The sequence below is a fragment of the Sciurus carolinensis genome, chromosome 9, assembly GCF_902686445.1.
Source record: "Sciurus carolinensis chromosome 9, mSciCar1.2, whole genome shotgun sequence".
Classification (NCBI taxonomy): Eukaryota; Metazoa; Chordata; class Mammalia; order Rodentia; family Sciuridae; genus Sciurus; species Sciurus carolinensis.
In genome coordinates, this window is record NC_062221.1 from 61,028,018 (window position 1) to 61,093,294 (window position 65,277).

Consider the following 65,277-nt stretch of genomic DNA (forward strand, 5'->3'; position numbering starts at 1 on the left):
ACGTCATGAATATTGGCTATGGAAGCATTATGATGCGTCCTTTAAATCTATATTGAGAGTTTTCCATCATGTGGATTCAAGCAAACATAATTGTTTTATGGCAGTAATGTCTAAACAAGTGTCCACAATTAGGTCGTATTTTTATCTTGACTTGTGAACTATCACTGCCAACTACTCAAATTTCAAACTTGTTGAGACATATGTTATCCCTGGAAACCTTTCATAAAAATGAAGCATTTTACTGTCCCACCAATTCAGTGTGCTCTAGTCAGTTCCCCTATCTAGTTCCAAATTAACCATGTAATAGTTCCTATACTAGTGAGTAGTATTTTAAATGGCTTTTAAGCAAAACCAAAAAGAGCAAATTTATTTCTGTTTGTGCAAAAACATAATCTGGTTTGGATTCTCTTTTCTTGCCTTTAACCAGTGAGTCAGAAATGCAGCTATGGGCAAAGAACTGGATACGGAATTAGGAAATCTGTATTTGAAATCTGGCTCTGATAGTAACCCCTAGCTGTATGTTCTCATGAAGACACTTGATTTATCTGAGCCTCAGTCTCTGTATGTGTTAAATGGGGATCTGCTGGTGAAGCAAATAAGCCAATAATGATCTAATGTCATAATATATTACCTTTAAAACTTAAGCATTTATTTTTTACTAATTTGTGTATTTAAGGATATACATGTGAATAGTAGGAGATGAAAATGGAGAAAACTTTCAGACAGAGGCAGGAATATTTGGATTGAAAGAAAATTAAAGTACTGGAGAACAAGAGCAAGATAAGAATGATTACGATGTCTGCATTTTTAGCCCACATGTCACAGTTCGGTATTTATAGGTTTGCTAGTGACAGCCTTCCCAGTATAGCCTTGTTAATTATGAAGTAGCTGCTGGTTTCACTGACACAGCACTGTGCACCTGACTGAGGCTGGAACTATTTATCATTTCCATGGACAATCATTTAATTTAAAGGTCCAAAAAACACACCAATAAATCCGTTTGGTTTTCTGATTATAATCTCCCTAAATCTTACTTTGAAATGCCCTGGTGACTTTAACAAATCTTAGTGCATTTAATTTCCCAAATATGATTTGTAATATTCAGAGTTGGACTAAAACCTCAGGAAGAGGTGATGGGTCGGAAACGAAACACAATACTAAATGTAGACTTAAATTTTCCAGAGTTAAGCTCCCATTGCTACTTAAATGCCATAATCAAAGCAATAGATAGAATAAATAAAGGAAGAAAGGGGGAGAGGAAAGGAAGGAGGGAGGGAGGAAAGAGGAGGAAGGAGGGAGGGAGGGAAAAGAGAGAGAAGGGAGCTTGAAGAGAGGCTTGGGAACATGTTCAGTGGAAAATCTGTAGAAATGATGTAAGAGACAGCAAAGGCAGGGATTGGAGTAAGGGGTGTATAGCTGAGACTATAAAAACTCAGAGAAAACTCACCATCAGGGCTGAGTTTGGGAGAAACTGCACATACAGGACTCTAAGGTTAGGCTCCCCTGGTTTTTCACAAGGTAAGTTAAATGTAAAAATTTATAAAGATCTAGGGAATTATTTCTTCTTAACTAGTATATTTACTTACACATACTTGTGAAATATTTTATGTCTTGATTTTGTTAAAATAAGAAATGTTTTCAATAATTTTTCCCTCTTGAATAAGTAGAAAAGCTAGGATATTTTTATAGCACAAGCTTAAGGTGAAGCTTATAGTTTGCTCAGACACTATTTTTCTTAGATTGCTTTGTACTTCTTTTTCATTTCAAAAGAGAAAGAAAACTCAAGAGAATGATTCTGTCAGTAGAAGTATTTTGCTTTCATCACAGAAGCTAAATATCAGAAAAATTCTAATACATAAAAGTGACCTAAATAACCTGGATAGAAAAGAAAATTTTCTGTTAACCTTATTTCTACCAAAATTAGAATTTAAGAACATCCTAAATTAATCAAATTCTCTATTCTATATTCATGAATCCTAAAACACCCTGTTTTCTTATTATAAAAATAAAATATGGAAATATGGTTTTAATATAGTTGAAGTGATTTAAATCATGTGTATTATTTAGTATTTGAAGTATTATTGCTATTTGGTGATTGACTTAATAAAATAAAATAAACATTTGAGTTCTGTTTGAGGACAAATTTAAATTGTTGTTTCAGATTGGAAATAGAAGCATATGCTCAATACATTCAGCTCTAACAATGTAAAATAGCACTCCTTTGAATTACCATAATAGATGTTATAGAATTAGGAATGTGAGAATTATTTGTTTTTGAGTAATCCTTCGAGAAATGGATTATGGTGATTTTAATGTCCATATAAGTTATAGAAAAGACAGTGGCATAGATAATGGTCTACCCAAAATAATCAGGCACATTTTGTATGTCCTTTGCTCTTTGATGCTACTCAATAGTCTCATGGAGATTTCCTAAGAGCCTTTTATAGATAAAAGTTCAAGTACACCCTCTAATTGAGTTGCTCTGTGGCTTCATTCAAGAAGTCCATTCACTGAATCTCTGAGCTAATCTTTAGATATGACCTCATTAACTTCTTTGCCAATACTCATTTACTGTAATCCCTCCCCACCAGAAAGCTTTTGCTTAGATTCCATGGCACCAATTGGAGGAGAACAAGCTTTGTTAATCCTGATAGCAACAGCTTTGTGACCCTGGACAAGTGCTGCAATCTATGGGGTGTGAGATAGGTGAGATGCAAGTTCCTTTATAGCCCGGGACACCCTACTAAGCAGACCACACCACCTCAGTTGGATGATATCTCTGATTTAAGTCACTTTTTAGCTAAAGCTCTCCTCCTTTCTTCAAATAAGTGTTAGGACACCACTCTGGAGCAGAGATTAGTGTCACGTGTTGCCAGGTGCCTCAGTTGTTTGCACTGCTTGCTGGTCCTCTGCATTTTCCTTGCTCTGTTCTAGTCACCAGCATGGACTCAAGTCTCCTTACCAAGCACCTGCTCCTTCCTTAACCATGCCTTCGCCACCAACTTGCTCTGCCCCTTGCATATCTCCTCTCCCTTAAGCAAGTTCATTCTCCTTCTGTTTAGTGCTAAATTCAACAATGTGTAGTATCACCCTCTCCCTTCTAAAGTTCTGTATTCCTTTGATATGTGAGGTTCCAAACATGTGAAAACTGTGCTTTTTAAAATATCACATGAAATGATATTAAAAATTCATTTCAGTTAATAAATTAGAAGAATAATTATGCTTTGGATTGAACTGAGCTCTCTTCCCTTTGTTTTCTACCCTGGAAGATATTCTCTATTATTACATACTAATATTTTCATGGAAATATTATTACTGAAAACAATGACAATGCAGTAAATGCTACTTAGAACTCTCTTTAGTGAAATTCCTTACCCCAACTCAATATTATTTTCTTTATTATGCTTTATTTTCTATCACTGTGTTGTAATTCTAGATTCTAAGGACTAATTTTATTCCTTGAAATTAAGAATGCAAACTGATATTTTTTTCATAAAAATAAAAAAGGTTTTTAAGTCACTACATTTGGAAGGCAATGTTAGGATAATATTATTATTTATTAATTGATTTATGTCAATCTCTTTACCTGTATTATTTTTACTCCTCACAACAAACCTGAAAAGTATGTCTTTAACCCCATTTGCCTGATGAATATGTTAAAATACAGAGGCTAAGTAAAATGCTACATCAGGATACAAATCAAGTTCTATGAAACATAAGATTTGACACATTTCTACTACTGCACATTTTTGTAATGGAAAGTGTATATGTAATACCAGGAGTTAAGAGACCAGGGTTCTAAAGTAACTCAGCTTAACCTTAGTTCATTAGTTTTAGACAAAATAGAATTATAATGCTTTACATATTGATCTATCCTGACTTGTGAGTTCAAAGGGCATAAATTAATTTCCAAATAAACACTGCAAATTATTTAAAGGTTGTTTATAACAGTTATGGCTGAAGGAAATGAATGCATTCCAGAGTGTCTATTCTTGTGGGAAGAAATCTCTGCAAGAGAGCAACCTGAAGGACCAAGAGAATGACTTACTTTTGTTTATATCCCTGGTACCTGACATGCTGAGTATGCCTCATAAATGTATCCTGTGGTTGAGTATTATAAAATTTATTTTTTCCTTCTTTAGTTGTATTTTGAAAGGTACTGTTTCATTGATGATATTGGCTTGCTTATGCTATTTAAATGTAAGATTTTTATTAAATGTTATACATAGGGTACAAAGTGGGATGAAGAGCAAAGGGGGTGGTGTATCCCACATTATCCTAAGGCTTATTTATATGTTATATTTTACTTCCTTTATTCACCTTTACCCTCTGAAAGTCTTTTAATGCTCCATAAAATTTACCTCTGTACTGAATAGCCAACCAACTTGTTTATGAACAGCTTTACATCTTTTCCCTATCCATAGTTTTAAAGGTTCCCTCTTTTCCCATTTGTGAGCATAAGAATTAAAGAACAAATTTTCTTAGCAGAATTGTCTACAGTCATATGCAAAAGTTCTTTTCAACTTGTACATGTCATAGTTTTATATCAAGAAATGTTTAGTTATTCAGAGATCTAAGTACAGAGTAATGTCTAATAAGGAGAGCTTTTAAACTCTGGAGGAATGATCATTGGAGAATGGTGCAGCATGTTGCTTTCTTCAAGAATCTATGATGTGAAAAAGTAATGGCCATGTCAGGATTCTAGCAAGAACTTCATCACATTTTAACATAGATGTAAAGATTTGGATCAATCTTTTTTCTAAACCTAGATGACTATTGATATGCATTAACAGTATCCATATTGATAACACTGGGATATTAATATCTGCCCTGCATGTTTGTTTTACCACATGAGGCTTCTTCACTCATTCATTCAATAGGTGATGTTGAATCCATGCCAGGTATTCAACTAGGTGTTAAGATTGATTTGGGGAATATGGCATAATCTTTGCTCTAAGGAGTTTACAGCCACAAATAAACTTGGTAAACACACAGATCTGGGTTTGCTAATAAATAGGATCTTTCTTTAAAGTAGTATTGTGGGTGTCTGTCTCCTTTTTTTTTTTTTTTTTTCAAATAAGAGACTACTCATCTGAAAATTCCAACTAAACAAACAACCAAAAGAAAAAAGCAGAGGCACTTAAACACAAAATTTTTGAGATTTTTGGAAGGCAATAGCATCAGAAAAGAATGAAGATAGTGCCAAATAGAACGAAATCAGATATATTTGTGCACTAGAAAATTATCATTCTTCCTGATTTGTGTCACACAGGGAATGTCATTTTAAAAGACATATGTCCACCTCATTAACAATTCATCCATAAAAATCTTGCTTTATATGAAATTAGTTTTGGAGATGGAAAAATGTTTTATACTTCCACAAATAAGTTGTACTTGAAAGAGCATGTAACTGGGATTCTGAAAATGTAAGTTGTTGTTCTGGCTCTTCTAATTGGCTTTGTGACTTTGGAAATTTTACTACTGCCAATTGAAGAGCAATGAGAAATAGGGAAGAACCCATACCTAGTATTTTAATTCTTTAAATAATTGCAAAGTGTTAAATTTCTCACTTTCAGTTTGCACTTTCTTTTCAGAACCATATTCTCCATAAGGATGTCCATCACACAATTTGTTAAAATTAAATTTTATAAGAAGAATCTTAAATTAGTAATTCTCAGATGTATTTTATGAAAGTGATATAGATGAAATATGTGACAGAAGCTACAAGCTATAATTCTATTTCTCTTGATTCAATTGCTCCTCAGTGATTTAAAATCTCATATTTGAGTCTGTGAGGATTGTAAACAAGGTCCCCATGTGTAAAGGACTAAGTGGCACAACCATACTCAGTTGTGTTGTTTGTGGGCCCAACTTCACCAAAGGCTATGGAATCACACCTCCATTAAAGAAGAGTCCAACAGCATGAGGTTCAAGGAAGTGTGTCAACCAACTAATTGGCTTCATACTGAAATAGACTGCAAACAGCCTTCTTTTAAATTCTATTCAAACATTGTTACTCATTGAAATATCAGGATTGTCTACATAAGGAAAAACTGTAATTGTTTTTCTTGAATTTTTAATACAAATTTTGCAGATTCTCTCTTTATGAATGGCTCTAAATTGTGTAGGTGATTGTTCAGTGCATGTAACCTTTGTTTTCTAAAAGAGCTTGGCTTCAAAGATCTACCTTCAGCTTAATCATGAATTTTACAACATTTAATCAATTTTTTCATATCATCTTATGCTTTACAACTGTTTTCATGCACCTTTTTAAAGTTGCCAGTGCAAATATTTTATCTATGATAAAATAAGAAATATTATGAGAGTTTTTCATAGGTAAATTCACATCTTTATATGTTTTTAATAAATAACATTAAATAGACAAATATGCTTATTGCTCTTATTGGCAACTCTAAATATATTGCATAATTTTCACTACTTCTAAACCAATAAAATAATTAAATTTAACTAAAATTTATTAATTAAAATTTTGTGAATTAAAAAAGTGACTTTTATTTGACAATTTAAGAATCTTAGTCAAAGTCACCGGGTTGATAAGGAGCACAGCAAGGATATTTATCCCCATCTTTCAAATCTAATCTTGAGTTTTTCCTCACCATCCCAGAAATAATTTTTCTGATGTTATTGAATAGTTGTTCATTAACTGAAAGTTTTATTTTTAAAATATTCATTTACTCATAGCCAAGACTTTTGGAGTAACATTATATAGCAAATATATGCAGATATAATTAATTATGTGATATTGGTGGAAAATTCTTATTATCAAAATCTCCTGATTTATTTCTTTTGGATAAATTCCAAGGAGTGAGATAGGTGGGTCATATAGTGGTTCTATTTCCTAGTCTTTTGTGTAATCTCCATAGTGCTTTCCAGAGTGGTTATACTAATTTGCATTCCCACTAACAGTATGTGAGTGTACCTTTTCTCCCACATCCTCACCAGCATTTATTATTACTTGTATTCTTGATAATCACCATTCTGACTGGAGGGAGATGAAATCTCAGTGTAGTTTTGATTTGCATTTCCCTGATACCATAGTGATACAGGTACATCAATGTTTATAACAGCACAATTCACATATCCAAGCTTTGGAACCAGCACAGAGGCCTGTCAACAGATAAATGGATAAAGAAAATGTGATATCTATACACAATCGAATTTTACTCAGCCATAAAGTAGAATGAAATTGTGGCTTTTGCTGGTAAGTGGAAGGCACTAGAGAACATCATGCTAATTAAAATAAGCCAGACTTAGAAAGTCAAAGGTCCAATGTATTCTCTCAAGACCAAAATAGGGGAAAATGTGAAGGGCAGGGAATCCCATAAAAATAGAAGGAAGATCAATGGAGCAGAGAAAGGAGATGGAGGGGAAGGAAGGAGAGACAGGAAAAGGGAGGAACTGTGGAATAAAATGACTGAATTATGTTTTGTACATATATGAATATACCATAGTGGATTTCACCTGTATGTATAGCTATAAAACACTGATTTTTAAAAACTATGAATAAATATAAGAGCAGTAAAGTAGGGGAAGGCAAACAAAGGTAGGGAGAGGGGGAAAAAATGGGAAGTACTGGGACTAAATTGGAGCAAATTATATTTCATGCTTGTATAATTACTTCAGAATGAACCCCAGTATTATGTATAATGATAATGCACTAATAAAAACATAAAGAACTCTCCTGTTTTTGTATCCATCCTTCTGCATCCACTAAGATTTTTGATGTCTGAGAGCCTGTTCAAATAATCATTTTATCTTGATAGACTATTCCAAATGGTGAGGAGTAGGCCTCAGTCAACTCTTTAAAATTATTAATTTTAATTATGTGATTTTAAAATTATATCTGATAATTGAGTTGAGTATCATACTATCCTTCCCTTCTCTGAGCCCAAAAGAGGGGACATAACTGTACTTTATGGCATCTTGAATCTTAGTGCTAATAATTGTTTGTTTTGAAACTGTAGGGGAATGCATCTAGTGGCTTATCCATAATGAAAAAAAAGGAAAAGTTTTTTAAAAAATTCCATGTAAAGTTTTGAAAGTTTGTGTTTGTGTGTGTACCCCATATTTTATCAGTTCTTTCCTACATTTAACATCTCTGAATATGGAAGGAGTCTTATATTTGACAACATGTCACAATTTAATGAATAGCATTTTTCCTTTTTTAAAACACATTTTAAAAATAGAATATCTCACTATAAGTGACATCTTAAAAGCAAAAGTTTGGAAATTCTTTCACCTAGAAATACCTAAAATTATAGAGGAGAATATTTATGTCAAAACCAGGATGTGTCTTCTGCATAGCGTCTAGCTTGATGTGAGGAACAGCAGGAAGCTTCTCCTAGCTAAAGCTGTACCAACTACCATCATTTCCTTCAGCAACTAGCTTTACTGACTGACTTTAAAAGCCAAAGTAACATCAGCAGTCAGTTATGAACTCTGTTTTATTTTGTATAGAGAAGAAAGGGTTTGCAAACATCACATCATTAAATACCAGCAGAGGCAGTGAGGAACCTCAACCCCAGGACTCCTGCATCAGGTCTTTCTATCACAGAGAACTGCATGAACTTTGTGCTAAATATTGTTCTTTGTAGACCCTCTTTAAAATAAATATAGATTGACAGAGAAAGAGAGAGAGAGAGAGAGAGAGAGAGAGAGAGAGAGAGAGAGAAGACAGCAGAGTAACTGAAATTTATAGTTACTCTGCTGTCTACTATATCTCAAGCTTTTCTCTGTGTTCAAAAAGGTCTATGTGACTGTAACTTAATGAATTGGGTTAAGGGGTGAGTTGAAGAACTAACAGTTGTAGCGATTTAGTGGTCATGATGATTCAACTTGCCTTTTCAGAGAAAAAAGCCTGGATGCAGTGTTGTCAGCAGGCACACATGACCATTCCACGGTGTCAGAACTAGGCTCCCTTTGTAAAATGTCCTGTTATTTTTTTTTTCTTTAAATGGGAAAAGAAGGTAAATAAAAAGTGAAAGTTGAATTAATCCATAAATCTTTATCTTTAATTAAGTACTTAATTTTTAATTTTTGTTGAAAATGTGGCTGGAGTAGAGTCTGTTTTGAATATATTCAATCACGATATTGGGGAAAATAAAAAATTCCCAGTTGGTATCAAGATTCATCCCAAAACCCGGTAGATTTGAGTTTCTAACATTTGTATCAACTATCCATATGTCAAATGTTAATTGCAAAGTCTCAGATTGAAGAGAAATGTTTTTAATCACTTGAGTAGTTTTTCTTCAAATACAGATAATTTAAAAGTTTTATTAGTGTTAAGATGTATTAGGACTGATACTGGCTCACAATGCTTCTCTTTTTCACCTTTATCATCTTGAAATTTAGCACTTTGGTTCAGTTTGCTCTTTCTTATTTTCAAATAATGATTTTCAATCTATTTTTTTCATTTCCAACCACTTCAGAGATTTGTTGTTCACAATAACGATGAATAATGATGATGCACTGATTCTTAATAATGAAACATTTTTCTTCATTTTAATAATCTCACTGAACTCTGGTTTAAACATATTTAAGGCAGTTTCTGTGCCTGCACTTTCATAGCAGCATGTCAATATAAACTATCACTGCTCTAGAGGAATAAGCAATATATGTTGCTTCCCCAACTTAAAAGATAAAACTTCATGTCTTCCATTTTGATCTATCTACCACTGTTCCAACCTGAGTTTGGAGGAGTCTTTCAGGACGAAAATTCTTACATGTGGAAAAGCTATGAAACAGAGCTGAAGACATTAGACTATGTGAAATATTTCTCTTGGATCTTTTGGAATATTATATGTTTTTACTTTCTAAACAATATTCCAGTTGTCTAAGAATGAAAAACACACAAAATCTTATAAAGTAAATCCTACGTTCACTTGTCTCTTTTGAAATTCTTCAATACTCAGAGGAATACTACTAAATAAAAATGATCGATGTGCTGAAAAAGTACACATTCTTACCCTTTGGTGAATTTACATAGTCAATGAACATCCCTGAGGTTCTCTCTGTGAACCAGAGTGTACATGGGATTTAGGAGATTTTTAAGCCATGTGCTATATTTATGCACTATCAACAAAATAGGGAAATGGGCCTAAAGGTAGTCTTTTCCTTTCCTCCCTATAATTTCCTCTGTTTCTAATTTTGTAGAAATCAAGTTTCAACTGGTTAATCAAATGTCTTTTGTGTGGCAGGTGCCAGGGTGCTTGTTTTCATTAGTGTACCAAATGCCATATTTAGGAACTTGGCCTTTTGGTTAACTGGCTACAAGCTTGGCTTTAAACCATTAAATGCGTGTATTTAACTCGGCATTTATTTTTACATCTCCCTTTCCAAATAATCAGGATGTGGTTATCTGTTAGATGATATATTATGACTTTTTTCCTATACACACCCAAGCACAAAAATATATGCCTCAGACATAATCATCAATATTGTAAACACCCATCATCCTGTGCCATTTATAAGATTACAGAAATGGAGAGAAACCTTAGTAAGATGTGTATAAAAATAGTTAAAGGAAATCCACATGGAAAGACTTATAAAATTGAGCAATTTCACACTTTGTAACCTATTTTTAACATAATAAAAATGAGGAAGGAAAACATCACAATTGTAGTTTATCTTTGATTAAATGAGAGAACTCTATTTTAAAAGAATATATATAAGAAACATGAGATCAGTTTTAAAAATATAGCTATGTTTCTTAATATATTTTCCTTTATAGGAGGAAAGTCAAGGAAACATCAAAAAGATGAGCGCAAATTATGATTAAGTGGCTGATTTTCTAAAGGAATAACTAAGGCAGTGTTTGGTTGGTTGCATTATTTATCATCTATTTTCTCAATTTAGAGACATAGTCATGATTTATTGTTTTTTGATATTTAGCAAAAATACTCAAATCAAATATCAGTTTAGCAAAAAGAAAACAAAGAATTTACTGCTCCCTTCTAGGAAAAGATGGAAAAAAGAGACTAGATAGTGAATAGCAATAAGTGTGAGATTCCAAAATAAATTATTTGATGAAATAATGAGCAAGTAGTTTGGGCTAAACTATGTGAAAATTAAAATTATATTTAATAAAAATAATTTTTATAGGCAATACCAAAATATTTCTATCTTCATCGAATCACAATAAACATGCTTAATACCAATGCCATACTTTCTACATAAAACATTTATTTATTCATTCTAGCATATAACATATCACTAAGATTTGCACTGACGTTTTGAGACAACAATTTTTTAAGGAAATGTCATAAAGAAAATCTTCAGTCACACCAAAATGTATGCGGTGATTAAAGAAATATTTAGTAATGCTCATAAATATTCCTTCACTTACAAATTATAAATACCACATAAAGGGGCTATGCATAAATCAATTCAATCCTCTCAAAGCTCTTATGAGGTGAGAATTACTTCTCACTTCTTGTATAAGGTAAATGAAGCTCAAGTGAGTTATATGATATATATACAAAGTTACACTAATACTAAAACAAAAAATGAGACTCAAACCCAGAACTTCAGATTCCATGCTAGCATTCCTTTCTCTTTACCCCCAGTAGGATTTTCAAATGATTGTTCCTTAAGGAAACAGAAGTGTACTGAGACTTCTCATTCATTAAGGATGAACCTTGGGGATTTTCCCAATGCTGTGTATTAAAGGCAAAGACTCTATTCAAGCTGGCTCTTACCTGCCATCTTCCCTTAATAGGGCAATGTCTCCTCCTGTACTGTGCAATGTTCAGAGTCCAGTATTCAAGCTGACAACCAGCAAACTCAATATAAATCTTAGATGAGCTTTAATTGGCTATATAATATAAATCAGAAATGTATAAATGACACAAATTTGTGCCTACTACACAGAATTATAAAAAGCCATATTTTTACATATTTACTTTTTTTAAAGATTCTAGATTAAAAATTAAGTACTTTATCTTTCCTCCATAATCTTATTCACCTTCCTTCCTCTTCCAATGCACTTATATTCATGAATCATGTTCCATCCATTTACAGTTTAATTGTATGTATATATTAAAAAAAATATGGAATTGTTTTATGTATTTCCAATTCGGGTATATAGTTCTATGACATGTTGTTTTAGTCAGTTTTTTCACTGCTGTAACTAAAAGATGTGACCATATCAATTGTACAGTAGAAAAAGTTTATTTAAGGGCTCATAGTTTCAGACGCCTTAGTCCATAGAAGGCTGGCTCCATTCCTCCAGACTCCAGGTGAGACAGAACATCATGGCGGAAGAGTGTGGTGGAGGGAAGCAGCTCACATGATGATCAGACAGCAGAGATAGAGAATGCCACTTGCCAGATACAAATATATACCCCAAAGCCATGCCCCCGAAGCCCCATATCCTCCAGCCACACCCCACCTGCCTTCAACTATCACTCAGTTAAACCCATCAGGGGATTAATTCAGTGATCTGTTAAGACTCTCACAACACAATCACTTCTCCTCTGAACCTTCTTGCATTGTCTCACACATGAGATTTTGTGGGACACCTCACATCCAAATCATAACACATGTATTGTTCTATAATTCCCATTCCTCCTCCAAAACTGTTTTATTGAAATATACAAATACACTGAAATAATTAAATAGTAAATACAAGCATATCTAAGTCTCTTGCTTTAAGTCCATAGTTTGAATAAGTCTCAATTGACAAATCCTTATCTTTTGAATGGATGACTTGGGTTGATTCCAGCTTTTTACTACTATGAACAAGGAGGGTATGGACTTCAGACACCTGTCTCCTTATAAACATGTAAGTGTTTCTCAGAGATATATACCCAGAAGCAAAATAAAGGGTCATAGGTATCACATGACCTCTTTTAACCCTTTTGTTCATTGCCCAATTTTCTTCAAATATAAGGGTCCATTTCCAACACCTTTGGCATTTTTTATATTCTCTTTTCTCTAACATTATTCTAAACATCTGCAATGGTATCTTAAATTTTTTGCTCATCTGATTGTGTAAATGGTATATTATTTCTCTTCTTATTTACATTAAATAGGCTACATATATTGTGGGATGTTTATTTTCCATTAACTTCTCTCCTTTTCTATGAAATGTCCATACATAATTTTGGCCATTTGTATTTAATTGTCTATATTTTAAATTTTATTTATCAGACTTATTTACATGTTTCTATCATTAATTTTTATTTTAAATATTTATTAATATCTTTCATTTTGTAATTTGCCTTTTGATTTTGTTTATTAGATTGGATACAGAGTTTTAACTTTGATATATTTAAATTTCACTATTTTTCTATAAGAAAAAAACTTGCATAAAAATTCGAAACTTGCATAAAAATTCTGACATAACAAGAAAATAAATTTTTGAAATTTTTAATTTAAATGTTTTCAGATATACCACATTCTCTCTGGTTCAGAGACTAACGGGTCTTTTTCTCTTTAACCTTGCCAATTGCACATATTCCTCCTTAGGTGCATGAGGCTTCTATCTCTGTATTAGACAAAGAATACAGTTATATGACTTTCTTGGACCCCAAGTTATTTTGAATTTAATTATTACTATAGCTATATGAACCCAATCTAGGTTTCTGTGGAAATGAAGCCTTGATTGAATTCATTCTGGAAGATGGACAGCTTCTAATAAGTATTAAGTTTTGTAGAAATACACTTCAGTACACAGAAGTGAATAATTTGGCTTATCATGTGCATGCAACATGCTTCTTAGGAGATTTTGTTTTCTATATTTCTGTTCAAAATTAGTCAATGCTAACCCTGATCTATGTGACCCTTAGATGCTGGACTGGAGACTGGCAAGTGCACATTTCATCCTGGCTGTGTCTTTGATGTTGTGGAGCTCAGGAAAAGTGCTTTCAGTGAATACAGCCACAGAGGTAATACGAACTAGCTTAAAGGACTTTATCTATATTTTTATGAACACAAGCTATTTTTACCGTAGTCAGGAGGTACAACTAAGAAATAGGGACATATCTTGATAACACAAAATCGAGGAAATAGGTGTTTTTCTATTTTTTTTTTTTGTTTTCTCTGTACTTCTTAAATAACATAAAGTGAGAATTTGAAATGCATCTTACAAAAGGTTTAGTCTTACATGAATTCTATAGTTTCCACTCCACCCCTGAGAATCAAGGATATCTTAAAGAAACAAAACTCTATTTTGTATATATATTAGTTGGAAGAATATTTTGTGGAGGTTGCTTTGGGAGATCATGTAAGACCTTTGCCTTTGAAGGTCTGTCTCCTCCTCTTTTGGATTTCTTTCTGGCATTCCAGCCCTTCTTCAGTTTCTGTGTTATGACCAAGAGTGAGATAAATGGAAAAATGTGATGAAAGGGAGGGAGGAGGAAAAGAAATCCCTGGAGCTAGTTTCCTCCCTTGGAGAAATATTCTCAGGCTCTTAAAAAAGAAGTAGTGTTTCCTATGCTGCAGAAAGACAGGGATCCTTAATAGAAGCAGAGGATTTGTTTTGTTTTGTTTTGTTTTGTTTTGGTGGGTCTAGGAAAGGAAGAAAAAAAAAACAGACTTCACAATTGGAGCATCCATACCTATATTATGACTTTGGATGAAGTACAAAGTGACAATATATGTAACAACTAAGCAAACAAGGTATTTTATCCTGGACCTTGAAGTTAAATTGGGTTAGTTCTGACCCATTGTTGACACTCACAGGTTACTAGTGAATAAATTACGTGGATGGAGAAATTAAGTCCTGGAAATTTTCTTCATTTTTGTATCCCTTCTATGTAATGCAGAGTCTGGCATAGAGTGGACTTTTAATAGGTTTTATAAATAAATAACAAATGAGTGATTAAAGGGAAATAGCAAGAGGTTTAGTGCTTTTTCAGAGTTCATTCAATAAATATTCATCAGTCATCTACTGAGACTAATTCTGAGTAAAATACTAGCTATGCGTTGAATAGAAAAATTAGAGATTAATCAGACAGTCATTGTCCTCAAATTATTTACAATCTGATAAGGAATACAAGTATATTGTAAACAATCTAATATTAATAAGGTAATAGGTATATAATAGGTACAATGATGAAAAAGGTATAGATAAAGCATTCTAGGATTCAGGCCTTCATTGTACAGAATCAAAACAATAATCTATGTTAAATTTTAAAGACAAGCCTGGAGTTTTTGTTTCATTTGTTTTTTCTTGGCTATATGTATTCTACCTTTGAATGTTTCCTTCCCCAGAAGTTTAGCTTTCTGTGTGAAACATAATTCCATGAGAAATTATAGAATGTTACACAAAAGGTGTGTCATCTGAACACAGGAAGTATCCACTAACTTTACCTATTTGGATTTCTTCATCTAAAGAATAGAACCATCTTTCTCTGCTCTACAGGCCTTTGATTCCGGAGTCACAGATGTGCAGTCACCACCCACAGTCCAAGAGGTGAAATCAGCCACTGACCTGGCTGCAAAACTCTTGCTCCTCGATGAGCTGGTATCTTTGGAGAACGATGTGACAGAGACAAAGAAGAAGAGGAGTTTCTCTGGCTTTGGGTCTCCCATAGATAGACTCTCAGCTGGCTCTGCAGATCATAAAGTTAAACAGAGGTAAGCGAGTCCTTTGGAGAAGGGAAATTTGCACTCTCTGATCCTTTCATTCTAGTTTCCAAAGTAAAGAGAATTACACATTAAAAAAATATATATACAGTGAAAAAAACTCTATGCCAACAGAATTAAACTTGGTATTAAACTTGTGGGTTTAATAGTGTGATTTTGGAAGTAAGTGATTAAGGAACAAAATGACTTCTGCAGTGTGCATTTGCATTCCTATCAGAAGGTTCCAAAAGGAGGATCCTCCAAAAGACAAGAACCATGGTTGTTGTGAGACATTTCTGTGTTTGGAAGGTAAAGGAGAACGTGTACATAATGGGATTACTGTTCTGATCACCTGAGTTTTCTACTTGATAGAAGCATCCAGAATACCATTGTTTTTATCCTTGATTCAAAGCTTTCCAAAACATGTGAATTAATGCATTTTCCTCTACCAAGAAATAGTGAAGAGCCCTCAGAACTTGAAACTTCAAAACATGTGTTTAAGTCAAATTTCTGCTCTTTTCTAGCCTGAAAACTTTTAAAAGTAGCTTACCCTCTGTAATTCTCAGCTTATTTGTCTACAAAATGGGTGTGATTACCTATCTCTGTAAAAAAAATCAAACATGATAATCAAATTAAAGTGCATTGTGACATTTTAATCAATGTAAAAGAATTAGAATAAATGCATCCCCCTCAATTATTGATCTCCCTTAATTAATTCATGATTAAAGAATCAGCGAGTAACTTTACAGCATTAATTCTGAACTTAATTCATTTTTTATTTCCCCAATATCTGTTCTTTATGCTGTATATTTCATATTAGCAAAGGCACAAGAGACCACCCAATTACCATACAAAATTCTCTGGGGAATTACTAGGATTCCTTTTCTTACCCTGAATATCCTATTTATCACTAAATTCTCTAAAATCCTATTTTTTTATTATCTATCTATCTTTTAACTGTCTTGAGAACCCTGATGGCAAGAAAGCATGTTATTATGATGATCAGGTCAAAAGGATCTAAAGTATGAGAATCTGAGCTTCAGTAAAAATATTAAATACAATACACCAAATCAGCATAAATCTATGTATTAAAAATGATGTTTTAAAGCCTAATGGGTCATCTTTACAGAATACTAATTTTCAGTTCATAGCTTTAAAAACATCTAAATGGAGAGAACATTAATCTTTCCTTTCTTTTGAAAACTCCACTGTTGATAGTAGATGTGAAATTTTCTCTTTACAGTTAAAATGATCAGAAAATGATAAAATGAGCAGATGCTGTAGAAATATTTTGTAGAATTGTTCTCTCTAATAAATGAAGAAAGAATAGCAGAACTGGGATGTCTTTATTTTGTACACCCTACTGTATATAGGATCTAGACAATGATCTTTGAATACTGCCAGCCTCACAGGGGAAAAAAGCAAGTCATTACACGCCTCCTGAAAGAAGCCAGCCCCACTAAAGAGAGCGTTGCCAGAAAAAAAAGATAGTCTTGTCTCTAGATCCACCCAGCAATTTTCAGGAAACATGAAAGACAGGAATGTTATCAGAAACACTACAAAGACACAAACAGCAAAATCCAGACTGTGGGAAACCATAGGACAAATAATCCAGTTTCTTCAAGAAATAATAGGAAAAAAGGAGAGGGAAGGAGAAGGAAGGAGAAGAGGGTTAAAGTAGACCTAAGAGACTTACTAAGCATTAATAATTTTTTTCTTGCATTCTGATTTGAACAATAATATATTTAAAAGTTAACATCTGTAAAAGATAGCTGTGAATGTAAGCAGTACCTATTTAATATCAATTATTATTTACTATCAAATGCGAAAATGATACCATCATTCAGAATGAGAGACGCTTCAGAAAAATAATTAAATATGAAAATATAGATGCTCCTCAGCTTATTATGGGGTTACCCAGTATAAGATGAAAATATCACTAGTCGAGATGCATTTAATACATCCCACCTACTGAACAACATAACAAGCAACACAGTACATTGTAGACTAATGCTTATTTATGCTCATGATTATGAGGCTCATTGGAAGCAGTATCTTGCTGCGGGGTATTTTGCTAAAGATCATCAGTCCCGAAAAAAATAAAGATTCAAAATTCAAAGCATGTTTCTCACTAAATAAGTATGGCTTTCTGACCACTGTGAAAAGACAAAAAAAAAAAAAAAAAAAGTATGTTGAATCAGTGTAACTGAGACAGTCTTTATTTATCTGAGATTTGCTTCAAAATAATACCAAAGCAGAAGTGGACCAAATAAACCAAGTTTCACAATAAATTGGTAATTGCCTTAGATTAAGGAGTTCAAGGGAGTTCATTACACTCTTCTATTCTAGCATGTGTCTGAAATATTTTATAACAGATTTTTGGGGGGTTACTGGGGGGTTGAATTCAGGGGAACTCAACCACTGGGTCACATTCCCTACCCTATTTTGCATTTTATTTAGACAGGGTCTCACTGAGTTGCTTAACAGCTTCCTTTGACTGAAGTTGGCTTTGAACTCACAATCCTCTTGCCTCCCAAGACACTGGGATTACAGGTGTGTACCACCACAACTGCCTATAACAGATATTTTTGAAAACCAAACAATAAGATAAATAGCAGATTAGACCTGGCAAAAAGGTAAATAAACTCATCATAAGGAAATAATTCAGAATATATCAAAAAGATATGGACAATAGAATAAGAAATTGTAACATAACATTTAATCTAATAAATTTTGTAGGACATATATGGAATCAAAAAGAAATCAAACTCATAAAAGCAGATAGTGAAATCATGTTTCCTATGGTCTGGGTGTGCAAATGTTGGTTGAAGGGTTCAAAGTTTCACTTAGACAAGATTAATATTTTTGGTGATTACAGCTAATAATAATGTATTATATACTTTAAAATTGCTAAGAGAGTAGATTTTTACTGTTTAGTTATGTGAGGTGATACATGTTAATTAACTTGATTTAATCATTTTACAATGCATTTATGTATCAAAATATTACATTATACACCATAAATATACACAATTTTAGTTGATTATATCTTACTAAAGTTGAGTACAGATTTTTAAATAACAAAAAAAAACTGAAAAATAAGTTTTGTGGGAGCAGAGGAGAAAAATTACCATTTGACAATATTGTGCAGATTTGTATATGGGTTTTCAATAAATGCTAAATTCTTAAATTCAGCAATAAGAACAAATTTTGACAGGAATAACTAATATTCTTCTTGACAGATTAAGAGAATTAGGAACATTATTCTGTTAAGAGAAAATCTTGTAAAAGATAGCTTAGAGACTTGAATATTTGGGATGTGGTATTGGGAGACCTGGATAGCATGGTGTGGACTTGATGTTAGGGAATTTTTTTAAACGCTGGATAATAAATGAAATAGGGAAGGAGAGTTGGGGTCACACAGGGATGCTGTTAGAATGCCCTCTATACTGTGCAATGCAAAGCTCCCATAACTTCATTCTATTCCCGGAGCCATATTGAAAGGTTCCATCCAATATTGTATAAATAGAGTGTTTTAGCCAACTTCTATATTGCTGTGACCAAAATATCCAACAACAAGTTAGAATAGGCAAAACTCCATTGCTGTGGAGCCAAGTTGAAGCAGCACATCATGGGGGAAGTGCCCAACAGAGAAAAGCTACTGGGGTCCTGGAAAGGTAAGGAAACAGAGAGAGGAAGGGAGGGAAGAAGGGGCCAAAGGGAAGATACACCTTTCCAGGGCACAATCCTCCCACCTTTCTACAGTTACCACTCAGTCAGTCCACAAAATAGGATGGTTTGATTAGGTTATAGCTCTCATAATCTAATCACTTTACCTCTGAGTATTCCTGCTTGAATAGGAGCTTTTGGTGACACTTCATTTGCACAAGACTGACCCATGAGCTTGAACGGTTGAACATTTTTTTTTCTAAGCTAGACTCTTTATATTTTTATATTTTATTGTGGATGACTGATATTTTGTGCATTCAAATTAAAACTCCAATTGCATTTCCTGTGATATTTTTCTGCAGCATTCATTTTTTTAAACAAGAATTCCTGTTCTGGTCTTAAAGCAAAATTTAAATTTACTTTGTATATTAGAGAGATGCAAAACTATAGGAGATAAATAATAAATACTGCATAAGACATTCCTATACTCCTTGAGTTTTAATAAAATAATTTTATACTTCTTATAATGTGTAATAATTTTTAAATATTCAAGGTTAATATTTTACATTACAAATATATTTAAATATCCTTGAATATGTATAATAGAGTCACAGGACTAAAATATATATCTTCACATATTTAGTAACAATGATATATAGTTTAAAAAATACAGTTATTTTACAGAGGAGATTTCTACTAAGGATTATTTGCCTTGCTTTCATCTTAATAGATGGAATGATAGCTTTGGTTCACTATTTATTTTTTGATTTCATAGCACTAGAAATTTATTACTTTAATATGCACGAATATAAATATTTTCTAATTTGTTTATAAACACCTGTGGTTTTTATGTACACACCATACATTTTTCTTCTTCTCAGACACATGTTCTCCACCTTCTTACTCATGGAGAAAAGGTAACTGATTTCTGTCACCCATACTCTAGCCCTAACAATTGTATCCATCACTCAGCTGAGAGGTTCATAAGCTTTTTCTGCCACAGGTCATTTTGGCACTTTGAAGAAACCTATATCCCCTATCTCAGAATATTACTTTTGAATGGATAGAAATCAAAAGAATTCAGCAGTTACGAATTATTTAGAAACAGAATCATCAATTTGTAATATATTAATATATATGCTTATTGATACACAAAATAATAAGATTTAGAAATGGATCTAAAAACAATAATTTCAAGAAATGCTGAAATAAAAACATTTCAAAGTATAACAACTAAAATGTAATTGACAGTACTTGTGATTTCTGGTTGTCACAAAGGTCCAGGTGTAACTAATACTGTTGCGATTTGTTTCTTAAGTTCATGATTGAAGTGTTGTATTTTAATTACAGGTTAATTAAACTAAAAAAAGGTAACCTTTGCCCATCCACATTTATGGACCCCGGAACTATATTAGTACATAACCACACGTTAAAATCCCTAAGTCTCGAGCATATAAAATGCATTATTTTACTCTCAGTAACTACGAAATATCTAGGAAAAAATTTTTACATCTGCTTTTGAAAAGGTCCACCAAGACATAGGAACAGCATGATACATGAATTATCTAGGAAAAATAAAAAATGACAATAAACAGAAACCACTGAATAGGGCAAAGTCTGTATCAGATCATATTAAAAATTCAATGAACAGTGTCTATTTACCCCAGTTTTTCATCAACTATGACACTAGCTTTATTTTCAGATACATGTGCACATCACTTAATTCTCAGGGCAAAGTTAACTTTATGCTTTAAAGTATAAAGTATTTCCTCATTTCAGTTCACTTTTCAAAAGCTAAAATTAATGAATGTTCACCTCACTTGTGCAAATTAAAGGAAACAGTTTTGATTATATCCCTGGTAAAATAGTACCTACTTTCTGAATGCTCCTTTAACATTAGAATATACTGATGATTGGCCTAAAATTTTTCTAACAAATGGTTTTTTCTGACTCCTTCACACGTGACTGAAAATAGTTTCAAGTAATAATAATAATAATACTCTATATTTGATATCAATTGCTGTTAAACATTTTCATAACTATTGTTGCTTTAGTGCTACCATTAATATTTTGATATCAGCAAAGCAAATTATGTTACTATTATGTCAATCAGAGTACCAACAGGAAACACGTGGCAGCTTTCAAAAAGGAAAATTTGGAGAGAGTTTATTCACAAGATTACAAATGTCTGAGCATAGGCGAATCATAGTGGTTGGCACAATAGTCCTGGCCTGAAGAAGCAAGAGGTTTCTGGAATATCAGATAGTGTGGAGAATCAGATGCCTGAAAGAAACAGTAAGCTTCATTCAGAAGCATAACTCACTAGAGGTGGTCTTACAAGGAGGAATGGTAGCAGGAAAAATTATCCTGACATCTCTCCTGCTCTCCTTCTAGTCTTTCTTGCCAAGGACACCTATTGCTTGACCCAAACCAAAGCCAGAGGTTTCAGGAACTTTTATGTAGTCCAAAAAAGTCAGCATCCTCTGACTAAAATTTTGTGAGAAAAGATAGAGATAAATGTGAAGAGCAGATGGAAGAGACCCAGCACAGTTGTGCACATTCAATAGAACTGGGTCAATTAGCGCTTTGCTCCAGAATATTGTTATTATAACCACTTAATTGAAAGAGAATAACTCTACAGAACATAATCAGGAAAACAATTTTACACCCTACCGCCTGCATGCAAACCCACTCAGGGGGTGCTTGTTCCCTATCCCTTGGGAAAGCCAAAGGTAGACACTGTAGCTCTGGTAGTCATACTGGAATAATAGGAATCCATGTGCTTACTTTTAGTTGAAAAATAACTATCTTCCATAATTAAAATACCCAGTCTTATGTCTTAGCCCAAACCAAGAAAATTATTAAAGCTTTCCTTTCCCCAGCCTTGGTCCATTCGTGCTGGGAAGCTGCGGTGGGAAGGGCCTGTGGTCAGTTTAATCTTCACCCTCCTGCCACTACAGTAGGCCCCCTTTAGTCTCCTCCAGAATGGAGACTGGAAAAGCAGAGAGGTGAAGTCTTACTTGACTAATCCAGTCATGATCTGACTTTAGTGCTCCCTGGCCTTTATAAACACCCAGAGAAGACTCCTTATCAGGACTTTTTTTTTTTTGCAGATCATCACATAACCCCCACTGGGAACATAGTAATAAACATTCTGGCCTCCAGACGTACTCCTTTTCTGACAGGATGCCCTCCACCCTCATCCTATCCTCTGAGTTTCTCCATTTGACACCACCACCAACATCCTGCTGAATTTGCTTCACCCATCATCTCTGGCAGAAAGACCTTGGGGCAATTTTCTCTTCATAGTTAACCTAGGCCAGCTCCATCCACATGGTCCACATCCTTGACTTTGTTTACTAAAAGGGAAGCTGTTCCTTATGTAGTCATTCCTCTGAGCTCTGGTATCAAGCCCACTCTCACAGCTTCTTGACCTTTAGATTTTATAGGCATTGTTCCATCAGGTCTTTCATACTTCCTGGGTACATCTCACTCTGAGTGTTTTTCCTGAAGACCCCTATTTGAAGGTAGAGGATAAATGCTGCTGTTCTCCAATAACTTCTTCCCAAGAAATTCTTTCCTACTGACCTATTCAACCTCAATTCTTTTATTGGACTAAGGTTGGAAAAAATCAGCAGCAACATTCTTTGCAAATACTACATAAGTCTAGCACCTAACTTTAGAATGCAATAGGAAATATTTGCCGCCTACTTTTGGACCACAGCCAAAAACTGAAATAGAAAAAATCCTATTTGAACACTGATACATTATTTACTCTTTAACATTTTATAACACTCTAAGAAGGAAGTGCTATGATTCCCATTTTATTGTGTACTTTCAGAGAGAAAAATGAGTTTCCTGAGATTACCTAACTATAAATTATGGGTCAAGTTGTGTAATTTAAAGTCCAATGACTTTTCCACTTAAAGTTACTTTCAATAAAGAAATTAAAGCTCTGTGTGAGTAAGGTGATTATCTGAGACCAAGAACAGTTCCCTTTGAATGTATGCACTGAATAAATTCTCTCCTGGCTTTCTGTCCTAAGTCAGACAGAGGTTCGGGGTAAAGTTGAGAAGAGCAGTGCCAGGTTTAATTTGTCAGATATGACTGCTCTTCTGGATGACAGTCCAGAGACTAAGATAAAATCCCTAACATTTTATTTCCTTTCTAATTCATTGTAAATCCTGTGGCAGACGTAGACCAACCTCTACATCTTATGATTTTTGCTGATTCTTTTTAGCTCTTATTTGGTGATGCCCAAAGAAGTAGTTCAAAATGGGCTTCATTTCAGATGTGAGAAACACAGAAAAAGGATTCTGATTGTGGTGCCCTTGCCCACTTCTTTCCTTCTAGTTAAAAAGCCTGACCATGAAATGGGAAATGCCCTTGAGCATAATGGTTTTGGACCATTCTTGCCAATAACTGCTCTTTATTGCCTGTCTCTTCTCACCTCAGCTCAACATCACAAAAATGCAACCGTCCTTTACCTTTTCTCCCCTCCTAACTTATGTCATGAAGATTTAAACTTTCTTACAAAAGGGAAAATAATTGATTCCATACATAGGCTTTGCATGTGTATTACTCATTCCTCCAAAAAGAAATTTTTATAATACATTTTTGTGTGAATCCATTTGTTGGATAGAAGTTTTAAAAGTTTCATTAGATCTTCAGAGAGGTTCATGAACCAAATAAATGCAGATGCCTTTGCCCTATCCTACTACTCTGCAGCACTTCCCAAATTAAACATACCTGGATCTTTCTACAGCTATCTAAATTTCATTATTTGATCCCAGTGCTAGTGGCTTCGTTCTGAATGCCTATTTATGTAGTTCATTCCTTGCAACAATATTTCAGAAGTTAATATTTCTATTCTGCATCATCGTCATAAATTTAACAGCAAACTGTTTAAAATCGAATTACCACTTTTTTATTTTTTTTTTATTTTGATTCTTTGTACACAAATGGGGTACAACTATCGTTTCTCTGGTTATACACGAAGTAGAGTCATACCATTTGCGTAATCATACATGTACATAGGGTAATGATGTTTGTCTCATTCTATTATCTTTCCTCAAATTACCACTTTTGAGATAAAATTCTAAAAGTCAAAAGTAAACTTATGCTGAGTGAAGTAGTGTTTTCTTTCATCATTCTAAAGTTGCCCTGCTGATTATGAAGGAACCAACCAGTTCCCTCCTCCATGAGGAGAAGCTCTGATGAGGCAAACATTGACCCCTTCTTCTACCTGTGTTCACTTCTTCCTAGGGGAATAGCCTCTTCTGGTGATTGGTCAGTTTGGGAGGAGTAGTTGAGTATATTCAGCTCATTCACTTCCTCCCTGTTTTTATTAGATAGCAATGCCTAGTTATGTAAATCTGTCTAAGTCAGGAAGAAAACATAAGAAAACCCTATGACATGCAGATGTAAAGTCATAGTCTACATTCAGTTTTGTCAGTAATAAAAATGGCATGTTGGCTTCTCTACACTGAACACATATCTTATTTCCCTATTACTTCTAAATGTGGACTTGGTAGTGGGGAGAAGGCTTTATGTAATAGTTAGTTAAAACCACATCATCACTCAGATTTAATGTGATCCTTCATTCTAACATTCTGGAATTTGAATTTGAAAACCTGTCTTTCTGTGGACTTTTGATTATTTCCTTCTCATCCCTCACAGGGCCTTGCTGAGTACTTCATTTTAGGTTTTTTACAGGTCAGTCCTTCCAAGCTTGTATAGTTACTTTTCAATCCTACTGTTCCCATTTCTTAATTTTACCCTTGAATTGTAAATTATAGTAACCACAATTACAAGATTCAGGGGTGACTATTTTCCTTATTATTTCCACATGCTTCCTAAGTTTTCCTGGAATCCCCATATTGTGTGTGATCTCTTGATACTGTTTGGTAATAGGTATCAGTTGTAATGAAACAAATTATCCAAAACTGAGCAGCTTAAAGAAAGAATATCATGCTAAGTGAAATAAGCCAATCCCAAAACACCAAAGGCCAAATGTTTTCCCTGGTAAGTGGATGATGATATATAATGGGGGTGAGCGAGTGGTGGGTAGGAGAAGAATGGAGGAACTTTAGATTACGTAGAGGGAAATTAGAGGGAGGAGGGGGCAGAGATATGAAAAAAAGGTAGAATGAGACAGACATCATTACCCTATGTTCATGTATGATTACATAAATGGTATGAATCTACATTGTGCACAGCCATAGAAACGAAAAGATGTACCCCATTTGTGTACAATGAATCAAAATGCAGTCTGTAAAAATAAAAAAAAGGAATAATTTTTTAAAAAGGAAAGCAACGAGCTGAAGTATTCATTTCCAAAATGGCCCACTCACTGGGTTGGCAGCTTAGAGTCCCAGTTCCTCACCAGCTATTGGCAAGGCCTTAGTTCTACCCTATGAAAACCTCTTTATAGGGCTGTGAGAGTGCACTTAGGAAATGGCTGCTGGTTTCCCCCACACCCTCCAGGCAGTCATCCAACAAAGCAAAGCAGGAGGTGCAGCAGTTTCCTCACTTCATGTGGTCTTTCCACAAGATCCTTGGTGACAGAAATCAGCCCTGCCCATGTGCAAGGAGACTATATAATGATAGAATTATTGGGGGCCAGAGCCTGGCCGCTACACATAGACACAGTACAATAGTAATTCATCTCCCTGTTTTACTAACCCAAATTACGTCCTCAGTTAGCCATTATCATTTCTTCTCTTTTTGCATAGTACTGAATATTGATGGAGCTGTATGACTCTCTTGAAGAGGCCTAGCATTTTATTGCCTCTTTAAAGTGGAACAGCAAATCTGACTATTGTTTTTAAGGAACATTCTCCATGCTCTGATTCCAAGTTTCTTTCCTTGGAACTCAAAACCATAAACAGGATAAGCCAAAGTTGTTGTTGTGTCCAACAGTTGGAGAGAAAAAGTTTTAAATACACATGAATCAACCTTTACACATGAAATTAATGAACTGCTAGTCTGGAAAATAAGCCTTACAAATTGTAGAGGCATGGTTTTCATAAAGAACTTGTTCTCAAACCACGATGCAATTAAATAAATAACAAAAGAAAGACCAAAAAAGAAGGCGTAATCCTCTGTCATTTAATGAGAATAGAGCTGTCTGAAGACCAAAACTACTTATGTATAAAACAGGAAAGAAAATTATCATCATTAATGACCACAGGTCATTCCCACACACACACAAAAATAACAAAACAAATAAAGGAATGCATTTTAAAAAGACAATGTAACATTATCATGTAGGGTCCACCACAAAAATATTATATAAGGTTAGTTTATATTAGAAAATCAATTAATGGAATTGACAAATCAAAGAAACAAGGTACATCATCTCAATAGATGCAAAAAAGCATATGATAAAATTCAACATTCATTCCTGAGTGAAATAACCAGTAAATTAATAATAAAAGGAAGCTTTTGTAACCAAGGAAGAGACACCTATTAAAAACACCTACTATACATATTCTTAACCGACACCACTAACAACAAATCCTACAAACTGTGAAAGATTTTTATGGAGAAAATTATTAACAGTTCATTCAAAGGCATTAAAAATAACCTAAATAATAAATGATCTTGAATAATCAGTCTCATTATCATGAAGATTTTGATTCTGTTCAATTGACTTATATGTTAGATTCAATACAATTTTAGTCTATATTACGATAGAATTTCCATAAAACTTGGCAAGCTGAATCTATTATTAGGATAGAGATGATTATTAAATGAGGTATGAAAATATCACTATGTATTATTTTGATGAGAAACACAACAAGAAATATTAATCACAGATGAGAGAAGATATTTGAATATATATATAACTGACAAAGTTTAATATTCAGAATATTCCAGACCCTCCTACAAATAAAGACTTAAAGGAAAAGCAAACCAATAAAAACAACAGACAACGGACTTAAGCAGGAATTTCCAAAATAAACAAATGAAAATGTGAATAACCTCATTAATATTTAGGGAAAATCAATGAACAGCAAACCATATATGGCTACTGGATACATTAGACTGGCAAAATTGAAATTCTTACAATACAAGTGTTGTCATAAATTTGAAAAAGTAGGAACTATCACATACTGCTCTCAGGTGTGTGAATTGGTACAACTTTGGAAACTGGTCTATGAAATAAAACAAAGTATAAGCATAGCTGGCAATTCGACTTCTGTAGAATTCTGTGTAAGAAAAAATTCAGCAGAACAGTCTATAATAACCAAAAGGAAAATACCTCAATTTTTCATTCATGGTAGATGGACAATCCATTTTTTATTCATGTGATGAAATCTTATACAGCAACTATAAATAAAATAACTACAGCTACTTATGTTAACATGGAAAATAACATAATATCTAATCTCAAAATATATAATACATAATATTTGTTGAAAGACAAAGATCATACATAATTCCTTTTATGATTGATAAAACTTGTTTATAACATGACATTTTGATGTGATTATACATTGGGAAGTGATTGTCAAAATCGAGCTAGCATATGCATCCTTTCACATAGTTACCTTCTTTTTTTGTAATGAAATACATAAGATCTACTCTAGCCCAGCACGGTGGCATAGGCCTATAAACCCAGGAAGCTAAGGCAGGAGGATCTCAAGTTCAAAGCCAGCTCTAGCAACTTAATGAGGCCCTAAGCAATTCAGGAAGACCCTGTCTCTAATAAAACAAAAAGGGGCAATGGATGTGGCTCAGTGGTTAAGTGTTCCTGTGTTCAATTCCTGGTACAAAAAAAAAAAAAAAAGAAAACTACCCTACTAGCAAATTTCAGGTATATAATATATTATATTCAAACAATAAACAACCTTTATTAATATTAACATTAGTATTATCAGTACTAGTAATAGTATTAACATCATTATTATAGACTATGTCACCGTGTTGTACATTAGGTCAGCAGTACATGGTTCATTTTAAGTACAATTCCAGAACTATCTAAAGTAAATATCAGATTTTTTAATTTTTATTTGTTCTAATTAGTTATACATGACAGTAGAATGCATTTATGCATTTTGATAAATCATACATAAATGAAAAATAATTTCTCATTTTTCTGATTGTACATGTTAGGATCACATCAGTCATGCAGTCATATACATACATGAGGTAATAATGTCTGTTTCATTCTACTATCCATCTACCCCCACACCCCGATTCCCTTCACTCCCCTCTACCTAAAGTAATTCTATTCTTCCCAGCGCCCTCACCCCATTGTGGTTTTTTGGGACTGGCTTATTTCACTTAGCATGATATTCTCCAATTCCATTCATTTACCAGCAAATGCCATAATTTCATAATTTCATTCTTCTTTAAAGCTGAGTAATATTTCATCATAAATATATATATATATATATATATGTATCATATTTTCTTTATCCATTCATCTGTTGAGGGACATCTAGGTTGGTTCCAAAGTTCAGCAATTGTGAATTGAACTGCTATAAACAGTTGATATGGATGCATCACTGTAGTATGCAGATTTTAAGTCCTTTGGGTATAAACCGAGGAGTGGGACAGCTGGGTCAAATGGTGATTCCAGTCCACGTTTTCTGAGGAATCTCCATACTGTTTTTTGAAGATTACATACATAGATAATAAGATTAGGAAAAGCAGAGAATGATTAGGCTTCAGTCTATACATTGCCTCTGGGACTGAGCTATGAGAGGTATGCAGTTTGGGAGGGGGACACTGGAATGTCAAAAGTGCTGGGTAATATTCTATTTCTTGTGCTGGTACTAAAAATAGGAGAATCCTTTTTGTTTTCTTTACACAGATTATAAATAAATTTAGAGTCTTTATATGAAGCGATTCCTGATAAAATGTTTAAACGCAATTTTTCTAAATGCCCTTTTAGAATGTTCAAGTACCTTTAGAAATGGAATTATCAAAGAATATAAATTTTAAAGAAAATCCTATTTAACATCAGAAGTCAATATTTTAGTGTACACTAAACTATATAGTTTATTCATGTTTAAAATCATGTTTAAAAGAGACAATCAAGCCCAGAATGGCGGCTCACCATAATCCCAGCGACTAAGGAGGCTGAGGCAGAGGATTGCAAGTTTAAAACGCTCAGTACCCTGTCTCAAAATAAAAAGTACAAAGGACTGGGGTCTAGTTCAGTGGTAAAGTACCCCTGGGTTCAATTCCCAGCATGGAAAAGAAAAATAAAAGCATGAAAAAAATAATCATTCTTTTTATATTAGTTTGACAAATATCCTAAACCTTTAAACTACTTACAGAATATTTTAGAATGAAAAAGGTGGATTGTTTTAAATGCATGTAGTATAAGCCATGTCATACCATCATTTTGTCACAAGAGGGACTAGATACTCAGAAAGTACAGCTTTCCTTTTTGATCTTAAGAATGTTTCTCTAAGGACTGGAGTTGTAGCTCAGTGAGAGAGTGCTTGTCTAGCATGTGTGAGGCACTGGATGATTCTTAGCAATGCCTAGAAATAGATACATTTTAAAAATAAAGGTTCACTGACAACTAAAAAATATTTAAAATATTAAAAGAAATATTTCTCTAACAATTTTTATACACTGTGTATTTGTCAATGCATGTGTTTCATAGTACTATTATACTTTTATAGTAACAGCAAAATATCTTCTAGCTTACTATTTTCCTTCTAAATTGATAAAAATTACATAGAAATTCTTTAAAATACTGAAAAATTATGATTTTATGTACTTTTTGAAACAAAAGTTTTTGTTTTTATATAAGCACTAATGTTGAGCAGATGTGTGTATATATTATATATAAGATATATATTTATATGAACAATATATGTCATATATGTGCTTTATTTTTAAATTCAATTTCTATATACTTATGAGCATTTGCAACCAATCCTAAATTTGATAAAATAAATCAAGTGCTTATGAATCTATTGTTAGTCTCCACTTTACCCACTTGTCTACTTCCTTTGCTCTGAGGAGCCTTAAGTGATTCTAGAAGCTCTTTCAGTGATCACTATATATGGACAGGGAGAGGTAACTTACTGATACAATTCACTTAACACTTTATATATTGTTCTTTTTTATAAAGTTTTTGTGTTTATAAAAGGTAGTCTATAAATAGTTTGAAAATCACTGGATTAGACTGTTAGAAAAGAATAGTATCAGTTGGAATGTATAAAATGTTTTCACGTACATTACCTCAATAGCTGTTTTCAAGGTGAATTGTGAACTCTGAGAGGTAGCATATCTTATTCACCACTGTATCCCCACTGCATAGAATAAATATAAATACAACTGACTATTACTTAACAAATAAATATATTAAATGAATAAACATCTCCAGGAGATAGGAACAACAAGTATTATCTAAATTTTATCCAAAAAAAAGAAAAAAAAAAAGAAAGAAAAAGAAGCTGATACAGACTTGCAAAGGATCACATTAACAGTAAGTAAAAGAATCAAATAAAGCCCAAGTTCTCCATCTCCTGGTTCCTAATACTGTTTGGATTAAATCTGGGGAAAGGAAGGAAAGAGAAAATGGGGGGAAAGGGAATCTAGAAAGGAAGAAGAAAGAAAAGAAGGGAGGAGGAGAGGGAAAGAGGAGGAAAACAGGTTTATTTTGCATTCAGCACCATCTCATCTGCCTCTATCACAGTCTGATATCTCAAGGAAAGATAATCTATAGCAAAGCAAAAAAGAAAAATATTATTTCCATTTCTTTTACTTTTGGTAAAAATATATTGGCAATAGGGAATAGTACTGTTTTAATTTATATGATTTATGAGAACATCACACTTTTTAAAAAGTAAAAGGTTTTTTACATGACATCTATTCTTAAAGGAGATTTGGGAAATCAGTACACATGTCATATGAATCTTTGTCCCAGCTGCTATTTCCTTCCCCTTTTTGCAGTCCTTTTAACACCTGGAAGGGTTTGTTTTTTCACTTCCTCTTCCTATTTGTCAGAGACTACCAGGAGCATTCTCTCTCTTCCTAAAGTGGCTTCTGTCCTATTGGTCTCCTGGAGTTACAATGGTAGAACAGTCAGTAAAGGGATTTAGGGTGAAAGGTTAAAAATCACACTGGTTTGGTATTTTCTATATATGAACCCCATATATTAACTTAAACCTTAAATCACATAGAGAAATGTTTTTGGTTTTGCTTTGCTATCCTAATAAATTACAACAAATTATTGGTCATCTTAAAATTCTGTAGGTCAGAGTCCAGATATATTCTCACCACACAACGGTATATGATTCTCGATAACTTTTTCCAGGCTCAGGCTTCTTTCAGTTAGATCATATGGTCAATGTGATCATATAAGTCATGTAATCCATTGCTAGCCAAGAGGTCCTATAAAGTTCCTCCTGCAGATTGCTCTGTCCCATCTTTCCTGCATTGTCTTCCAGCTAGACAAAGAGGAGGTCTAGATATCCACAGGCTGTTCCTCTTTCCCAGAGTTTCTAGGGGAGAATTTATTTTCTGCTTTTCAAATTGTCAGCAGAATTCAGTTCCTTATGGAACTGAATCCCTGTTTTCTTTCCAGAACTTCAAGGGGCTACAACATTCCTTGATTCATTAACTTTTCCTTCATCTTCAAAGCCAGCAATGGTGGGTAATCCTTCTCAGTTTGCTGTTCCTGTCTGACCTAGTATCCTTCAGTCATCATCTACTTTTAAGGATTTCAGTGAGTAGATTGGGAATACTCAGATAATACAGCATCATCTTCCCATTTCAAGGTTCTTAATCTTAACCCTGTGTGAAAATTCTTTTTGTTATACAATGTGATATATTTGCAGAATCTGCAAATTACCATGTGGACATCTGTAGAAAACTATTTTTCTGACTACCACAAAGAAAATAACTGCGTAAAGATAATTCAAAATGTGAAAGAGACATTATTTTCTTTTAACAGCAATTATTTGTAATTACATCAAATGGTTGAAAGCATAACTGACATGCCTAGTTTCTTATGAGTGTTAAACATGAATTTTAAGCTAAGTTTACAAACACCAAGTTTCCCATTTGGTTTACAAATTGACAAATATGTAGTGAATGTGCAATTTTTAAGAAATCCAGAAGTGCAAACAACAGACATTATTTCAAGAGGTAATGTTTTCCAGAAATAATGAAAGAAAGTAGGAGTATAGAAATGTTAAAAATAAGCAATAAGTATTTTTCTAGATTTTCCCATACCTAATTTACTAACCAAATGGTTGCCTAGAAGACAAATCTTATAAGCAATACATATAATCAGTTCAGATAACAAAACCAAGAGCCAACCCAGAAAAGAAGATGGATGTGAATCAGCAGAAAACAAAGTTAATTAGATGAAAATATAATATTCCTAAATATTATTTGAGGGTAAGTATATATCAGGGCCCCTGTATGTTTTTATCATGCTTGTATAGATAGCATGAAACACAGCACCTGGTATGTAGAAGGAACTAAATATTAATTGTCTATAAATTAATTATTTTAAATAAATGAAGCAATATTTATAGATTTCATGTGCAAAGTACAGCATTAAAAGTTCTTCATATTTTCTTTGTTCTCCATGCTTTTCAGAGCCATTTAATAAATTATTTGCTTCACAGTACTATCAGGAACATCATTAAGAAAAAGCTTGATAAGACCAAGAGATGTAAACGTTAGACAAAGAGATTTTTCCTCTACAATTTGCATTAAATTGTCATCACTTCTGAGAGTACTTATCTGAAAGTTTTTGAAAGTAAAGACTATTTCTTATCTATTAGGCCAGCCACAAAAACAACCTTATACATAGTAGGGACACAGTAAAGTATAAATCAATTGAATGACCATAGGATAAAACCTCAAAAATCATTGAGGTTTTCATTCATTTTTAGCATTTATGTAGTAGAGATTAACTATATAATGCAAATAGCAATGAATTAAAGAAGATATTGAAAATATTCCAAAGATTATTAGCTCTTTTAAAGAGCTAATGTTTAAAAAGAGAGAGGGAGAACTAATGAAAAGGGAGGTACTGGGAAATGAAATGGACCAAATCATGTTATATTACGTGCATGTACAAATATGCAACAATGAATCCCTCTATTATTATATATTTATAATGTACCAAATGAAGAACCAATGCATAGAATATATAAACTGGAAGATGTAATAGGCCTCTTATAATCCTGTGTAGATATTTTTAAACTTCATTTTAATAGGAAGCTTGTTTAAATTTTTCAAACAATATTTGATGTCGAGAATATACACACAACACAGACCACCACATATAAGGCTTCTCTGGATGAGGTCTACGTGAAGGCATGAGCAACCATCTTCCTCTCAGCCTTCATCTCTGCCCCCTTTCCTCTCCCACCACCATACTTCCCCAAAGATCCATTCTGAGGCAGAGTTTGGGGAAAACAGTTCTGTTTTCCTCAATAAACAAAGGAATAAAATCTGAAGAGAGAAAGAGATTTACCCACTTAGCACATCAGTATACCCAAAAGACCTGGTTTTTCACTTGGTTTTTTTGACTTTGGATATGTTAGCTTCTCTAAGCCTCAGCTGTCTGGTGTGTAAGATGGATGTGGTTATACTCACTTCCATAGCCATTCAGAGTGTAAGAATGGTAACAGGTGAATGTAACTATCATCTTTATTCTAACTCCCAAAGAAAACTCCCAGATCTTCATGAAATAAAAGTACACAAGTAGTGGTTAATAACTGGGACTTTAGCTTAAAAATATTCCCCTTGATTTGTTTCAGGAAAATAGTAGATCATCCAAAAAGACGATTTGGCATCCCCATGGATCGGATTGGCAGAAACCGGCTTTCAAATTCCAGAGGCTAATTGATTTCAGTTGTGAGTAAAATTTGAATAAGTAGCAATGCAAGCAAATATTTGGTTTCGCATTTCATAATAGAATAATTAATCCATTCTTGCTTATAAATCCTCCTTTTGATTTCTTAGTTCATAAGTTAACTTTTTCAAGCATTTCCATATTTAATTGATACATTGCTGTTAAGCAGTTTGAGAGACATTTGGAAAATAGAGGAATGTGTTAGACCTTCTTCATCCTAAAATACGATTTTCACAAATTTCTATGTAATTACTAAATATTAATATGCATAAAGGTTACACTTATAACGAACACAATAAATCACCTTCATAAATATTCATGTGTATAGCAATCCCTTTGTTATAAAGGGCACACATTTTATTGATTATTATCAGTGAAGATATTACTAGGATTATGATAATAAAGAACATAGGAGAGAGACTGGTATAGTAGAAAGAATATAAGTCATGGAATCAAAACACTTTATTCAAATCCTGGTTGTCATTCATTATCTTGTTTCTGTCAGTATACCTTATTTTTCTATATCTTTTACATTAAACAATAGTATTGTGGTATTGTGAAGATTAAATCAGATATTTTTAGTAAACCTGCAATATATTGCACACACAATACTTACAAGTGACAACAATGTTTATTACAGTTCTGAAAGTGTACTTTGTGTTAAGCCTTATACTTAGTGTTTCACATGCATTTCTTCGTTGAATCATTCCATCCAATGAAAGTAGAACTATTACTATCTCTGGTATCTCGAAAAGCAGTGCAGAATATGGAATAAAGGTGCCAGCAAGGGAGACCAGGTTTTCTAAGTTCAAATCCCAGGTCATCTACCTGTTAGCTGTGGGACCCACCGTAAGTCTGAAATCTTACTCCATAAAATGAGGATAATAACAATTTCTAATGTATAGTATTTTCCTGAGGATTAAATGAATGGATAAATTCCTGATTTTACTTGTCAAACACTTTATTTAATCATATACATTATGTTTTAAAAACTAAATATTTCTTGAATATGAAACCTAGGCAAAATATTTTCTCTCGATATGGCTTACAGAGGTTCGTTCTTCCTCCCAAATATTTAAGACAACCTGTAACTGCTTTTTCAATGTCAGTCTAGAGAAGAGGTAATTCTACTTCTTGCTTCTGTCACAATAATCCTCGGATCAATGACGCAGAGTCTCCAAAAGCAGACATTTACCCACTCCCCCTTACTTTAAATGACCCCATTTTCATTCTCCTCAAATGTTCTAGTCACAATGAGGAATAAATATTTTTATCAGAATGACTTAATTAAAATAAAATTTTGTTTCCTGGGTATTTGTTGATTAATGATGTTCTACAGTTACTGAATGTCCATAAATATAGGAGTATTTATTGAATAATACCTTTTTAAATTTGTTCTAATTAGTTTACATGACAGTAGAAGGCATTTGACACGTCATACATAAACGGAGTATAACTTCTTATTCTTCTGATTGTACATGTTGTAGAATCACACCAGTCGTGTAATCATATATGTACACAGGGGAATAATGTCCAGTTCATTCTACTATCCTTCTTACCCTCGTGCTGCCTCGCCTCCCTACTACCTTTTGAAAAGCACGATCTTCAAAATTCAGAATGAACTCTTTCTTCATATCTAGAATATACCAAGTACACTCACTCTTCAGAGTTGTTAAACATTGCCACATTACATTTGAAATGTACATTACATTAGAAAGTAACTAACCACTATTAAAAACCAAGTAACTCATGAAATGAGGGTCACAACCTCCAGTTTTTTAAAGTATTAATTGAATGGCACTGAGATTGAATTAGTTAACAATCAGTTTCTACATATACCTTTGCTGCACTTAATCATCACCCATTTTAACATTTCTAAATTAAACCAAAACAAGTATGATAAGCAACTATACAGGAAATTCATGTGCATATGAATACACATATGAAATCCTAGACCATAGAAATTCTGGATAGCTACTAATCTACAGAGTTGAATTAATGTTTCCTGAATCAATGTTGGGTCAAATTCAAGTTAGTACATTATATCCTTCTCTTAACAGATTTTGTTTAGCCTTCTGAAAATTGCTATTTTTATTATTAAAATATTAAGATGGTAATATCACAAAGGAATGTTTTAGAAAAGAACTTAGAATCTCTTTCCCTTTTGTCAGTCCTTGTGGGTTCACCTGCTCAACCCCTGTGTTACTATTCCCACAAATATCCCCAAGGTTTTTCAGATGCTTTTTTACTTCCTCATGTGAAGTTTTGTGTTTCATATGATAACAAAACCCGTAAAATAATACTTATAACCTCCATTCAAATTTTTGAGATGATTTTTGATATCTTCTTTCCTACTGTGACTACGAACCTTTGAAAAAGCAGGTAATATAACATGTACCTCATTTCCTAGATAACAAGTCATTAAATAATGTTCCTATAGTCACACAGCTAAGTAGTTGGAAATCCAAGAACTTAGAGTCTTTTTAATGCAATCCAAGTTTTTAAAGCAATTCAGAAAACAGGTGTTTTGAGAGGAAATCGATTTATCCAAAATTTTGCAACTCCTTGGCCAAAGCATTATCTAAGACTCAGGCCTTCTAGGCCAACACTCTCTTCATGGTCTATCAGATCTTCGTGGTGCTAAATTGTCATTGTTAAATACTAACTTCACTGGTCACACATTTCTAAAAAAACAAAACAAAACAAAAAACCCCACACAATGTCTTAGACATTCTGAAAATTTTGTTTCACTTCTGTAAGGGTGGAAATATTATCTTTTGAAGCAAGTGTAGTTGTGGGTTTTCACCTTCTGAGTTTCATTTAAGTCTTCACACTCAAAGTGAAACTGGTACCTAATCATGGAAGTTTTGCTTGGTTTGAGGTCAAGTCTAGACACAGCTGCTGTGCACTACCTAGTTTCCAAACTGATGCCTGTTTTAGAGAAGATAATCCAATATTTTCACAATGTCTTCTTCACATTATTAATGTATCATACCAAAGTTTTGAGTTTTTAAATGGGCCTTAGTTCTAATCAACTCAAATTCAGAGGTATTCTACGTCTAAAGTACCATAGCTTCTCTGGATGGAATTAGCAAGTTATGTATCTCTGCCATTAATATACCTGATAAAATTAGCAACATGATAATTAAGACACATGTATTAAGATTATTGTTTTAATAATGTGATAAATATATTGTTGTTTTATGATGACAATTTTTATTTTAGATAAATTTTGATAACTAACATTCAAATATATGTAAAACTCTCAAGTACAGCAGGAAGATCATGCATAAGTGCTAGTATATGTTTGGATCATTTTAGCAAGAGCAAAATAAATGGCAATTATTGATATGATACCACAACAATAAGCAGAAAGTTGTAGTCAGCTTTTCTTTTCTTTCTTTGGTTTGTCATGGCAACACCCTTTGAACAAAGATTGAAAATTCAAGAGAATAAAATATAGTAGAGATATACGAAGAAAGGAGTTGTGACAGAAACTTTTTATAGTTTTCACACATGAGCACAAGCAACTAGGACATATACATTTTTTAAAATGTTCTTTAATGCATTTTGACCTAAAACTATTGTTTTGCATTATCTTCAAAAAGTATGCCATATAAATAAAAACTACATGAAACATCATATAATTAGAGGTTTAGCTCATCTTTATTAAAGTTGATGGATTTTCACCTGATCTACAGAGTTCTCATTAGTTTCAGCAATTTCAACTTTCATATTTTCAGATGCAACTTCCTTGGGTGAAATGTCAAGAAATGTGGAAGATGCTTCCGTGAAGTTCTTCATACTCTTTAATGATAAAATTTTAAGGAACTGGCCTTCTGCAAATATTTTCCAAAGCTTGAACTTCAGTTCATCACATCACAGTATTGTTTCTGTTTCATTAAATTATGCAAATCACTTCAATGCATGTGTATTTTTAAATATGTATTTTAATTATTCAGGCATGGTTACCTGCCCACCGGACTTCACTATTGAGTAACTGTCAAAAAGTGTGATATAGAAAAATACCTTCTACATGCATGTACAAGTCATATTTTTTGCAGCTAAAGAATAGTTATGAAATACAGATCTGATTCTTAAAATTGGATAAAAGTTGTTCATTCATTATTGGGAAGTAAGAAAAGGCAATGATGTGTATTTTCTCTTGAGTACATTTACCTGTCTCTTTTAAAACTTTGTCCATAAACCTTTTGATAATAATGATAAAACTAGACTTTTCTTATCGTATTCAAATTTTATCCAGTTTAACTAAGTAAAACACAGCCCCAGTGAGCTGTGAAGCCAAAGTGGGGTTAGAATTAAGGATATTAAGGATATTATTCATTTGTTAAACTTCAATATTTCTTATTCTCTAAAATTTCTCTAAATTCTAACCGATAGTTAATTAAGAGTAGCAGTGATTCATTATGAAGAAAACAACTAAACACAGAAGTAACAGATGAAAGTAGATGGGAAGTTAAAGAATCAATAAGCATTAAACCAGCAGCCCAGTCCAGGGCCAGTATAGCACAGCACAGCACATTGCAGCATAGAAAATAAGAAATTTTTTTTTAAATTATTGACTCATCTAGGAAATTATTTACCCTGGTTCAGACACTGTGCTTAAAAAGGCATTGAAGAACATAATGTATTTGGGAGTGATGTCTTTAAAATGAGGCAGATTATTTTTAAAGGACCTTATCTGGGCATAAGATTTCGTACTTTAGAAATCTCAGTTCCCATTAATAAGTGTGATGTTACTGCATGTTAGGTGCATAAGCCCATTGTGTGTTGGAGATGCTTTAAAAATAGAACAGTAACATCACTTGGAGCAGAGATTCAGCATGAGTTATTTGGCAGAATTGTGTGAAGCATCTGTAGAACACTGCTCCTTCAAACTCTAGCAAAACTCACCATCCAACAGACCTAATATACTTATATGGTTCAAAGAGCAAAATAAACTCAAAAAAATATCATGGTAACAAAAATGCATTAGAAAATAATTGAATGGATAATTGGCCTAGATTAAAGATAAAATTAAATTTTTAGCTGTCCAACGTGCTTTTTAGAAACCCAATTCATAAGATCTAAAAATAAGTAAAAGAAATGATGATAAATACTCAGAATACATAACTGTTTTGCATAAAACTTCTCAGTTTTCCTGGAAAATTTTCAAGTTGCTGAAAATCTTCAAAGTTTAGGGGAAAACAGTAGATGAATGTTTCTTTTAATTATAATAGAGAGCTACAGCAAAAAGAAATGAATTTTGAGAAAGCTAACCAATTATGTTCTTCATAAACTTGTTTTAGCTATCAGTAGCATATGGGTAAATATTCTACAGGGCTCAAAGTTTGAAGGAATTATTTAAGAAGTAATGATTTCCACATTCAGAGAAAACATTCAACCTTTGACTTACTTTTTGGTACTGGCTTATTTCACTTATAATGATAGTCTCCAGTTCCATCCATTTATCAGCAAATACCATAAAGTCATTCTTCTTTATGGCTGAGTAATACTCCATTGTGTATATATAGAAGCTAATCCAAAATAAGGGGAGGGATTAAAAAAAGAATAGAAGATCAGTAGAGTAGACAAAAAGGAATGAAGGAAAGGGAGTAAGAATAGGATAGGGAAAGACAGTGGAATGAATCTGACATAACTTTCCTTTGTACATACATGAATATATCACAGTGAATTTGACCATCATGTACATCCATAAGACACTAATTTTCAGAAAAGACTAAGTAAATAGCAGAAAGATCAGTACAGGAAAAGGAACAGGGGGAAGAAGGAGAGAAGAAGGGAAAGGGAAATATTGAGAACTGAATTAGGACAAATTATATTCTATGCTTTCATAATTATGTCAAATTCATCCTTTTGTCATGTATAATTAAAAAGAACCAACAGAATTAATTAATTAATTAATTAGTTAATTAAAAGAAGTAATGATTTCTCCTGTCCACTTTCCCCAGTCTTCTGATGAATGATGGAAATGTTCCGTATACCTTGGAAGTTATTTCTTTCCATTTCATCCCATTTGAATATTTGTAAGCTTCTAAACCAACTAGGTGCTGCTTTGTGCTTTCACAAATGGTATTAAAAAACTTTAGCCTAAATATTTCTTATGGTAAAGATTTGAAGTTGGATTTCAAAAATAGATTTCTATGTTGTATTTTTAATTCAAGATTAGGTTATGACATCCAATTTAAATAAAATAAGCGATCACAATCAACTCACTGATGTTTATTTTGATGTGCAGTGCATATGTCTCATACACAAAACTTCAATGAAGAAAAAGTGTTTTCTCCACCTATAATTTCGTTCTCATATTTTAATTTTTACTACCACTTTAGACACAATAGAAAATAAGTCAGCAATATAGCAGTTTAAATAGGATCATCTTCTAACATAAGTATAAATTAAGACATCAATTTCTGTTAAGAACATGACATCTCATCTCTCTGTTCAATGCACTTGCCTAATATTATCTAACCATATTTCACTGGAAAGCCACCAATTTGAAGGATTGTTTAGTTTCAAAATAATATGTTACCTTTTTAACTCCTTGCTCCTCCCATGAAGTGCTTCATAAAGCAAATGAATATGTCAGTATGGATTTCTACCTTCTGGTGTCAATTATATAACCAACTCTTTTATAAGAGGACATTGACTCCTGGCTGTATTATCTTAAAATTGACACTACAAAAAACCTGTCAAATTGTACCTTTAGTCTATATATATCTTCATGGAATTAAATTTCTTAAAGCAAATTATTTTTTAAAAATCTTCTAAAAGAAAGAGGTGTCAAAAACTTTGTGAATAACATTATCCCCTTGTACCTAAAGATTTAAGGTGCTTGGATATTGCTCAACCTTTCCAAAGTTAATAAACATGAGATGATAAAGAAGTTTTCATCTTTCTTTTTGGTAACATTATGTTTGTGTTTAGAGCTGTTGTGAATACATGGAAACATCTTCAAGCATTACTGTGCAACTAATATTTATTAATGTATACTTGAATGACTCCTAAAAAAGTATATTGGTAGCATTATAGATATATTGCTCAAATTGATCCGTTTTATATACCATTTTACTTAATTGGGTTTAAGAAATACTGTTAATCTTTTGAGATTTTATCTTTAAGTACCACACAATGAATATATAGATAAAAATCCATTTCTTTCCTATATTGTAAGGTAAGGGAATGTGCGTGGGCTCATCTGGTCAGCTATCACATACTAGTCAAGTCATTAAAATTCTTTAGCTATAAAGTTTCTTTGATAATACCTGTGTTCCAGCATGGGTGGCAGACAGAATTAAGGTTAAGTGTCCAACCCTGGGTTGATTAAATAAGCAAAACTAGCTTGATGTATAGATGGAAAACAAGGCCTGGGGATGTAGCTCAGTGGTAGAGTACTTGCCTAGCATGCTTAAGTCCTTGGGTTCAATCCCCAGTACTGAAAGGAAAAAAGAAATAAAAAAGAAAAAGTAGGTGTGAAACAAAAACCTAACAAAGGAAAACCTGTGAACTCTTGGTTTTTGGTTAGTGGTTTTTAGCACACTGGGTCTAGCCTCTTATAAGCATGCTGGGAGTCTCAAATAGTTTCTAATGTTGTAGAGGAAGCAGAGATGAGATGTAACAGACAGATTGTTCTGTAAAAAAGTTTTCTTACATTTATTTCAGGGACATCTAGTATTACTCCCAGAGTTCAATAAATGATATATTTCTGCTTGTTAGTAATATAAGTATTTTTTCAGTAGTCTCAATGACAATTTTCCAAATTAATAGAAAAGAAAGGGTAGTCAATACATCATAAAAAACATATATTTTCCACATAAATTGAGACAATATAATTTATTTTAACTTTCCAAGATGTTTCTTAAAATATTTTAACAGCATGATCATCACAGGACAAAACTGTAAGCAATGAATTTATGAAAACATAAATAGATACAGCACTTTCAACTTCGGCTCAAAAGTCATTTTGACAGTCCCATGCAATTCATCAGTGCAAATGATTTGTCATTATTCACAACATAAACATTAAATATATAGTAACCCACTTAATAACAAAGCGATAAAAATAATATGCAGAATAAGTGTCATCGTTTCCTTATGTTTGAAACAGTTGCAATCTTTAAGCAATAGAGGTTTTGTATATAGATATATAGATAGATATATGTCTAACATTCTCTTTTGCATCCATAGAAAAAGCTTTAGACACAGTATTTCCAAAAGCAAGCTAAAGAAAAAAGACAAATTCTTTATTAGAAGTGTATTTTATGAAACCTTTTATTTGAATAAAATGTGTGTACTTCAGGGAGTGGGAGGGACTGCTTTGTGAAAAGGATAGTTCAATACGGTAGGTACTAGTTTTATGTGGGTCTTCAAATTAATTAAAATTAAATAACTGAAAATTCAACTTCTCCATTATACCAGCTGCATGCCAAGCCCTTGGTAGTGACTTGTAGCCAGTGTCTACCAGAATATCAGTGCAACTTAGAGAATGTTTCCATCACAGAAAGTTCTATTGGGCAGCACTGTTACATACTATGAGGCATGTAATTTAATCCAGAAAACATAATAGGTTGATCTGTTAAATTCACCCCTCTATTTTATACTTGGGGCAACTGAAGTCTCAAAGAGGAAGTCACATAAGTAAAACACAATGCTAAATTTGCTTCTACTTATTGAGAAAAGAGGAAGAAAAAGAATTTAAAAATCACTTTGCAAACCACCAAATGATGTTTAAGTCAATCTTTATCACACTGAGCTTCAAATTGTGATCATAAAATGATGCTTTAGACCAATTAATTGAAATTTAGTATCATTTAAATCTTTAACTACACAAATAAATCATTTTAAATCTTCCACAGTTTGTTCCTGATCTATCATCTTTCCTACAGAAGTTTCATCTAGTTAATTATAAATTTCTCTAATTTCCTTCTATCTAAATGTGTATAAAACCTTTGGGAGATAAGTCTTTGGTTCAGAACTAATGAGATGCACAATGAAAAAGAGTTTAAAATCCCATAGTATAATTTGGCCACTCTCTGAAATAAATGATCAAACTATCTGCTTTCCCAGTTTCCCCTCCTCAACTAAACTCACTTTAAAAACTATGACTCCTGTGCTCAGCATCACATACATACAACGTATGGCATAATGCTAAGAGTATACTTTTCGCCGGGCATGGTGGCGCATGCCTGTGATCCCAGTGGCTTGGGAGGCTGAGTCAGGAGGATCACGAGTTCAAAGTCAGCCTCAGCAAAAGTGAGGCACTAAGCAACTCAGTGAGACCCTGTCTCTAAACAAAATATAAAATAGGGCTGGGGATGTGGCTCAATAGTTGCCTACCCCTGAGTTCTATCTCTGGTACTCCCCCCAAAAAATGTATAATTCTCATTTCTACAAGGGCCACAGCTTTCTTTAAACAAAACTAAATCAGAAGTTTATTTTCAGACATGGAACTGAGAGGCTTGGCCCACAAATCCAATTTTCTTTTTATAGTATGCTTGGAAAGTTATCATCACTGTGCCTTCTGTCCTTTCAGAGATCTTTGAATATCTCTATCTGGCAGAAAAATATAAACCTACACTTAGCCAAGACTTATATCACATAAACAGTTCAACTATACATGCAAATGCAATACAGTTTGGAGAAATTTGGGGACCTAGTTGAAAGAAATTGCCCATGAGGGAGTATTGCCAGTAGAGTCAGTTCACCAATGCTTATTTATCATTTATCATTTACATGAAGTAAAATTCCAGCCCACATTCTGGTGTCCCCTGATGTCTCATTCATTTTCCTATTTCCTATTATTAATGCTATGCTCAGCATTGTGCAACTATGTTTTTAACAAGTATACATTAACTATTAAACAATTTTTTGAAATTATAATATTTGACAGCAGGTGTACATTCTTACTGCCCAAACCTGAATTTCTGGTTCCATTTCACCTTCAAATATTGTTATATGTGGTAGTCAGTCTCTACTTATGCCGATAATACTCACTTCACACATAATGTATGTTAAGTTTTTGGGACCTGATCTGGACATTTATTCCATATATTCATTACCACAAATATATGCTTATTTACTGTGACATACAAACATGTTTTAATATCCCCTTGCATAAAAATCAAACAACAAAAAAGCTTCCATGACTCTCTTAAATAATTCTAGTTAATGTCCCAATGTTCTTCTACCCTTTATGACAAAATTCCTAAAAAGAGTTGTCTGTTGTCAGTGGTTCTAGTTCACTAATCATGTTTTCTTTAACCAAAAGTTCACCAATTATTTTCAAGATCATTGATACCCTTTTGGTGCCAAATTCAGCCAGATGGTCTCAATTCTTATTGCTTCTATCACAGTTTTAGACTCTATCTTTCTAGAAACCCTTTCTTCCTTGACTTCTGGGCACATTTTCTTTGTTGCCACCTTCCATGGTGGCTGTTCCTACTCAGTCCCTTTGGCTAATTCTCTTTTATCTACTCAATCTCTAAATTTGGAGACACCTGGATCTCTGTCCTTGGATATATTCTCTCTATATCTGGAATCATTCTCTCAGTAGTCTCATCACAATGCCCAATACAGAGATGCTAATAAATACCAAATTTAAATCTCCAATCCAAGTTGATTCCCTAAATTCCAAATTCATATTATCCAGTGACCTCCTCAAATTACTACTGAGATTTAGTTACACATGACATAATAAGCCCAAAATATCTGTGACAGAGATGGAACTTTCCAACTATTCCTTGTATTTCTCTATATTTTCTTAGTGCTCCCAATCTCATAAAGTTAGAGTCGGATCATGTACCTAGTTCCTGCAATTAAGAGCATGTTTACTTCCTTCCTTTCCTACTCTGTTGTGTTGGCAAGGGATACCATGTGTTCCACACGATGGGCACAAAATGGAGGGGATATAATCAATATAGGTTAGACTTCAGGTAAACTCAGAAGAAAAACATACAGTAAATTGCACCTCTGTTATTTTAATGCTATTTAGTTAATGTAGTATATTCTAATATGCAAATTGTAACTCAAAGTGGGGAGCTTCTCCAAGAAATATGTAATATATGACAGAGTCTCAGCAACTCGTTAATAGCAGAAAATGTAACTGATAAAATGATTTGGAAAAATAAAGAGCCATTTCACAAAACAGTCAAATACGTGGTACAGCTGGCTTGGAATTCAGATCATGCATCTTTTGATATTCTACACATAAAGCTTGGAAAATGGAAAATAAGAAATACGTTTGGTTCTTTGGGGATTCATTTAGCAAAAACTAACAAAAGATTTATGAGTTTGGGAAGGAACTAATATCTTTATGAACAAATGAAAATGGTCTAAACAGAGTTTAGAAGTACAATGTCTTGAGATGTTAAAAAAGCTAACAGCTTCTAGATTCCAAGTATTATGAAATGAGATTTTAAAATAACTTCAAATGACAGGTTCAGGAAATATCAGTTGGAATAAAGAGCTGGTGGGTAGGGGGACACAGACTAAGCAGGCAGGCTTTAAGGGATATTCCAAACACTTTCAAGGCAGCTGCTATGAAGTTGGGGTGAGAATGCAAAATAATAGTTTATAATAGTTTAAAGATAAATGATGTGTATGTAGAAAACAGTGGATAAGCTCTCTAAATTTTTGAAAAGTGTCATTGCCAAAGAGGTCATAAACCCTTAAAACAAAAATGTCTTTGGCCTTTTGAAACAAAATAAAGCTTGCACCTCCAATTTTGCAAGAGTTTGAAGAGATTTGGGAAAACTGCAATTCACAAAATGGAAATATTCCATCTAGTGGGACATGCATTCAGAGATAATAATGGAAAAATAAAAACCTCAGAAAGGGTGGAGCCAAGAGAAACCAAACAATGGACAAAGGAACTTTCCTAATAACCACAAGAGCCTACTAATCAAGAAAACTTTCTTCATCCCCAGGGCCGGGTCCTTTACAATAGTTGCCCCAAGAGATTTTCAAATTTCAGGAGCCACCATTCCAGACATTGTCATCTCTTATATTCCTTTAAGAATGAAATTACTGAGTATGGTTATACTTTCTCTGTTCTTCTGCCCATTATTGGGTTTGCATGGAAAAAATAACTTTTCTTTTTATTTAATAGTTCTGTAAATGAAGAGTGGACATGTTGTATTTAGTGAAGACTTGGCACCACATCCACAAGCCTGTTTTTGGTGCTGTGTACCCTCAGTGAAAGGCATTTGGAATTGTCTCTAATGAGAGTGGGATGAGTGGGGTCTATGTTTTTAAGAAGAAAACAAAGGACTGACTGTGTGGAGGCAGAGCTCATCAAGTACTACAAGTTCTTCCATGTATTTACCAGTTTGTCTTGCTGATAGGTTGGTGGCAGCCCAAGTACCAATTCTAGCTAAGGTACTTCAGTAGAAGTGATGTACGTCACCTCTGACCTGAGGCAGTTGAGAACTGAAATGTGTCCTCTAAGCTTTTCCTCCACCCTGGCAATCCTGGATAAAATAGCTACAAAATACAGAGGTGCTGTGCTACATGCATTGGACTTTATTACGTTAACCTCTGAGATTTGGATTAAAATTGTAAACACATCAGAGCTAAGACATATGGGCAAAGGAAAGGTCCGACCAATTTGTTTCAACCCTTCCACCAAATTTTTCCTCCTCCAAACATTCTCCTTTAGCAATCTGGTTCAATAAATTATAGAAATTGTCCTTGTTTCCTAATTTCTCAGAACTAAAACCTTGGAGTCACTTTTGACACCTGTTTTGTTTTTACAATCCATCTGTAATTCTACAGCAAATCTTGTTGACTTTCTGTTCAGCATATACACAGAATCAGAGTCCTTTTTAATTTACTACTGCCACCCTAATCCAAGCCACTACCACTTATCTTCCAAACCATTCAAGTAACTTTATTAACAGTCTCTGCTTCTGTCTTTGTGATTTTTTTTGCAGTGTATTTTCTATTAAGCATCAAGAGTGATTCTGTTCAATTTATTTCATATCAATCACTGATTTTCTTAGAACTTTCTATAGTTTCCTATGTGACACAAAGTAAAGGTTCAAGTCCTTAAAAAGACCAAATGTTCCCTCCCACTCACCCTCCACCTCATTTTATAGCACTTGCTCCTTCAGAGTCACTAGCTAAGTCACTTAGTGGTTGGGTTATTTCAGGCATCATTTTAATTCTTCTAAAATATAGTTTTCTTATTTATGAAGTAATCATATATCTGTACTAGAAAATAAAAATTACAGGAATGATTTTCTAAATGATTTTTAAGTAAAGCTTACATAACACTGTATATTAGGTATTGTCCTAAATTAAACTAATTCATTTAGTCCCCCAAATATTTCCATGAAAATTATTTTTTCTGTAAAGATGAATATTGATAGTTATTTTATTCTCTGTTTTGAATTGTTTCCTTTTGGGAAAAAAATAGTAAACCTCAATATAAAACTTGAAAAGAAGCTTAAAATGGACAAGCTTAAAATGTCAATAAGTAGGCAAAAATCTGAGTAGTAAGATGTTTAAAACCATCAGTGAACCTAAAATATCAAACAAGGAGACAAAATATTGTTGGGGCAAGGATATATGGAGGAAGGGGCTGGGGCTGTAGCCTCTCACATATGAGGCACTGGATTTGATCCTCAATATCACATAAAAATGAGTTTAAGTAAAATAAAGGTATTGTGTCCATCCACAACTAAAAATAAATTTTTTAAAAAATATATCAATGGAAATATGTGTTGGTTTTCAGTAGGGTAAAAATCAACTTAGTACAATAACCTAATAATTCAGTAGTTACAACAGTTGCAACTCCTTGAAAATTATTATATGCATTTTGGGGGCAAAGAAAATGAGGAAAAGGAGAACAAATAATTGTCCATGGTCACATGGGTAGAAATGTCAAAGTTAAGATTTAAATCCAGGCAGTCTAGTTTTCTGGGTATAAGTGCTTAACTACTCTATTTTGAAAATATAAAATTAAAATATAAAATTTCTGGTTTATGCAAAGTTTTTGGATACTAGCTTATCCTCTTTCTTTTTAATAGTATTGTAAAAAGGTATTTTTAGAGAATTTAAATTCACATCTGAAACAAGGATACAAGTAAAAATTAAATATAACCTAAGAAATTTCACATCAATAATGGATAGGAAGACAAGGAATGCATTTAATTTTTTCACTAATAAGAACTGAGTCAGCAAAATCAAGAATTTCCTGGAAAAGCTATGAAAATTTAGAGTGACCCAAAAGAAAAATCTTCTCGTTGAACTATTATGAATCAACTTTGGAGTTCAGAGCAAGTATTACAGCAGTGGGTTTCCCCTGACATCAAGGAAGAGGGTCTGAAGATCTGAACTGACTCAAAATTGGACTACCTTTATTTTTGATTCTCCTAGGATCAATTTTTAAGCCAAAATAGCAACAGTAAACCCGAAGTTTTAAACTATAGGAACCTTTTTCATTGAAACCTGGAAAGTGTGACCTTGCGACCATGACAAAGCCCAAATTCACTCCAGGGGAACACTTTCATTAGAACTGCTTTTCAAAACTATAAGTCCTCATCTTGATCACCACCATCAGATTAAAAAAATGTCCACTTAATGTCTTCCCTCTCAGAATGAATTGTGAAAATAATCATTGAGAAGTCAGTTTCAAAAGTTTGAAATAAAAGTTTACCTCGTTTGATAGGATGGGGAGAGGATAGCACATCTGTGGCATAGGACATCTCAGCATCTTTTGCTTCCATAAGCTGTTCTTTTAGTTTTTCTAACTGTTAAAAAAATGTAAAATGATGATTAATTAGCCTTTAATGACCACCATGCTAGTCTTCATTGAAGAAGAGGAAGGATAAAATCAAGAAATAAAAAAGAAAGATGGAAGAAAAAAGAAGAGAGAGAAAAAGAGGAAAGGAATAAGAGAAAATAAACAAAAAGATATAAATGAAAAAAAAATAGGAACTAGGTGTGGTGGTACATATCCATCATCCCAGAGACATGGGATGCTGAGGGAGGAGGACCATAAGAGGTTAACCTGGACAAATAGCAAGACTCTGTCCCAAAAAGAGAAAGAAAATGTCTGGGATGTAATTCAGTGATAAAGCACCCATGGGCTCAATTTCCATCCCCTTCACAAAAAATTGAGAAACGGTCTGAAGAAAGGTACATGACTCAGGCAGAGATAAAAAGAAATAGGGTTTTGGCAAAGGAAGGCAGCTCTGGGTGTAAATTCACAGGGAAACTGTAAATGTAGCTTGAGTAGCTGGACTCGATTTTATGTCACTTACAATGAGCAGTCCTATCAAGGAGTTCCAAAGAGTTATATGAATGCCTGGATTTCCTGAGATCTTTGTCCTTTCTAATGGGAAAGGAGAAATATTTTGAGGACCTAAATTTTCAACCCAGAAATCCACCCATCTCAATTTTTATGAGGCTTGACAATTGCCTAAACCCTCAAGATCCGACTACCAAAGTAGGGTTCAGCTTGTACCACTGCATGCTTCCACATCCTTGTTGCTCAGAAGATAATCATAGGCATAATTCTCTCTCCTCAATGACAACACAGTATGCAGAATAATAAAATAGCATCCAATTATAATCAAGAGTGTTTATAAATCATGTAATTCAATGATAAAAGATCTTCATGAAATACCAAGGAGTGCAGAGGATGGGGTTGATAGGGGGCTCCCTGTCAAGAAAGCCACACTGCAGGCTCTCCAAGTCAGCTGCATGAAGCGGAGCCTCTCCATTCTTAGAGGCTTCATAGACTGAGACCACACATTTTGTTGGGACAAAAAAATTCCCATGGTTCAAAAATAATAACAAGAGAAAACACCAATTTATAGCCTCCTATTTTACAGATGAGATTTCTTTTTTTTTTTTTTTTTTTTTGAAGTTCACTATTTTTTTTTTGTTTTGTTTATACATTCTTTTTTTTTTTTAATTTATTTTTTTTTTTACGTTTACATAGGGTAATGATGTTTATTATATTTTCCCCCTCCCCCCCACCCCTCCCACCCCTCTTTTCCCTCTACACAGTCCTTCTTTCCTTCATTCTTACTGCTCTCCTTAGCCTAACTCTAAACCTAACCCTAAACCTAATGCTAGCCCGTCCCACCCCCCATTATATGTCCTCATCCGCTTATCAGCGAGATCATTCGTCCTTTAGTTTTTTGAGATTGGCTTATCTCACTTAGCATGATATTCTCCAATTTCGACCATTTGCCTACAAATGCCATAATTTTATCATTCTTCATTGCGGAGTAATATTCCATTGTATAAATATGCCACAGTTTCTTTATCCATTCATCAACCGAAGGACATCTAGGTTGGTTCCACAATCTGGCTATGGTGAATTGAGCAGCAATGAACATTGATGTGGCTGTATCTCTGTAGTATGCTGCTTTTAAGTCCTTTGGGTATAGGCCAAGGAGTGGGATAGCTGGGTCAAATGGTGTTTCCATTCCAAGCTTTCTGAGGAATCTCCACACTGCTTTCCAGAGTGGTTGCACTAATTTGCAACCCCACCAACAATGTATGAGTGTTCCTTTTTCACCACATCCTCGCCAACACCTATTGTTGCTTGTATTCTTGATAATCGCCATTCTAATTGGGGTGAGATGAAATCTTAGGGTAGTTTTGATTTGCATTTCCCTTATTACTAGGGATGTTGAGAGAATTTTATTTGGCCCAAGTTCTCACACTGGAGAGTTAAAACTGCAATCCAGATTTCTAAACATTTTATACTTAAGATCATATCAATCAAATTTTGTGTTGTGTAGTATAATTATATTTCCTAAAAAATTAATTTAGCTCTCTAGCAAGAACAAGTGTTTCACAATACAATATTAATAGTTCCTCTAAAAAAAAACATTATGTGAAAAAGAAATTGCTTTATAATTGTTATTAAAATTGAACATTTAAGTATTGCACATTCTCACCTGGTTATGTTCTTCCAACTTGTTGGCCAGTTCTATATCTGCAAAAAATATTTGTCATATAAAAAATGTACACTGCAAGAAATATTTAATTCACTTCAGGACACACATTCAGAATCTTACATGGAAGGCAAAGGTCTTTTTCATATAATTTGAGGTTACCCAACAATACCTAATATGAAGACTCAATGTATTTTTCAGTATCCATAGTATTAAAATTCAATCAGTTAAGTCAGGAGAAAATATGTCTTTCCAACAATAAGCACAAATTTTTCTAACATAGATCAATAGTTACAACATTGATTTTATTTAGAAATAAATTCCTCTAATTTTACTGACATGGGAAAATTCTCATGAAACAATATTAAATGAAAAATCAAAAGAACAGATAAAAATTCTACATATAATTCTACATATAATTGCTTTATATGTAGGAAATATATAAGGGGAAAAATGCCCCCAAAATATTAATAGTAACTCTCCAGGTTTTGCAATTTAGATATGAATTTTTCTTTTTATAATTTTTTCCTTTTCTCCAATAGGAATGTCTTACCCTGAACTCTAAAACCCTTGCTTTTTAAAAGAAGTATTAATTAAGGCTCTTTTTTTTTTCTTTTCTTTTCTTTTTTTTTTTTAAGGAGAGATAAAACCTAGGGCCTTGGACACGCTGGACAAATGCTCTACTGAGCTATATCCCCAGTGCTAAGGTATCCTTTTAGCTAATTTTGTCCTATAAAATACAAACCTTAAAAAAATTTAAAAACCCACCTCAGATATTGTCTGAGAGAGTACCACATTGTTGTATTATGACATTTTCTCTTAGACTAGACTTGCTAAATATTTGACGAAATCTCCATAAATTCTTGGAGAGCAATTTGATGCATATTTGTAAACCAGATTCTCCTAAACTTCAAAGGAAAATAATCTCAGTTGATGTATCCTCAGTTTCTAATTTATAGTCTCTACTTCAGTCACTTTCTAAATTGCAATTCCATTTAGGACCTTCAAATATAACAGAAAAAACTTTAAATATTTTAATAACTCCATGGTTATCAGCATAAATATGAAACAACACCATGTAGGGATATGAGGGATATTTATTATTATTATTATTATTATTATTATTATTATTATTTAAATTGTTAACTTTTTTGCCATAATTGGTACTGAATCCAGGGCTTTGTACATATTAAGCAAGTACTCTACCACTGAGCTACATACCCCAGCAGAAATGAGAGAGCAGGTCTGAAGATAGAATATATTGTTTAATAGTAGCATCTTGACTTCATTCTTCACTCACCAGAGTTAGAGGGTCTCTGGAAATCAAACTTTTTATTCAGTAGAACCCGCAATAGTTCCTCAAGATTCATATCTTCTTTATGTGGAAGCAGTTCATTTCCTGTAATCATCACATACCACCATTTTCAATTGGAGTCAGTCACTGAAATTATTTCTAATTAAATGGATTTTACTGGCAACTCTCAATGTGTATATTTCACCAATGAAAGAGATGTGCAATTCAAAGATACAAACTATTTTAAAACTCAGCGACTTGTATATAAACAAAGAGAGATGATGTGAGAGATAAATAGAGTATTACATGGAAATTTTACCCCAATCCTTTACCTATGTTCTTTTGTGTAGTGAAATTGTAGGTAAATTCTACTTTCCACTTTATAATTTGTGTTTTTGAAACATGTTATTGCATTTAACATAAGAAATAAAAACTAAAAGTTGTTTTTAAGAAAAAAGAATAACATTTGATTTTTTATTTGATCTGCACATTTAAATACAAAACAATTGAAATGCTACCTACTTTTTTCATATTGGCATCTTTTAATCTTTCTTGATTTAGCTCACAGCCATTTATTGCTCGCAACTGTACTAGCACTATAAATGTCTTTATTCTGGAGTAGAAATTGGGACAACAGACTTCATTCAAGGTGTTAAATATGAAGATTTGATGAAATTTCCACTGATAATGCCATTGAAATAATAATTACATAATGCAATAAACTTCAATGAGTTTACTGGAAAAATCAAAAGTTTATTACATGTTGTCTATAGGATCATTTCCCCTCTCCTTCTCTCCTCCTAATAACTGCTACAGCATGGGCAGAAGGTAGAGTACCCAGATTGAAAGTTAGGAGTGACAGTACTACAGTTTTAGCTAAAGGAATGGCCCATACCTGACTATACTCTTTAAGTCATCTGTTTTCCCTGTGTCTAAAAACTGTCAGTTGATGAACTAACTTAAATGGCTAATTAAAGGAAGAAAATGATTTTTGGGGGACAGTGAGATCATCAAAGTTTTCTACACTGACCAAAAATACTTAATTGCGATTCAGTTCTTTCTTCAATTTCCTTTGGTTCATAGACATAGAAACTATCTGCGTGTGTTTTTTTTTCCTTTTGAGTATTTTTTTTTTTTTATTGAACCCAGGGCCTTGTGCTTGTGAGGCAGGCACTCTACCAACTGAGCCATATCCCCAGCCCCCTTTTGAGTATTTTAACTATTAATAGAAAATTAATGTAACTTTTGCTCAACATTAATTATACAAAGATCCACAAGAGATAGTTTAGTTTAAGTGAAAGATATGGTTATGTAATGCTTTTTATTCTAATCATTCATTAAAATGTTAAATTATAATCTTTAAAATGTTTTCATTTGATTAAGAAAAGGTGTATTTTAAAGGCAGATGACAATGACTACTCATTTCTTAAAGAGAACAGCTATACTGAGATAAGAGAAACAGATTAATTGCTTTCAATTTAGAGAATTTATGAGAGTAGGAGGAAGATAACCAGGAAAATATGAATCGGAAGGTTTCATTTGCTTAGTGCATAGTTCATTTCTCTACATATGTAAGTGGAACTTTTTAAAAAAAAGAAACAAAATGAATATATTTGCCTTTATCAGTTTTGCTTCTAGTGATGATACCTGCGTGACTATTTGTCCTCAGAAGTTCTTTTCACTACTTTTAATGACAAGCATCTTTTTTTTTTTTTTTTTTTTTTTTTTTTTGGTACCAGAGATTGAACTCAGAGTCACTCAACCACTGAGCCACATTCTCAGCCCTATTTTAGATTTTATTTAGAGACAGGTCTCACTGAGTTGCTTAGCACCTCACTGTTGCTGAGGCAAGACAATCATCTTTTAATGGAATCTCTAAAGACAAAGCTTAGTTCAAGAAATTACATTTTATATCTAAAATAAAGAAAAATATTGCTAAGAAAAATAGCAGAAAATAAGTCTCTTTTTCTTATTTTCATTTTCAGTTTTAAAACACAGCTTCAAAACAGAAAATATGTACTTTAAAAATGTTTCTACCTCCGAACAGCAGATTAAGATTGATAAAGTATTTTCTTATAAAATATCTAAGCATAGATAACCTTTGCCATAAAGAATGGTAAAGTTATTCAGCTGCTAGAATGAGTGATTTTGCAAACACACAGAAAATATTGACTCATTACTACTCTCTATATACTAAATTTGAAAAACCTTAGTTATTCCCTTGCTTTCCATGTGAAGTTTTTAACTGAACAGAGTCAAGCTATTTTATCAAAAAGAAACTTAGAAACTCTCAAAATTATAATTTAACAAAAAATAAATTTTCCATAGTTTTCTTGGTTTTGATCATTCATCATTTTACCTTGGTGGAAAGTGATTTTCCCACTGAGGACTATTCACTGAAGCACACTTTCATATGTCCCCAGGAAATAAAGGCAGGAAGGAGAACGCCCTTTGTCTTAGATGTTATCTACCACATAGAGAGAAGGTTGGCCACCCCAACTTTATAGTCTGCATTAGCAGATGAACGTTCACTTGAAAGACTAAAGTCAAATATTTGGTAGCTTTCGGAAATGTGTGTGAAGAGAGAAGCTCGCTCTAGTCTTGAACAATTTAGATCAGAAAATAATCTTAGTAAAAAACTTAATCTTCCTTATTTATGTATGATGACACTGAGCTCAAAGGGGATGTTAGAGATGTGCCCACTATGCTGCTGGTGAGTTAAGGAAATCACTGTGTGGAATTCCGAGGTCAGAGATATTATTTAATTGTAATGTAGCAAGTCTGCAGAGCTAGCATTTTAAAATATATTTTACATATATCTGAAATCGGAAGTTACAGTCATCACTAACGTATACTAATTTTGTGACTTTCTCAACATATTTTCTCTCATATTTTCCCTGTGTTGAAAATATTGGAAATCTAAATATTTTGCAGAGAGAGACCTACCAATTGTAATACTTTTGACTGGACAAAGACAAGATGTGAATGCCATGGATAAAACCCAGAATCTTTGACTCCCAGACTTGTATTTAAGTTTCTGATACAATCTGTTTTTCAAAGTGAAAACTCTCATAAATAAATAAAAAGACTTATGCAATTTTATTTCTACTGCCAAAAGAACTGTTCTAATTTTCTTTGACTTTCAAAACCACATTGGAGATAACAAGTTCTAGTAAAATTGAATTAGATCCAAAAGTGGGAAGCTTGATCCCTTTTCTCAATCTGGTGTCACAGTCAAAATTTATTACATTCTGTCTTGACCCCCCTCTGTGAAAGAGGAAGGGAGATCCTTCCTGACAAGGACATCAGTGAGATGAAAGAAAACCCCAGAATTTCAAGCTGGAAAGAATATTATTTGAAGAACATTATTTTATTTTAAGTCACTATTTTTAAAACATAAAATATATTTTTATATATGAAATATATAAATGTTTCAATAAGGTTGATTGCCTACTAAATCAGCACAAAATCTAACCCTACTGATTTTCACCAGAACTACTTCTATAGAATGCATTAAAAATTTTAAAGAAAGATCAGAATGTTACAATATGATAAGAGCAGGAACTTATTTTCATAAGTTTTGCCATGGTATATATTATTACAAATGTCATAAATTATTTTATTTAGTATAATTGTTATAAAATTGTTAGAAATCTGATAAGTACAGTCAATGCATAATATAAGTGTTAGCATTGCCCTCCTGAAAGTACTATGGTTTTCCCATGCACTATTTTTTTTCCCTTTTTATTGGTTCTTTTTAATTACATATAACATCAGGATTCATTTTGACAGAATTATAAAAGCATGGTCCCCAAGCACTATTATTCTTAAATTTCTGCAAACACATTTTTATCTTACTGCATTTTTCCTTGAGATGCCCTCTTTTATAAGTAATTCACTAATAATCTTGAACAATGAAAATCTCCTTTTTCTTTCTCCATGATGGAGAAGGAATATGCATAGATTATATCACTGACTACAATACTGTTATACAAAAATAATTGCCCCATTATTAGAACAAATAAAGTATAGATGAAATTAACTTATACAATACTAAGTAAAATTGATTCGGTACACTTAATTTGACTTACTTTACTTGAGAGGAAAACATCATAGATTTTATTTACTTCAGAACAGCAACTTTTCAAAGAGAGTCTTGGCAATTAAACTGTATCTTTGTCTTAAAATCACATTGCAATAAGAATTTTTAAAAAATCAAAGTGATGTAAGGGGGAAGATTAGGATTACTTACCCACCTGTAGGATTTTGGATTCATGTGCACATACCTTGGGTAAGATATGGCCGTCCTTGCACTGATTCTAAAAAGATCATCACAGATACCAAGATTAGTCCAAAGCAAAAAGGGATTGAGAATATCTTCATGTTGAAAATCTTCTTCCCTGCTAGCAGAGAAACTGACTTTACAACCCAAGACAAGTATTTCAGTGCAGCAGAGCTCACTTTTAAAAGGCAAGTGTGCTTCCACTACAAATCTTCTAGATAAAGAAAAAAATTCATAAAATGTAATGCATCCTGTCAACATGATTTAGTACTTGGAGAAGTGACAGATAGATTATACAGTCAATGGCAGGAAAAACTGGATCAATATATCTCACACTTGCCCATTTCACTAAAAGCAAGCATTCCTATGCACGCCCACACACTCAAACAAATGCATAAGCATAAAGCAAAGACCTTATAATGTAGAAGCTGTGGGTTGAATTTTTGTAATTTATTGTTTAATTTCTTGACTCCAGGATCAATTAATCCTACTAAGGTTGAGAACATAGAAGGAAGGTAAAAGCAGGGAAAATGCTTTCCATTTCTCTAAAACCAAAGGATGGTCTTTCTGATAGCAATGTGACCATCATTTCATTCTTAACCAACCAAATAAATTGAAGTTGGGAAGAACTCAAATTTGAAATGAATCATAATGGGATAACATTACTGTTTCACTGCACTAGAGAAGGATGGTTTCATTTTGCTGCAACCAGCACTTTTATAAATTCAGGCTCAATTTAATTAATTCAAAGCTGGCAAATGTCCCATCAATTACTCTCTTTAATACTCCCCTTAATTGTGATGGTTTTCTTTTTTAAGTCAAAGTCTTTCTTTATATCTCCAATTCCAATTTTATGGCTCCAGAGATGTTATAAGACCTCTGGTCTTGGCATTTATGACTCCCAAGGGATTAAGATGCATCAGCTCTAAAATTGACTCAGTTCCAAGTCACACACTGCAGCACATGATGACATTAATTAGGGGCAATAACCAAACTTTCTCTAAACCATTGCTTTAATATTTTCCTGAATAAAGTTTAAACTACTTAGTTTGATATTTAGGCTTTTTTTTTCCAGGTTCATTTACCACTCCTAATTTCTGAACATACCTTGTACTTGCCTCACACCAGAACTTTGTTGACATGTTTCTGTCTGCCTCACTGAGTTGCTTAGTGCATTGTTTTTGCTGAGGCTGGTTTTGAATTCACGATCCTCCTGCCTCAGCATCCCCAGCTGCTGGGATTACAGGCATAAGCCATTATGCCCATCTGTGTTTCCTTATTTAAAAGGAACTTTTTAAATATAAATAAGATTTTCTGAAATATGAATATATTTTAAAATATAAATAAGGTTTACATATTTATATCTAAATATAAAAATTATTTTAAGTTTTGATATAAATTGCATGATGAATAATTTTCATGAATTTTTTTTTTCAGTGATGGGACTGAATCCAGAGCCTTAAACATGCTAAGCAAGTGCTCTACCACTGAACTATACCCAGCCTATGAGTGTTTTTATGAAAGTGGCAAGATGATTTAACTATCCTCTGAAAATGTTGAATGTTGATGATTCTTTATTGAACAAAATGATTCTTGTATTTTTTCATAAATTTTGTTCCACAAATTTTTGTTTTAGGAAATCTAATGCATCTCATGAATCTTTTCTGTTATATTTTAGGGGATCTTGACAAAGCAATGAAAAATAAGTCTCTAATTGTCCTTCAGAAATGAAGAGAAAAAGATTTTCCCAGACAAAATCTGTCAAAAGTCATCAACATCAGACTTGTTTGACAGAAAATCCTAAAGGGATGAAGAAATGAAGACTATTATGTAATAAGTGAAAGTATGAAACTCACAGGTAAAAGTAAGCACACAAATTCAAAATACTTTACTATGATGACAGTGCGTAAATCCCTTATAACCCTTCTATCTTTAACATAAAGGTTAAAAAATGAAACTATTAAAAATAATAGTAGCTACAATAATTTTTTGGAGGGTATACAATATAAGTAGATATAAATTGAGGCATCAGAACCATAAAATACAGAGGGAGCGTGGTTTTGTTTTATGGAATCAAAATTAAGTTATATCACCTTAGATAAATTTTATGTAAACATCATAACCACAAAACAAAAAGACAGATCTATAGTAGATCAACAAAACACAAAAAATATATGGATGCAGAAAGTGTTATCACTAAAGAAAATCTCTAATCACCAAGGAAGAAGGAAGAAAGGATCTACGAAGCAAATGGAGAGCAATTAACAAAACAGCAGTGATAAATCCTGACTTACCAGTAATTACCTTGAATTTAAATGGATTAAAGTCATTAATCAAAAGACATAGATGAATGGATTTTACAAAATAAGACTAAACAATGTACTGCCTATTCCACATTTAGAAATGTTATGATTTGGATATGAAATTTCCCACAAAGGTTCATGTGCTGAAGGCTTGATCCCAATGCAGCAGTGTTCAGAGGTGGGGATTTGGGAAAGTGATTTGCTTCTGAGGGCTGTCACCTTGTCCATGGATTAATTCATTGATGAGTTCATAATTGAATGGACTGCTGAAAGGTGGTAGAAACTGTAGGAGATAAGGCTTAGTTGGAAAAAAGTAGATTACTGAGACCATATTCTAGAAGGGTACATTTTGTTCCTGGACCCTTCCTGTGCACTCACCCTCTCTCACTGCTTCCTAGCTATCATGAGGTGAGTAGATTTCCTCCTTTATGTTGACTTCCTCAGGTATTGTGTCACAGTAACAAAAAGCTGCCTAACACAAAGAACATACTTAGATTGAAAGTAAAATGATGGAAAAAGATTTTCCATACAATGGAAACCAAAAGAGAACAGGTTGGCTAAATATATAGAAGATAAAATGAACCTTTAATTCAAAACTGTAAAATGAAAAAATATGGTCATGAGAAAAAGAAATAAAGGGTATCCATATTGTAAAAGAACAAGTTAAACTTTCCCTGTCTGCAAACTACATTGTCATGCATATAGAAAACCCTAAAGATGCCACCAAAAACACTTTTAGAACAAACAGGAATTCAGTAAATTTGCGGGATAAAGATCAACAGAGCAAAAATCAACAGACTTTCTATATACCAAACAATTAACTATCTGAAGGAAAAAATTAAGAATACAGTACCGGGACTGGGATTGTGGCTCAGTGGTAGAGCACTTTCCCAGCACTTGTGAGGCACTGGGTTTGATTCTCAGTACCACATTTAAAAAATAAAAAAATAAAAGAAAGATATTGTGTCTGTCTGCAACTAAAAAAAAAAAATTAAAAAAAGAATACGGAGTCATTTAAAATAGTACCCCCCCAAATAAAATACTTAGACTAGATTTAATGAAGGTGGTGAAAGACCTGTACAACTGAAAACTGTAAAACACTGATGAAAGTTATTGGAAAAGACACACATGTTCATGGTTTGTTCAGATAGTACTGTTAAAATGTTCTTAACACTACCAAAGCAATCCCTGTGCAAATTCCAATGACATTTTTCATAGAAACAGATAAAACGGGACAGGATGGTGATGTAGCTCAGTGATAGAGTGCTTGCCTAGATTTGATCTCCAGTACAGCCAGAGGAAGGAAGAGGAGGAGTGGAGGAGGAGGGGGAAGGAGGGAAGAAAGAAAACAACAAAATTTTAAACAATTCCAAAATTCATGTGGAACCTCAAAATCCCAAAACGGCTACAAGTTGATCTTAAGCAAAGAGGACATAGCTGCAGGAATCACACTGAGTTAAAATATACAACAAAACTATAGTCATAAAAATAGCGTGGTACTGGCATAAGAACATATACATAGACAAATGAAGCAGGATAGAGAGTCCATTTGATTCATTTAAGATCAACTGATTTTCAACAAAGAAGGCAAAATGGGGGAAAGGACGGTTTCTTCAATAAGAGGAGTTGGAGAACTGGATATTAACATGCAAAACAATGAAATTAGATCAACTTAAAATGGATGAAAGACTTAAATACAAGACCTGTAAGTATAAAACTACTAGAAGAAAATATAGTACAAAAGCTCCATGTCATTGATCTGGGCAATAGTTGCTATGATATTTCCTCAAAAGCACAGACTTTAAGAGATCTCTTGTACAATATGGTAACTTAGTAACTATGTATTGTATCATTAAAAAATCTCCTAAAATATGTTACTATGATTGCATATTCCAATTACTCAAATAAAAACAAAAATGTTATTGATTATATTGAATGGAGTATATATACATGGAGTTAGAATGTTTGTTTCTGGGGTTCTTGGTATACATCACAGTAATATACAGCAATACTATCGTTGCCATTATTGAGCAATAATTCATTTCAGGCCCAATTTTAAGTAACCACAAAACTAGTACCTCATTTAATTTCTAAAGCAGCTGCTCAAGGATTATAAAATTATTGTGATTTTTCACCTTTTACAACAAAGAAAGAAAGTATGGTGCCAAAAGCGAAACCTTTATCTACCCAACTTCAGAGATGCGTGCTTAACCCCAAGTGGTCTCTTGCCCACATACCACAATTGGGGAAACCAGGGTTGGAAAGCAATTCATCATTTCAAGAGCAGAGTACCCCACTTTAAAGAAAACTTACAAGCATTTTTGCTTTGTATTTTCAATTCTTTGATCTTAGTCCACATGTCAGTTATGACAAGTAATATTTTAATGAAGACATTGTAAAGTTATATTATAATATACAGAGAATAGAGCTGTGGTTGTAGCTCAGTGGCAGAGTGCTTGCCTAGTAGGTGTGAGGCACTGGATAGATCCTTAGCATCCCATAAAAATAAACAATAAAATACAGTCATGCTGTCCATCCAAGACTACAAAAAAACAATTTTAATGATAATTTACAGAGAATAGATAGCTCTATTAGAAAATCTGAGAGAGTGAGTGTCCATGTGGTGACTCAAGCTAATTTGAACAATTACTTTCAGACTCTATTAAGCAAGAGAACGTAAGCAACAAAATTGAATGATTTCATTTTGACCTCTCTGTTATTTACTTATAGAATTCCTAACATATAGTTAAATGAATGAATAGAAACAACAGGAAGAAGATAAACCAAAATAAAGGCTCTTTTCTCTGTCAAGATAGCACTTGTATGTTTTTCATTTAAAAGAGTTCAAAATGACTTATATTTGTCAAAACAAAACAGAAATATCTATTCAAATCCTTTGACCATTTTAAAACTTGTCTTTTTAAGCTGTATGAGTTTGTTAAAGACTAGATTCGAGTCCCTATAACATGCATGATTTGCAAACATTTTTTCAGTCTGTGGGTTACCGTTTCACTTTCTTCAAGTATTTTTGAAGCACAGAATGTTTTATTTATGTGAATAAAGTCTATTTTTCTATGCTTCTAATTTTTAGTAACATCTAAAAAAAAAACATTGTCTAATTCAAAGTTATGAATGCTAATGGTATTTTATAAGAGAAACTCTAAAATGCAGATCTTCAACCTATTTTGATTTAAATTTTGCAGCTAGTAGGGTTCAAGCTTTCTTATTTTGCATGTGGATATCTAGTTGCCCTAGCACCTTTTATTTATTCTTTCCCTAACTGAATGGTCTCAGCATCTTATCAAAATTAACTAGTATAGACGTATGGTTTTCTTTGTGAATTCTTAAATTCTATCTGTTTCATTGACCAATTTGTTTATCCTTATGCCAGTAACCACACTGATTTAATTAATACAGCTTTGTAGAAAACTTTGAAATTGAGAAGTTTGAGACTTTCAACTTTGTCCTTCTTTTGCAAGAACGATTTTCGTGGATCTCTTGCATTTCCTTACAAATTTTAAAATCATTTTGTCAATTTCTGCAAAAACAAATGAAGGAAGGAAGAAAAAAAAGAAATTTGGGATTTTTGTGGGGATGGGGATGGCATTGAATTTCTAGGTAAACTTGGGAAATATTGCCTTCTTAAAATTAAGCCTTTCAATCATGATCTCGGGTTATCTTTCTATTTAGATACTTAATTTATTTCAATGTTATTTTGTTTTGGGGGGCAAACCAGCTAGTTTCACACCTCACTTGTTCAATTTATTCCTAAACATTTATATTTTTGATCTTATTATAAGTGAAATTATCTTCTTAATTTCTTTTTGCGTTATTCATTGCTAAAATATGAAGCTACAATTGATTTATGTAGATTGATCTTGTATCTTGCAAAGTTACTAACCTCTTTTTTTATATCTAATGTTAGTTGCTTGCTTATTTGTTTGTATATTCTTTATAATTTTCTACATAGAAAATGATGTCATGAACAAACAAAGATAATTTTACTCTTTCCTGTTCAATATGGGTGCCTTTCATTTGTTTTTTGTTCTACCTTACTGCCCTGCCCTGGCTAGAACCCCAAGTACGATGTTGAACAGAAGCGCTGAGAATAGACCTCCCTATCTTGTTTCTGTTCTCAGAGGGGGAAAAACTTTTAACTTTTTTTTTAAGTGTCACTACAGCTCTGGAAATTTTGTAGATGCCCTTTATCAGACTGAGAAAGTTCCCCTCAATTCCTAGTTTGTTGAGGGTTTTCATTGTGAACAGGTTTTGGATTTTGTTAAATTCTCTTCCTCCAAGTATTGAGATGATCTGAGAATAGTGTTCCTTTCCTTTAATCTATTAACGTGGTGTATTACGTTGATTTTTTTTTTCTTATTCCAGTACTGGAGATTGAACCCAGGGCCTGGCACATATGATGCAAGCACTCTACCATAGCGCTACATCTCTAACCCTTTCTATTTAATTTCGAGACAGGGTTGCTCAGACTCAGGTCAAATTTATAATCTTCCTGCCTCAGCTGGGTTTACAGGTATGTGTCACCATGTACAGCTTTCACCTGTGTTACTTAAACAGACCTTTTGGTCATGGCGTATGATCCTTTTCATATATTGCTGGATTCCCTTTGCTAGCATTTTATTGTGGACTTCTGTATCCAAGTTTACAGGGGATTTTGTTCTACAGTTTTCTTGTTATGTCTATGTCCACTTTTGGTATCAGGGTAATCAGTCTAACTGAATGAATTGAGAATGGTTCACTTCTCTTCAGTTTTTGAAGAGTTTGTGAATAATTGGTTTTCATTTCCTCTTTAAACATTTGGTAAAATTCAAATCTGGATTTTCTTTGTAGGAAGTTATTTAAAAATACTAATTTAATTTTTTTTACTTCTTATAGATCTAGTCTATTTTTTCTTGATTTAGTTTTGATAGTTTATATCTTTCTTGGAATTTGTCCATTTCATATAGGTTTTCTAATTGATGGCATATAATTACTCATAATATTCTTCTGTAATCCTCTTTTGACTTTGTAACATTATTGGTAATATCCCCAACTCTTGTAATTTAATTATATTTTTAAAATCTGGAAATAAGCCATTGTTGGGTGTTTCATCACAAAAGAGGAGTCATGATATCTAAAGACCTATCTAGTAGAGTATAGAGGAGAGTGATAGTAATAATAACATATACACTGATTATTAATTACCAACCAGTAATAACTTCTAAAAGGGGCTTTGCTCCACTGGGTGGACTTGGTGGCAGGAATTACCAAGCACGGACATACTGTATGTGGAAGTTTAGTCAGTTTTCAAGCATCATCTTTCACTGTGGTGTGGAACATGGAAGATGCCTAAGTAGAAGTGAATACAGAGTTGGGTGTAGTTACATGCCTATAATACCTATGGCTCAGGAAGATGAGGCAGGAGGATCACAAGTTCAAAGCCAGGCTAAGCAACTTAGCAAGGTCCCAAGCACCTTAGTGAGACCCTGTCTCAAAATTAAAAATAAGAAGGGTCGGAGCCCTTAAGAAGGGTTCAGTGGTTAAGAGCCCCTGGGCTCAAACCCTAATCTACCCCTCCCCCGCCAAAAAAAATGAATACCAAACCAAGTTTCTGATCTAGCCTGGGAACTTCAAGTCCAGAATCAGTCCCCAGGAGCAAGAAAGAAGCAGAAACTAGATTCAAAAATACCAAGTTGCTTAGAAGATGAAAAATTAAATTAGCTGTGTCTGTAAAAAATTAAAGATTCTCTAAGCCAGGATGCTGTAAGTAGCAGAAAACCAGGCTCAAAGAAGAAGAAACTGCAGAGAAAAAAAGGTTTTGGATTAATTTAAAGGGTAGACTCCTTGGTCAACAGGGTCCCTAGGATGTAATAAATGTCCCTATTCCTGCCTTCCTTCAGTTACTAGCGTGACAATACTTGTAGGAAAGATCTATACTATCCCAGGATCAAGATCGCTGAATGTGCTTCTCCAATCTTCTTAGGAGTGTTATGTTATCAATTATTCCTTTTATAACTGTATCTTTAATTTCTTTCTCTCTCCTCACTCCCAAATTTTCCCAACTACCATGTAGATAAAACTTGTTCTCTCCCATCTTAAAACAAAGCAAAACAAAAACAAACTTACAAAGTTTTCCTCGTTCCTTCCCCTCTCCATTTCACCAAGGCCAAACTTGTCAAATGATTTCCTGTCTCCAGTTCTCTCCCACATATTTGCTCTTTAGCCCATTCCAATCTTGCTTTCACTTTCCTTCACAGCTGCACCTAAACAGCCTTTTCCCAAAAATCTCACTGCTGGGAAATCCAACACATTTTACTGTCCTTGTTTTCCTGCCCATCTGCACAATCTTTTCAGTTGATCTC

General features: G+C 33.3%; 1 protein-coding gene across 1 annotated transcript; it reads left to right on the forward strand.

Moving 5' to 3' along the window:
- The first annotated feature begins 1,368 nt into the window (after positions 1-1,368).
- Ostn (osteocrin) lies at positions 1,369-39,608 on the forward strand. The gene is made up of 5 exons (XM_047564758.1): positions 1,369-1,518; positions 13,809-13,907; positions 15,386-15,600; positions 34,011-34,107; positions 37,849-39,608. The coding sequence occupies exons 2-4, from the start codon at positions 13,809-13,811 to the stop codon at positions 34,093-34,095; spliced, it is 399 nt and encodes a 132-aa protein (XP_047420714.1). The 5' UTR covers positions 1,369-1,518; the 3' UTR covers positions 34,096-34,107; positions 37,849-39,608.
- Positions 39,609-65,277: the final 25,669 nt, after the last annotated feature.

What these genes read in the sequence shown, in the direction of transcription:
- Ostn (XM_047564758.1), top strand. Translation starts at nt 13,809, where the DNA reads ATGCTGGACTGGAGACTGGCAAGTGCACATTTCATCCTGGCTGTGTCT. An exon ending in CAGTGAATACAGCCACAGAG is followed by an intron (nt 13,908 to 15,385) that starts GTAATACGAACT and finishes TCTGCTCTACAG; the next exon opens with GCCTTTGATTCCGGAGTCAC. An exon ending in GATCATAAAGTTAAACAGAG is followed by an intron (nt 15,601 to 34,010) that starts GTAAGCGAGTCC and finishes GATTTGTTTCAG; the next exon opens with GAAAATAGTAGATCATCCAA.